Source organism: Salvelinus alpinus, chromosome 8 (genome assembly GCF_045679555.1).
Source record: "Salvelinus alpinus chromosome 8, SLU_Salpinus.1, whole genome shotgun sequence".
NCBI classification, from domain to species: domain Eukaryota; kingdom Metazoa; phylum Chordata; class Actinopteri; order Salmoniformes; family Salmonidae; genus Salvelinus; species Salvelinus alpinus.
Window position 1 is genome coordinate 20844076 of NC_092093.1, and position 62244 is coordinate 20906319.

Consider the following 62244-nt stretch of genomic DNA (forward strand, 5'->3'; position numbering starts at 1 on the left):
ACACCGCCCGGGCAACAAAGGAGTGGCTTCGTAAGAAGCATTTCAAGGTCCTCCTCCATACAGACCTTCTCCAGATCCTTCAGGTTTCGGGGCTGTTGCTGGGCAATACTGTCGCTGGGCAATACTTCAAGGAGGACCTTGAAGCATTTCAAGGTCCTCCTCCATACAGACCTTCTCCAGATCCTTCAGGTTTCGGGGCTGTCGCTGGGCAATACGGACTTTCAGCTCCCTCCAAAGATTTTCTATTGGGTTCAGGTCTGGAGACTTCTCTCATTTACACAGCACTTCTTAGTTGCCCTGGCTGTGTGTTTCGGGTCGTTGTCATGCTGGAAGACCCAGCCACGACCCATCTTCAATGCTCTTACTGAGGGAAGGAGGTTGTTGGCCAAGATCTCGCGATACATGGCCCCATCCATCCTCCCCTCAATACGGTGCTGTCGTCCTGTCCCCTTTGCAGAAAAGCGTCCCCAAAGAATGATGTTTCCACCTCCATGCTTCACGGTTGGGATGGTGTTCTTGGGGTTGTACTCATCCTTCTTCTTCCTCCAAACACGGCGAGTGGAGTTTAGACCAAAAATCTCTATTTTTATCTCATCAGACCACATGACCTTCTCCAATTCCTCCTCTGGATCATCCAGATGGTCATTGGCAAACTTCAGACGGGCCTGGACATGCGCTGGCTTGAGCAGGGGGACCTTGCGTGCGCTGCAGGATTTTAATCCATGACGGCGTAGTGTGTTACTAATGGTTTTCTTTGAGACTGTGGTCCCAGCTCTCTTCAGGTCATTGACCAGGTCCTGCCGTGTAGTTCTGGGCTGATCCCTCACCTTCCTCATTGATAACCCCACGAGGTGAGATCTTGCATGGAGCCCCAGACCGAGGGTGATTGACCGTCATCTTGAACTTCTTCCATTTTCTAATAATTGCGCCAACAGTTGTTGCCTTCTCACCAAGCTGCTTGCCTATTGTCCTGTAGCCCATCCCAGCCTTGTGCAGGTCTACAATTTTATCCCTGATGTCCTTACACAGCTCTCTGGTCTTGGCCATTGTGGAGAGGTTGGAGTCTGTTTGATTGAGTGTGTGGACAAGTGTCTTTTATACAGGTAACGAGTTCAAACAGGTGCAGTTAATACAGGCAATGAGTGGAGAACAGGAGGGCTTCTTAAAGAAAAACTAGCAGGTTTGTGAGAGCCGGAATTCTTACTGGTTGGTAGGTGATCAAATACTTATGTCATGCAATAAAAAGCTAATTAAATCCATAAAAATCATACAATGTGATTTTCTGGACCTCTACATGCTTTGTAAGTAGGAAAACCTGCAAAATCGGCAGTGTATCAAATACTTGTTCTCCCCACTGTATGTCTTGTTCGATTAAGTTCATATTTATATCCAAAAACCTCCGTTTACATTGGCGCCAGGTTCAGAAATGCCTCCAAAATATCAGAGGAAATTGCAGAGAGCCACGTCAAATAACAGAAATCCTCATCATAAACTTTGATGAAAGATACATGTTTTTCATAGAATTAAAGATACACTTGTTCTTAATGCAACCGCTGTGTCAGATTTCAAAAAGCTTTACGGCAAAACACAATATTCAATCATCTGAAAACAGCGTTCAGCCACAAAAGCAAGCCATACAGTTATCCGCCCAAATTGTGCAGTCAACAAAACTCATAAAAAGCATTATAAATCTTCACTTGCCTTTGCTGAACTTCGTCGGAATGCATTCCCAGGACTCCTACTTCCACAAGAAATGTTAGTTTTTTTCGGTAATGTCCATCATTTATGTCCAAATAGCTATTTTTGTAGCGTGTTTGGTATACAAATCCAAAGTCAGGGAAGCGCGTTCACTAAAACCTGACAAAAATGTCCAAATGTTCCGTAACAGTCAGTAGAAACATGTCAAACGATGTATTGAATCAATCTTTAGAATGTTTTTAACATAAATCTTGAATAACGTTCCAACCGGAGAATTACATTGACTTCAGATCAGCGACTGAACAGAGCTCACTCTCATGTGAACGCGCATGGTCAAAGAATGGTCACCTCATGGCAGACGTGACTAATTCTCCTCTCATTCGGTCCCCCTTCACAGTAGAGGCATCAGACAAGGTTCTACAGACTGTTGACATCTAGTGGAAGCCGTAGGAAGTGCAAACTCATCCAGATCTCGCTGTGATTTCAATGGGAGCTTGGTTGAAAATGGATCAGCCTCAGAATTTCCACTTCCTGTTTGGATTTTATCTCAGGTTTTTGCCTGCCATATGAATTCTGTTATACTCACAGACATATTTCAAACAGTTTTAGAAACTAATATGCATATATTAGCAACTATGACTGAGGACCAGGCCGTTTACTCTGGGAACCTCTGTGCACCTTTCATCCTAGCTACTCAATACTGCCCCTGCAGCCATAAGAAGTTAACAAGATAGAGGAGATAGTTTTGTTGATGCTGAGAACGGAATGTATTTGTTTTTAAATCACATTCTTAGAACGTTCTCTGAAGTTACTCAAATGTTCTTGTGGTTTTTATGGAAAGTTTTCTTAATGTTCTCAGAACAATTTGAGAACATGACTTTAAATAGAACCATGAAGAAACCTGAAGGACATTTTATGCTGAAGTACTGAAATTCCCACAGAAGACCGTTGTTTCTTAATGTTGTCTGAACTATTTGAGAACATTCCCAATGTCAAACCAGTTCGAGAACGTTTCTAGAACATTACCAACATTTTAATTAAATGTAATTTCATGTTTGAACCTTTAGGAAACTGAAATTCAGTATTTTTGTCATGTTCCTTAAATGTGCTGAGAATGTTACAAAGCCAAGCAACTATTCTGCACCATTCCCAGAAAGTTGTGGGAAGGTTGTATGCAAAACAACCATAGGACAACCACACTCTCACCAAGATCTAAGAAACATATGGTTTTCAGAACGCTATGTGCTAGCTGGGGTGTTTCCAAACTCCTATCCTGGAGTTCCACAACATTATATATTTTTGTTGTGGCCTCAGACAAACACCCCTTGACAAGTTGAATCAGGTGTTTTTGTCTGGGTCTACACTTTTTTTTGTGCTGTTGGGGGTACTCGATGTGGTTTATCTGTCCAGTGTATGTCTCTGGCATGAACTCAATAGATACTCCCTCATTAGTACTAGAGTAGATAGTAGAATGGTTCAACAAACTTTACAAATTCAAATCCAGTCTCACACAAGCATGTACTACTACATATTAGTATTGGAGGAGGTGAGTTCCTCGCTATCTGAAGCTTTTTAAGCATTTTCTAAAAACTCTATAGAAATGCACAGTATTTCCAATAGAATGCAAACACTGAAGCCCTAATTTCATTGACGAAGAGAGCATGTTTGATCAACATGGGATCTCAGCATCTCTCAGCAGCTCTGTCTGTGGGCTGAGACATCTCTCAGCAGCTCTGTCTGTGGGCTGAGACATCTCTCATCAGCTCTGTCTGTAGGCTGAGACATCTCTCAGCAGCTCTGTCTGTGGGCTGAGACATCTCTCAGCAGCTCTGTCTGTGGGCTGAGACATCTCTCAGCAGCTCTGTCTGTGGGCTGAGACATCTCTCAGCAGCTCTGTCTGTGGGCTGAGACATCTCTCAGCAGCTCTGTCTGTGGGCTGAGACATCTCTCAGCAGCTCTGTCTGTGGGCTGAGACATCTCTCAGCAGCTCTGTCTGTGGGCTGAGACATCTCTCAGCAGCTCTGTCTGTGGGCTGAGACACCTCTCAGCAGCTCTGTCTGTGGGCTGAGACATCTCTCAGCAGCTCTGTCTGTGGGCTGAGACATCTCTCAGCAGCTCTGTCTGTAGGCTGAGACATCTCTCAGCAGCTCTGTCTGTGGGCTGAGACATCTCTCAGCAGCTCTGTCTGTGGGCTGAGACATCTCTCAGCAGCTCTGTCTGTGGGCTGAGACATCTCTCAGCAGCTCTGTCTGTGGGCTGAGACATCTCTCATCAGCTCTGTCTGTAGGCTGAGACATCTCTCAGCAGCTCTGTCTGTGGGCTGAGACATCTCTCAGCAGCTCTGTCTGTGGGCTGAGACATCTCTCAGCAGCTCTGTCTGTGGGCTGAGACATCTCTCAGCAGCTCTGTCTGTGGGCTGAGACATCTCTCAGCAGCTCTGTCTGTGGGCTGAGACATCTCTCAGCAGCTCTGTCTGTGGGCTGAGACATCTCTCAGCAGCTCTGTCTGTGGGCTGAGACATCTCTCAGCAGCTCTGTCTGTGGGCTGAGACACCTCTCAGCAGCTCTGTCTGTGGGCTGAGACATCTCTCAGCAGCTCTGTCTGTGGGCTGAGACATCTCTCAGCAGCTCTGTCTGTGGGCTGAGACACCTCTCAGCAGCTCTGTCTGTGGGCTGAGACATCTCTCAGCAGCTCTGTGTGTCATACACAAACAGACAGAGCGCTAACTTTCCCACAGAAGATCATTAGCGCTGCTAACCCTGTCAACAGCTGGCTAGCGGGAGCCAATGAGGCGGAACACAGTGAGCGAGAGAGAGAGAGAGAGAGAGAGAGAGAGAGAGAGAGAGAGAGAGAGAGAGAGAGAGAGAGAGAGAGAGAGAGAGAGAGAGAGAGAGAGAGAGAGAGAGAGAGAGAGAGAGAGAGAGACTAGAACAGAAATTGACGTCCCAGAGGTCTCTGTGTGAACGGACTAGAAAAGGAATCGAATATTGACATATGCCTGCTGCCCTATTCTCTTGACCTCTGACCTCTACCAGCTTTCTTTTCTTCTGACAGGTTTGCTAAGGCATTTCCTTCCTCCTCTCGTACCGACATACTCTGTCCATTTGGAGAAGAAGATGAAGAAAGAAAATGTTAAAAAGCTGGTTGTGGGGGGGGGGGGAAACATTACCTCTCTCATAGGCCAGGATCAGGGGAAAACATTACCTCTCTCATAGGCCAGGATCAGGGGAAAACATTACCTCTCTCATAGGCCAGGATCAGGGGAAAACATTACCTCTCTCATAGGCCAGGATCAGGGGAAAACATTACCTCTCTCATAGGCCAGGATCAGGGGAAAAAATATGTTCTCATTCTCATACAATATTTCCATTTGCTCATGGGTCCGTCCAAGGAGTACGTTTCCCTCATTTCCCTCAATCTATCATTTTCACTGCGGTCGCGAAAATCCTAGCGTAATTATTCCTACAGATATTGAGGCGGTTTAGTGGAGAATTCCCCTCTCTGCTGAAGCAGCCTGAAAGAAGAGAAGCCTTGCTCTCAAACATCAAGTTGTTAACAGGTGAAGGTCAGTGAACCACAGGGTGATTCTCACACTTTTCCACTACAATTGATTATACAGACACACAGACACTAATGTTAATTTCTCTCATTTACACAGTATCTGTGGAGAGAGAGAGAGAGACAGAGAGAGAGAGAGGGGGAGAGAGAGAGAAAGCGGGGGAGGGAGGGAGGGAGGGAGGGAGGGAGGGAAAGAGAGGGAGGGAAAGAGAGAGACAGAGAGAGACAGAGAGAGACAGAGAGAGACAGAGAGAGAAAGAGAAAGTGAGCGAGAGAGACAAGAGCGAGACAGAGAGAGAGAGAGAGAGAGAGAGAGAGAGAGAGAGAGAGAGAGAGAGAGAGAGAGAGAGAACAATATTTATGTCATAGCTTTCCAGCTCCACCTACTGCGCTCCACCTTTCTGTCCTCCTCCTTGTATGGTCTCTTCCTTCTCTCTCTCCTCCTTCTCTCTCTCTCTCTCTCTCTCTCTCTCTCTATCATGCCCTGCCTTGTGTAAGAGTTCATCACTGAAGCCATGAAGTGCTGCATTCACCCAGGGTCTACCTACTGATGTCTGGGCCAAATGCACTGATCCACGCACACACACACTGGGCCAGACGGAGAGTGTGCTTAGTGCGACTCCAGGAGGAAAACCTGCCATGACATCACCCAGGGGACCGCAGGTGCAGGGCCGGGACAGGAGAGGAGAGGAAGTGACTCACAGGAAGTGAGTGAGACTTTGTGCAGTGAGACTTTGCCGTGTGTGTGTGTGTGTGTGTGTGTGTGTGTGTGTGTGTGTGTGTGTGTGTGTGTGTGTGTGTGTGTGTGTGTGTGTGTGTGTGTGTGTGTGTGTGTGTGTGTGTGTGTGTGTGTGTGTGTGTGTGTGTGTGTGTGTGTGTGTGTGTGTGTGTGTGTGTGTGTGTGCTGTGAGGCAGATTTTGCCTTGCCACTGTGTGTGTGTGGGACAGACAGAGAGAGAGAGAGAGAGAGAGAGAGAGAGAGAGAGAGAGAGAGAGAGAGAGAGAGAGAGAGAGAGAGAGAGAGAGAGAGAGAGAGAGAGAGAGAGAGAGAGAGAGAGAGAGAGAGAGAGAGAGAGAGAGAGAGAGAGAGAGAGAGAGAGAGAGAGAGAGAGAGAGAGAGAGAGAGAGAGAGAGAGAGAGAGTGTGTTCCACCTCAGAGGGAGCAGCTGGGGCCCCTGGAACCTGGTCCTTACGTAAACAGCCTCTCATCTCCTTCCACAACCAGCTTTACCGCTCACAAGTCACAACCAGCTTTACCACTCACAAGTCACAACCAGCTTTACCGCTCACAAGTCACAACCAGCTTTACCGCTCACAAGTCACAACCAGCTTTACCGCTCACAAGTCACAACCAGCTTTACCGCTCACAAGTCACAACCAGCTTTACCGCTCACAAGTCACAACCAGCTTTACCAATCACAAGTCACAACCAGCTTTACCGCTCACAAGTCACAACCAGCTTTACCGCTCACAAGTCACAACCAGCTTTACCGCTCACAAGTCACAACCAGCTTTACCGCTCACAAGTCACTGTGAGTTCTGAGCTCAAGTGTTAAAGCTACAGTACAGTGTTAAAGCTAAAGTACATTGGGTTAGTTAGTGCCTAAAGCACTACTTATTAAAAGCATAGTTTTGCTTATGATATACTGGCTTTTATGTCATGTTGGCTTATGATATACTGGCTTTTATGTCATGTTTCTGCACCCTTGTTACAGTATACGCACGTACTGGAAAATAACTTTTCTAAATAACTACAACATAAAATACATTTAAAAAATGTACAAATATGTGTTGACTTCAGGCAAACTCGAGCCAAGATCACTCAGGGTTGTTTCTGAAGAGTGAAACAGACTTTGCGAGGCGTACCTGCAGGAGGAAGAAAACACACATTAAACATTTCTATCCCCATGGCTTCTCTCCAGCACTGAGAGGTGTGACAATATACCCAGCTAATGAAACACAGAGACTAACCAAAGAGGAGAGCAGGAGGAGGAGGAGGAGGAGGAGGGGGGAAGAGAGGGGAAGAGAGGGGAGGTGGAGAGGAGAGGGGAGAAGAGAAGAGATGAGAGGAGAGAAGGAGGAGAGGGAGGGAGGTGGGAGGATGGGAGGTGGAGAGGAGAGGAGGGGGAGGAGGAGGAGAGAGAGGAGAAAGAAAGACGGACGGACTGAAAGCAAGAGGAGGAGGAGGAGGAGGAGGAGGAAGAGGAGGAGGGGAGAGGAATGTGTGTCCTTGAACGCACCGACCTGGTCGTTTATACAAAGTGTATTATGTTAATGAGAAGAATGTGGCGAGTGGATTCCTCCAATACCACCCAGGATAACACAAGCCAGTTGCCTACACTCCGCATCTGGTCTGGACCCCACGGTAATCTGCTCTCTAAGACACGCGGTCCAGGACCAGGTTTTTCTCATAGACCACCAACTGAGGGCCCTAAACCTCCCTTCACAACAGGTCCCTTTCAGAGCCTTACAGGGATAGACAGATTTCGGCAAAGGCAATTTTAAAATGGCAAGATGGCGTCAAGATGGCAAGTTTCAGAACAATGATATTCTAGTCAGAATTAATTAATCTTCTTCATTCCTAGTCTTCCACAAAAGAACACCACTGCTGCCAATCTTTAGCTTTTTTGGAGTTGGGTTCCCAAAGACAGGCCACAGTCCCTAATCTCCATCTTCAATCTAATCAGAACAGAAGTGAGGAATATTAATATCGTGAAAGCTTTGGTTCCAAGATGGAACATATCTTAGTGAAGTTGACCACTGCTATTGTCCCATTCAAAATCTTGAACTCCCAGTAAAAGACTAAACCCCACTGTGAGTTACCACTTTAAAATGTAGAGCACTTTGAATTGAAGAAAACTGCTATATACAGTGCATACAGAAAGTATCTAGCCATCGCCGATCCACTTTTCATTTTCCATTTGTTTTGTCTTTGTCTTACACACCTGGTTTCAATTCCCCAATTACTTGTTCATTATTTAACCCTCTGTTCCCCCATGTTTGTTTGTGAGTAATTGTTTATTGTATTGCGGTCCGTATTTGTGGCCTTGTATTTATACGACGTTTATTGTTATATTATTGAGTAAAATTGCTTTCATTACTCATATCTGCTGTCCTGCGCCTGACTCATCTCACCAGCTACACATAGACGCATTACAGCAAATGTATAAAAAAAATAAAAAAATTTTTTAATCACATTTACATAACTATTCAAACCCTTTACTCAGTACTTTGTTGAGTCACCTTCGGCAGAGATTCTAGCCTTGAGTCTTCTCGGGTATGAGGCTACAAGCTTGGCATACCTGTATTTGGGGAGTTTCTCCATTCTTCTCTGCAGATCCTCTCAAGCTCTGTCAGGTTGCATGGGGAGCGTCGCTGCACAGCTATTTTCAGATCTCTCCAGAGATGTTCAGGTTCAAGTCCGGGCTCTGGCTGGGCCATTCAAAGACATTCAAAGACTTGTTCTGAAGCCACTCCTGTGTTGTCTTGGCTGTGTGCTTAGGGTTGTTGTCCTGTTGGAAAGTGAACCTTCGCACCAGTCAGGTCCTGAGCGCTCTGGAGCAGGTTTTCATCAAGCATCTCTCTGTACTTTGCTTCGTTCATCGCTGAAAAACATCCCCACAGCATGATGCTGCCACCACCATGATTCACCATAGGGATGGTGCCAGGTTTCCTCCAGACGTGAAGCTTGGCAGTCAGGCCAAAGAGTTCAATGTTGGTTTCATCAGACCAGAGAATATTGTTTCTCATGGTCTGAGAGTCTTTAGGTGCCTTTTGCCAAACTCCAAAGCTGGCTGTCTAGTGCCTTTTACTGAGGAATGGCTTCCATCTGGCCACTCTACCTTCAAGGCCTGATTGGTGGAGTGCTGCAGAGATGGTTGTCCTTCTAAAAGGTTCTCCCTTCTCCAGAGGAACTCTGGATCTCTGTCAGATTGAACAGTGGGTTATTGGTCACCTCGCTGACCAAGGCCCTTCTCCTCCAATTGTTCAGTTTGGCCGGTTGGCCAGCTCTTGGAAGAGTCTTGGTGGTTCCAAATGTCTTCCATTTAAGAGTGATGGAGGCCACTGTGTTCTTGGGGACCTTCAATGCTGCAGAAATGTTTTGGTACACTTCCCCAGATCTTGTCTCACAGCTCTACGGACAATTCCTTTGACCTCATTGTCAGGACCCGGTGCGAGAAACAGTCACTAAATCGGCAGAACCCAGAAGATGAGGCAGACACAGCAGTACTAGAGATGGTGGTTTAATAAAAAATAGATATCTTCCAAAATACAAAGAAAATCCACAAAGTGGTAAAAACAGCAAGGGAAAAACAAACCTCAAAAGACTAATCCAAAATACAAAAGAACAAAACCAGAGAACCTCTGGAAAATCCAACAAGAGAAAAATATATGTTCACAACAAGGCTTGGGCTGGGGCTGGGTGCTAACATACAGGTGCAAACAATAATTAGAGCAAGGGAAAAACAAAAGGTACAAAAAAGGTGCAATGGGGACATCTAGTGACAAAAAACCAGAACAGTCCTGGCCAAAACCTGACAGAATCCCCCTCCTAGGAACGGCTCCTGACGTTCCTACCAGCCTTCTCAGGGTGGAGGGCCCTGAACTGACGAATGAGGTCAGGGTCCAGTATGTCCTTGGCAGGAACCCAGGAGCGCTCCTCGGGACCGTAGCCTTCCCAGTCCACCAGATACTGCCAGGACCGCTGCACCCGGCGGGAGTCCAGTATCCGGTGGACGGTATAAGCCGACTGGCCTCCGATGACACGGGGCGGAGGGGGAGGTCTGCCTGCCGGAATAAGGGGAGAAAAAACAACAGGTTTTAATAAAGAAATGTGAAATGTGGGATTGATTTTAAGGGATCTGGGTAAGTGCAGGCGAAAAGTAACGGGATTGACTCTCCTGGCAATCTTAAAGGGTCCGATGAATCTCTGGGACATCTTGCGAGACTCCACCCGTAGCGGTAAGTTTTTTGTTGAGAGCCATACTCTCTGGCCGGGGTACAGGGTAGGACCGGGACGGCGATGTCTGTTGGCTTGTCGTTGGTACTGCTGTGAGGAACGCAGAAGATTAAGACGGGCCTTCTTCCACGTAAGCCGACAGCGTCTGATGAACCTCGAGGCTGAAGGCACTCTGACTTCTGCCTCCTGGTCCGGGAACAATAGAGGAGCATAGCCAAACTGACACTCGTGCGGGGATATACCAGTGGAGGAGGAGCACAAGGTGTTGTGCGCGTACTCAGCCCAAACAATGAAGGATGACCATGTGGATGGGTTGTTGGAAACCATACATCTGAGGGTGGTTTCCAGCTCCTGATTCATCCTCTCAGTTTGGCCGTTGGACTCCGGATGGTACCCTGAAGATAAACTGGCCGTGGCCCCTATGAGTTGGCAGAAGGCCTTCCAAAACCTTGAGGCGAACTGGGGACCTCTGTCGGAAACCATATCTTGCGGGATGCCAAAGACTCGGAACACATGGTTAATCACCAACTCAGCTGTTTCCTTGGCAGAAGGTAATTTGGTCAAGGGAACAAACCTGGCCGCCTTAGAAAACCTGTCGATGATGACTAGGATCGTAGTATTACCATGGGACGGAGGAAGGCCAGTAATAAAGTCCAGCGAGATATGGGACCAGGGTCGGTGGGGAATAGATAAAGGGTGAAGGAGTCCTTGAGGGCGGAGGTGAGAAGATTTGCTCTGGCAGCACACGGAACAGGCCTTGACGAAAGTGGCAACGTCTTCTTTTATGGTGGGCCACCAGAACTTACGCTGGATGAACTCCAAGGTGCGACCTACGCCCGGGTGACAGGTGAGGCGAGAGGAGTGCCCCCACAGAAGGACTTGGGACCTTGCTGCCTTGGGAACAAACAACCGATTAGCAGGACCTCCTCCAGGGCCCGGTTCGATGGCTTGAGCTTGTTTCACGGTATCCTCCACTTGCCACGAGATCGGAGCCACGATCTTAGCGGCAGGAAGAACAGTCATGTCAGTATCTTCTCGAATGGCAGGAGAGTAGACTCGTGACAAGGCATCCGGTTTGAGATTCTTCGACCCGGGTCTATAGGTGAGAATAAACTGGAATCGGCTGAAGAAAAGAGACCATCGAGCTTGTCTGGAGTTCAACCGCTTCGCCTGCTGGATATACTCCAGATTTTTGTGGTCCGTAAGCACTTGAAACGGTTGAGAAGCCCCCTCGAGCCAGTGTCTCCATTCCTTCAATGCCATCTTAACCGCTAGGAGTTCACGATCCCCCACATCGTAATTCCTCTCGGCCGGGGTAAGCCGGTGAGAGAAGAAGGCGCAAGGATGAAGCCTCTTGTCTTCACCCCTCTGAGACAGGACAGCTCCAACACCAACCTCTGATGCGTCTACCTCCACCACAAAAGGTTCATCCGCCGTCGGTAGTGTCAGGATGGGAGCAGAGAGGATGCGCTGCTTGAGTCCTTGGAAGGCCGTCTCAGCTTCTCTTCCCCACAGAAACCTTGTGTTGCCACCCTTGGTTAAAGCTGAGAGAGGGGCTGCCACCGAGCTGAAGTTCTTGATGAACTTGCGGTAGAAGTTAGTGAAGCCCAGGAAACGCTGAACTTCCTTAACGGACTTGGGGGTGGGCCAATCTGCTACCGCCCCTACCTTCTTGGGGTCCATCTGGACTCGACCGGGTTCCACTACAAATCCCAGGAACTGTACTCGAGAGGAATGGAATTCACACTTTTCCGGCTTAACGTACAAATGGCTGTCTAGGAGGCGTTTGAGCACTTGTCTGACATGCTTAGTGTGTTCTTGAAGGGAGCTCGAAAAGATGAGGATGTCATCCAAGTAAACAAACACAAAAATGTTAAGCATATCCCTAAGCACATCGTTTATGAGCGCTTGGAACACAGCCGGGGCGTTGGTCAGGCCGAAGGGCATCACCAAGTATTCGTAGTGACCAGTAGGCGTGTTGAAAGCGGTCTTCCACTCGTCACCGGGTTTGATCCGCACAAGATGGTATGCGTTCCGCAGGTCAAGCTTAGTGAAGACCACTGCTTCCTGGAGCAGCTCAAAGGCTGTGGCCTTAAGGGGTAGCGGGTAGCGGTTACGGACGGTTATGGCATTAAGTCCCCGGTAGTCGATGCAAGGACGTAATCCCCCGTCTTTTTTGGCCACAAAGAAAAACCCTGCTCCCGCCGGGGAGGTGGATGGACGCATGAGGCCTGCTGCCAGAGCGTCCTTGATGTAGGTATCCATAGCAGCTCGTTCGGGAGGAGATAGGGAAAAGATCCGACCCCTGGGGGGGCAGGTGCCCGGAAACAGGTCGATGGGGCAATCGTAAGGTCTATGAGGTGGTAGTTTGGTGGCCCTCTGTTTGCTAAATACCGGTTTGAGGTCATGGTAACACTCGGGAACTCGGGACAGGTCGATGGATTCTAGAGACTCGGGAGGGGAACTCGGGGAACTTGGGAAGATACAAGTGGCTTGGCACGTAGGACCCCACTGCTTGATAGTGCCCACAGACCAGTCGATGTGAGGGTTATGGCTGTGAAGCCAGGGGTATCCAAGGACGAGAGGGAACTCGGAACACGAGGTCAGATGAAAGTTCATCACTTCCTGGTGTTGGGAAACTGAAAGACGCAAGGGGGTAGTGACACGAGTGACAAGTCCAGATCCCAAAGGGCTTCCATCCAACGTAGTAACCCTTATGGGGTCACTTAGAGGTTCAGAGGGAACGCCATTCTCCTTCGCCCAGACACCATCCATGAAGTTACCTGCGGCTCCAGAGTCTACCAAGGCTTGAAGGGGAAGCTCGTGGTTGTCCCAGGAAAGGGTAACTGGAATGAGCAGGCGGGAGTTGGATGGATGAGAGGAGGTTATGTTTCCCGTTACCGTCCTCCCAGGCCTGCACGGGAGAGTGCGTTTACCCTGGAGCCCGGGACACGTGGAGAGGAAATGGCCCGGTTTGCCGCAATATAGACAGCATCGCTCCCTCATCCGGCGGTCTCTCTCAGCCTGGGAGATGCGTCCAACCTGCATGGGTTTCCGGTGGAGTCAGCGGGGATAAAGGTGGAGACTCGGAGCTGGGACCGATAGGAGCTAGGGTGAGAGATCTACGGTTGAGCTCTCTCTCTCTCAGACGCTGGTCTATGCGTGAAGCCAACTTGATCAGGGACTCGAGGTTGTCCGGTGGTTCCCGAGTGGCCAGTTCATCTTGGATGGTGTCGGAAAGACCCTTCAAAAAGCACACTGTGAGCGCCTCGTCATTCCAGCCACTCGCTGCTGCCACCGTGCGGAACTGGATGGCATAGTCCGTCACGCTGCGCCGACCTTGGCGGAGAGTCAGGAGCTGTTTGGCTGAGTCAGGACCGCTGGTAGGACCTTGAAACACTCGCTTGAATTCTTCAGCAAAGGTAGAGTAGCTGGCACAGCAGGGACTTTGGGCATCCCACACAGCAGTAGCCCAGGCTAGGGCTTTTTCCGACAGCAGGGTGATGATATATGCTATCTTGGACCGGTCGGTGGGAAATGACGAGGGTTGCAGCTCGAAGGAGAGAGAACATTGGGTGAAAAACCCCTTACAACCACTCGGATCACCTGAGAACCGTTGGGGGGGCGGCAGACGAGGTTCAGCCAGGGGGTTAACTGCCACGGGCACTTGAATCTGATGAACTGGAGCAGAAGCGGTTGCAGGAGAAAGTTGATCAGAAATCTGCTTTATGGAAGTCATCATCTCCGACAGAAGTTGAGAATGTCCAGCCATTAAGGCCTCTTGCTGAACCAGAGCAGCTTCGTGACGTTGGACAGTCCCCTCGTGGTGGGACAGCATGGGAAAAAAGTCCTGGGTACTGGCTGCCTCTGGGTTCATTTTAATGGCTCAGTGTTTCTGTCAGGACCCGGTGCGAGAAACAGTCACTAAATCGGCAGAACCCAGAACATTGCTATGCAGACGACACACAATTAATCTTCTCCTTTCCCCCCTCTGATAACCAGGTGGTGAATCGCATCTCTGCATGTCTGGCAGACATATCAGTGTGGATGACGGATCACCACCTCAAGCTGAACCTCGGCAAGACGGAGCTGCTCTTCCTCCCGGGGAAGGACTGCCCGTTCCATGATCTCGCCATCACGGTTGACAACTCCATTGTGTCCTCCTCCCAGAGTGCTAAGAACCTTGGCGTGATCCTGGACAACACCCTGTCGTTCTCAACTAACATCAAGGCGGTGACCCGTTCCTGTAGGTTCATGCTCTACAACATTCGCAGAGTACGACCCTGCCTCACGCAGGAAGCGGTGCAGGTCCTAATCCAGGCACTTGTCATCTCCCGTCTGGATTACTGCAACTCGCTGTTGGCTGGGCTCCCTGCCTGTGCCATTAAACCCCTACAACTCATCCAGAACGCCGCAGCCCGTCTGGTGTTCAACTTTCCCAAGTTCTCTCACGTCACCCCGCTCCTCCGCTCTCTCCACTGGCTTCCAGTTGAAGCTCGCATCCGCTACAAGACCATGGTGCTTGCCTACGGAGCTGTGAGGGGAACGGCACCTCCGTACCTTCAGGCTCTGATCAGGCCCTACACCCAAACAAGGGCACTGCGTTCATCCACCTCTGGCCTGCTCGCCTCCCTACCTCTGAGGAAGTACAGTTCCCGCTCAGCCCAGTCAAAACTGTTCGCTGCTCTGGCACCCCAATGGTGGAACAAACTCCCTCACGACGCCAGGTCAGCGGAGTCAATCACCACCTTCCGGAGACACCTGAAACCCCACCTCTTTAAGGAATACCTAGGATAGGATAAAGTAATCCTTCTACCCCCCCCCCCTTAAAAGAGTTAGATGCACTATTGTAAAGTGGTTGTTCCACTGGATATCATAAGGTGAATGCACCAATTTGTAAGTCGCTCTGGATAAGAGCGTCTGCTAAATGACTTAAATGTAAAATGTAAATGTAAGATGAGGCAGACACAGCAGTACTAGAGATGGTGGTTTAATAAAAAATAGATATCTTCCAAAATACAAAGAAAATCCACAAAGTGGTAAAAACAGCAAGGGAAAAACAAACCTCAAAAGACTAATCCAAAATACAAAAGAACAAAACCAGAGAACCTCTGGAAAATCCAACAAGAGAAAAATATATGTTCACAACAAGGCTTGGGCTGGGGCTGGGTGCTAACATACAGGTGCAAACAATAATTAGAGCAAGGGAAAAACAAAAGGTACAAAAAAGGTGCAATGGGGACATCTAGTGACAAAAAACCAGAACAGTCCTGGCCAAAACCTGACACTCATGTCTTGGTTTTTGCTCTGACATGCGCTGTTAACTGTGGGACCTTATATAGACAGGTGTGTATCTTTCCAAATAATCCATTGAATTTACCAATAAAGTTGTAGAAAAATCTTAAGGATGATAGATGGAAACAGGATGCACCTGAGGTCAATTTCGAGCCTCTTAGCAAAGAGTCTGAATACTTACATAAATAAGGTATTTCAGTTTTATTCATTTTTTGTTACGATTTCAAAAAAAACTGTTTTCACTTTGTCATTATGGGGTATTGTTTGTAGATTGATGAGGAAAAAATGTATTTAATAAATTGTAGAATAAGGCTGAAATGTAACAAAATGTGGAAAAAGTCAAGGGGTCTGAATACTTTCCGAATGCACTGTGGATGCAAATCATGACTAACTATCTCTCAAGTGGATGATAGGTCACATTATTGTAACAGATTGGTTGTTGCCATCTACTGGCTGAAGACAGATGATAAAGGCCCCATGTTTACAATCTGTGTGCTCCAGAGGAGGCTGGTGGGAGGCGCTATAGGAAGACAGGCGCATTGTAATGACTGGAATGGATTCAATGGAAAGGAGTCAAATATGTAGTTTCCATATGTTTGATGTGTTTGATACGATCCATTAATCCATTCCAGCCATTACAATGAGTTTGTCCTCCTATATCTCCTCCCACCAGCCTCCTCTGGTGTACTCATAACAAGATGGCCAGGTCCGTCATCTATAGAAGACATTGATATAGAATGTAATTTCAAGTAGCTTCAGAAAGTATTCACACCCCTTGACTTTTTCCACATTTTGTTGTGTTACAGACTCAATTTTGTCACTGGCCTACACATATTACCCCATAGAGTCTAAGTGGAATTATGTTTTTTTTTTTTATGTATATAAATTAATTAAAATTGAAAAGCTGAATTGTTTTGAGTCAATAAGTATTCAAGCTTGTTATGGCCAACCTAAATAAGTTAACTCTAGCGAGTCACCCTCCCGGATCCGGGATCATCATTTCCGATTTTAAAAATGTTTTACAGCGAAAACACAATATATATTTATATTAGCTCACCACAATAGCCAAACACACAACGCCATGTTTTCACCATGTTTCCACCGCAAAGGTAGCTTTCACAAAACCCACAAATAGAGATAAAATTAATCACTAACCTTTGAACAACTTCATCAGATGACAGTCTTATAACATCATGTTATACAATACATTTATGTTTGTTCGAAAATGTGCATATTTAGAGGTATAAATCGTAGTTTTACATTGCAGCCACCATCACAAATAGCACCAAAACAGCCAGAATAATTACAGAGAGCAACGTGAAATACATAAATACTCATCATAAAACATTTATGAAAAATACATGGTGTACAGCAAATGAAAAATAAACATCTTGTGAATCCAGCCAATATTTCAGATTTTTTAAGTGTTTTACAGCGAAAACACAATATATATTTATATTAGCTCACCACAATAGCCAAACACACAACGCCATTTATTCACCGCAAAGGTAGCTTTCACAAAACCCACAAATAGAGATAAAATGAATCACTAACCTTTGAACAACTTCATCAGATGACAGTCTTATAACATAATGTTATACAATACATTTATGTTTTGTTTGAAAATGTGCATATTTAGAGGTACAAATCGTGGTTTTACATTGTGAATACGTAGCCATGATGCACAAAATTGTCCGGAGAAATTTTGGACAGTCACGTAATCTAACCAAAAAACTCATCATAAACTTTACTAAAAAATACATGTTGTACAGCAAATGAAAGATACACTCGTTCTTAATGCAACCGCTGTGTTAGATTTTTAAAAATATCTTTAGTACAACATACAGCATGCAATATTGGGAGACAGCGCTCACCATTTCTCCGCCTTGTTGGAGCCAATACAAACCACAAAAATACGAAATAACATCATAAATATTCTCTTACTTTTGATGATCTTCCATCAGAATGTTGTGCAAGGAGTCCTAGTTCCAGAATAAATTGTTGTTTTGTTTTAGAATGTCCATTTCTTCTGTCGAATTAGCAACTTTGGCTAGCCATGTGGAGGGCACATGTCCAAGAAATCTTTGCGCCTGGAACGAAAAATTCTAAAAGTCCCAATAAACGTCGAATAAACTGGTCAAACTCGGTTGAAAATCCTACTTTATGATGTTTTTCTCAAATGTATCCAATAAAATCAGAGCCGGAGCATCGTGTATACCGAATGCATTTCAGAAGACAATGTGAGGTTCCTTGGTGCGCAGTTGAATACTGACAAAAGAGCGGACCTGTCACTCCAAAAGCTCTCATTCGGTCTCACATCAAGCTAGACACCCCATTCAACATTCTACTGCCTGTTGACATCTAGTGGAAGGCCTATGAAGTGCATACAGATCCATAAATATAAGCCAGTTGAATAGGCAGGCCATGACACAGAGCCCCATTTTCAGAATTTTCACTTCCTGTTTGGAAGTTTGCTGCCAAATGAGTTCTGTTTTACTCACAGATATAATTCAAACAGTTTTAGAAACTTCAGAGTGTTTTCTATCCAATAGTAATAATAATACTAGTAATAATAATAGTAATGATCTCGAACAGAGTACGAGGCCGTTTAATTTGGGCACGATTTTTTCCCAAAGTGAAAATAGCGCCCCCTATTAAGAAGAAGTTTTAAGGAGGAAAAAGTTGTTTAACAAGTCATAATACGTTGCATGGACTCACTTTGTGTGCAATTATATTGTTTAACATGATTTTTGAATGACTACCTCATTTCTGTTCCCCACACATACAATTGTCTGTAAGGTCTCTCAGTCGACAAGTGAATTTTAAACACAGATTCAACCACAAAGACAAGGGAGGTTTTCCTAAGCCTCGCAAAGAAGGGCACCTAATGGTAGACGGAAAAAAAGGGGGAAAAATAAACATTGAATATCCCTTTGAGCATGGTGAAGTTATTAATTTCACTTTGGATGGTGTATCAATACACTCAATCACAACAAAGATACAGGCGTTCTTCCTAACTCAGTTGCTGGAGAGGAAGGAAACCGCTCTGGGATTTGACCATGAGGCCAATGGTGACTTTAAAACAGTTACAGAGTTTAATGACTGTGATAGGAGAAAACTGAGGATGGATCAACAACATTGTAGTTACTCCACGATACTAAACTAATTGACAGAGTTGAAAGAAGTAAGCCTGTACAGAATGAAAATATTCCAAAACATGAATGCTGTTTGCAACAAGGCACTAAAGTAATACTTTAAAAATGTGGCAAAGCAATTCACTTTTTGTCCTAAATTCAAAATGTTATGTTTGGGACAAATCCAATACAAGCATCCCTGAGTACCACTCTCCATATTTTCAAGCTTAGTGGTGGCTGCATCATGTTATTGGCATGCTTGTCATCGCTAAGGACTGGGAAGTTTTTCAGGATAAAAAAGAAATGGTATGGAGCTAAGCACGGACAAGATCATAGAGGAAACCCTGGTTTAAACTGGGAGATGAATTCACCTTTCATCGGGACAATAACCTAAAACACAAGGCCAAATCTATGCTGGAGTTGCTTACTAAGAAGACAGTGAATGTTCCTAAGGCCAAGTTACAGTTTTGACTTAAATCTACTTGAAAATCTATGGCAAGACCTGAAAATGGTTGTCTAGCAATGATCAACAACCAATTTAGCAGAGTTTGAAGAAGTTTGAAAAGAATAATGGCAAATGTTGCACAATCCAGGTGTGGAAAGCTCTTAGAGACTTACCCAGAAAGACTCACAGTTGTCATCGCTGCCAAAGGTGCTTCTCCAAAGTATTGACTCAGGGATATGAATACTTATGTACTGTACCAGTCAAAAGTTTGGACATACCTACTCATTCAAGGGGTTTTCTTTATTTTTACTATATTCTACAGTCGTGGCCAAAAGTTTTGAGAATGACACAAATATTAATTTTCACAAAGTCTGCTGCCTCAGTTTGTATGATGGCAATTTGCATATACTCCAGAATGTTATGAAGAGTGATCAGATGAATTGCAAAGTCCCTCTTTGGCATGCAAATGAACTGAATCCCCCCAAAAACATTTCCACTGCATTTCAGTCCTGCCACAAAAGGACCAGCTGACATCGTGTCAGTGATTCTCTCGTTAACACAGGTGTGAGTGTTGACGAGGACAAGGCTGGAGATCACTCTGTCATGCTGATTGAGTTTGAATAACAGACTGGAAGCTTCAAAAGGAGGGTGGTGCTTGGAATCATTGTTTTTCCTCTGTCAACCATGGTTTCCTGCAAGGAAACACGTGCCGTCATCATTGCTTTGCACAAAAAGGGCTTCACAGGTAAGGATATTGCTGCCAGTAAGATGGCACCTAAATCAACCATTTATCGGATCATCAAGAATTTCAAGGAGAGCGGTTCAATTATTGTGAAGAAGGCTTCAGGGCGCCCAAGAAAGTCCAGCAAGCGCCAGGAACCTCTCCTAAAGTTGATTAAGCTGCGTGATCGGTGCACCACCAGTACAGCGCTTGCTCAGGAATGGCAGCAGGCAGGTGTGAGTGCATCTGCACGCACAGTGAGGAGAAGACTTTTGGAGGATGGCCTGGTGTCAAGAAGGGCAGCAAAGAAGCCACTTCTCTCCAGGAAAAACATCAGGGACAGACTGATATTCTGCAAAAGGTACAGGGGTTGGCCTGCTGAGGACTGGGGTAAAGTCATTTTCTCATTTGTCCAGAGAAGACAAGGTGAGCGCTACCATCAGTCCTGTGTCATGCCAACAGTAAAGCATCCTGAGACCATTCATGTCAAAACTATGAAATAACACATATGGAATCATATAGTAACCAAAAAAGTGTTAAGCAAATGAAAATATATGTTATATTTGAGATTCTTCAAAGTAGTCACCCTTTGCCTTGATGACAGCTTTGCACACTCTTGGCATTGTGCCTCGTTAAAAGTTAATTTCTTAATGCTATTGAGCCAAAAAGTTGTGTTGTGACAAGGTAGGGGTGGTATAAAGAAGATAGCCCTATTTGGTAAAATATCAAGTCCATATTATTGCAAGAACAGCTAAAATAAGTAAAAAGAAACAACAGTCCTTACTTTAAGACATTAAAGTCAATCTGGAACATTTCAAGAACTTTGAACGTTTCTTCAAGTGCAGTCGCAAAAACCATCAAGCTCTATGCTAAAATTGGCTCTCATGAGGACCGCCACAGGAAAGAAAGACCCAGAGTCACCTCTGCTGCAGAGGATAAGTTCATTAGAGCCTCAGAAATTGCAGCCCAAATAAATGCTTCACAGAGTTCAAGTAACAGACACATCTCAACATCAACTGTTCAGAGGAGACTGCGTGAATCAGGCCTCGAATTGCTGCAAAGAAACCACTACTAAAGGACACCAATAAGAGGAAGGACTTGCTTGGGTCAAGAAACACAAGCAATGAACATTAGACCAGTGTAAATCTGTCCTTGGGTTTGATGAGTCCAAATTTGCGATTATTGGTTCTTACCGCTGTGTCATTGTGAGACGCAGAGTAGGTGAACGGATAATCTCTGCATGTGTATTTCCCACCTTGAAGCATGGAGGAGGAGGTGTGATGGTGTGGGGGTGGTTAGAATTCAAGGCACACTTAACCAGCATGGCTACCACAGCATTCTGCAGCGATACGCCATCCCATCTGGTTTGCGCTTAGTATATCATTTGTTTTTTAACAGGACAATGACCCAACACACCTCCATGCTGTGTAAGGGCTATTTTACCAAGAAGGAGAGTGATGGAGTGCTGCATCAGATGACCTGGCCTCCACAATCACCCGACCTCAACCCAATTGAGATGTTTTGGGATGAGTTGGACCGCAGAGTGAAGGAAAAGCATCCAACAAGTGCTCAGCATATGTGCAAACTCCTTCAAGATTGTTGGAAAAAGCATTCCAGGTGAAGCTGGTTGAGAGAATGCCAAGAGTGTGTAAAGTTGTCATCGAGGCAAAGGGTGGCTACATTGAAGAATCTCAAATATAAAATATATTTGATTTCTTTTAACATGTTTTTGGTTACTACATGATTCCAAATGTTATTTCATTGTTTTGATGTCTTCACTTTTATTCTACAATTTAGAAAATAGTACAAATAAATAAAAACCCTTGAATGAGTAGGTGTGTCCAGACTTTTGACTGGTACTGTAAATGAGATATTTCTTTTGTATTTCATTTGCAAAAAATTTGTACAAAAAAATGTAAACATCTTTTCACTTTTTCATTTTGGGATATTATTTGTAGATGGGTAAAAAAAATAAAAAAAATAATTGAATTCAGGCTGTAACACAACAAAATGTGGAATAAGTCAGCGGGTAATAATACTTTCTGAAGGCGATATTGGGTGACAATGCCCTGGTTAATATTGTAATTATTTATTTAACTAGGCGAGTCAGTTAAGAACAAATTCTTATTTACAATGACACCCTACCCCGGCCGAACCGGGACGACTCTTGGCCAAATGTACGCCGCCCTATGGGACTCCCAATCACGGCTGGATGTGATACAGCCTGGATTCGAAGCAGGGACTGTAACGACGCCTCTTCCACTGAGATGCAGTGCCTTAGACCGCTGTGGCACTCGGGAGCCCAAACATATTACTTGATGATATGTACACTATTTTGAGGCCTTGGCGCTCTATGTCCAACCCACATTTCCCCTTTAAATAGTTTAATTTCTTGTCTATTCACAGGGGAAGACTGGACAGAGCCTGTTAGACCCCCACCTGTACCGGGTGAGTTGATAGAAATGCCTACTTAGGCCTATTCCTTTTGATTTAGGAACCAATTTTTCTGACAGTGTTTTTTTTTTGGGGGGGGGGGGGGGGATATCTTTCCAACCTTATTTTTGTAGTACCTACTATTTAATAAAAAACAGATTTTGCACCTTGAACTTTGCCCCCTGTTAAGACCGTAAGAAACGTTACCCAAGTCACTGTTATCAAGCCAGGGTCTTCTCAGCCTTGGTCTTTTCAGACATGGTCAACCTAAGGCCATCAAATAGGCTACCTTCGACAAGTCTGAGAGTCGTTTTTGACCTGTGTGATATCAGTGCTGGGGAAGTTACTATGAAAATGAGAGTAGTTTTTGACCTGTGTGATATCAGTGCTGGGGAAGTTACTCTGAAAATGAGAGTAGTTTTTGACCTGTGTGATATCAGTGCTGGGGAAGTTACTCTGAAAATGAGAGTAGTTTTTGACCTGTGTGATATCAGTGCTTGTCACGCCACGTGTGATGTGGGGTGGGCATTCTATGTTTTGTGTTTCTATGTTTTGGCCGGGTATGGTTCTCAATCAGGGACAGCTGTATATCGTTGTCTCTGATTGGGAATCATACTTAGGCAGCCTGTTTTGCCACCTTAGTTTTGTGGGATGTTGTTTTTTGTTAGCTCTGTTAAGCCTACAGAGCGTGACGTTCGTTATTCTTTTGTTGTTTTGTTTGGTGTTCTGATTAAATAAAGAATCATGAACACATACCACGCTGCACCTTGGTCCACTTTTTCCGAAGGGCGTTACAGAACATCGCACCACCAAAGGACCAAGCAGCGTGGCGAGAGGGACTCATGGACATGGGAGGAGATCCTGGACGGGAAAGGACCCTGGAGGCAGGCTGGAGAATATCGCCGTCCAAAGGAGGAGATAAAGGCAGCAAAGGAGGAGCGGCGACGATATGAGGAGGCAAGTCATCGACGGAAGCCCGAGAAGCTACTCCCACATTTTTGGGGGAGGGGGCACACGATGCTCACGGCAAGGAGCGTGGTACTGGTCAGACACCGTGTTATGCGGTAAAGCGCACAGTGTCTCCAGTGCGCGTGCACAGCCCGGTGCGCTCGGAGCCAGCTCTCCGCAAGTGCCACGCTAGAGTGGGCATCCAGCCAGGGCAGATTGTGCCAGCTCAGCGCTCGTGGTCTCTGGTGCACCGTTTCGGCCCAGGGAATCCTGCGCCGGTTCTGCACACTGTGTCTCCGGTGCGCTGTGACAGTTCAGTACATCTTGTGCCTGCGCTCCGCACGTGCCGGGCTAAAGTGGACATTCAGCCACGAGGAGCGGTGCAAGTGTTAAGCAGCAGATCTCCAGTGCTCCCCCACAGCCCGGTTCGACCTGTGCCTGCGCTCTGGAGGTGCCGGGCTAAAGTGGGCATTCAGCCTGGAAGAATGGTACCAAGGAGAAGCACCAGATCTCCAGTGCTCCCCCACAGCCCGGTTCATCCTGTGCCTGCTCCACGGGTCAGTCCGGAGCCTTCAGCGACGGTCTCCAGTCCGGAGCCTTTAGCGACGGTCACCAGTCCGGAGCCTCCAGCGAAGGTCCCCAGTCCGGGGCATGCGGCGAGGGTCCCCAGTCCGGGGCCTGAGGAGAGGTTCCCCAGTCCGGGGTCGGCGACGAGGGTCCCCGCACCAGAGGCGCCACCAAAGTGGGGGGAGCCAGAGGTGGAGTGGGGGCTACGTCCCGAGCCGGAGTCGCCATCGAGGGTGCCCACCCGGACCCTCCCCTATAGGTTCAGGTTTGCGGCCGGGAGTCCGCACCTTTGGGTTAGGTCAGGGTGTGATGTGGGGTGGGCATTCTATGTTTTGTGTTTCTATGTTTTGGCCGGGTATGGTTCTCAATCAGGGACAGCTGTCTATCGTTGTCTCTGATTGGGAAGCATACTTAGGCAGCCTGTTTTGCCACCTTAGTTTTGTGGGATATTGTTTTTTGTTAGCTCTGTTAAGCCTACAGAACGTGACGTTCGTAGAATAAAGAATCATGAACACGTACCACGCTGCACCTTGGTCCACTTTTTCCCGACGGGCGTTACAGTGCTGGGGAAGTTACTCTGAAAATGAGAGTCGTTTTTGACCTGTGTGATATCAGAGTTGGGGAAGTTACTATGAAAATGTAGTTTACCAAGCTACCAATTACTTCATACTGGAAGAAATTAAGCTAGACTAAAGCGACCTGTCACGGTTCTCTAAAGTAGAACCCAGAAGCAGACCAGGACAAGGAGAGTAAGACGAAGGTGAGTATTTATTTACAAGTTTAAATGTAGTGATAGAAAAATCCAAGTAGCGGAGCAGGCAGCGGAGGTGAGTTGATGGAATTGAGTAAGCAGATCCAAGGAAGTAACTGAAGTCACCGACGACCAGGTAGGGATGGGATGAGTGTTCCGGGTGAATGACTGTAGACAGAAAAAACGGAGGTAAGTTCAAGGCAAGCAAGACGTACAAAACAACAAAACAAACTCTATCAAACTGGAGGCTGATACGCTGGCACAACATACTGTTCATGGCTAACGATCCGGCAGGGAATGGATGGCAGGTCAGCGCTTATGAAGTGGAGGGGTGATGATCAGGACCAGGTGTGCAGATAGCTGATGGGATACAGGTGCGGGTACTCAGAGATCCTCCAACTAGCTACGTCGCCCGGCAACCAGACAGGGTGCGTTCCAGGACACCGGAAAAAACACTCCAGGACAGAACACAGGCAAAAACAGACTCAGGAAGCGGGATTCGTGACACGACCCTTAACAAATATAGTTTACTGAACTAAAGTTACTTCAAAAAGTAGTTCACTACATCCAAACTACTTTGTGATAAATGATCATCCCTAAATCTGAAATGTCATAGATTTACATTGCAAAAACAGATCACTCTGTAGTCAGATGTTAACAGAATGTGTCATTTAGCCTATTAGGCAGGTCAGGTGTCAAAAAAGCAAGGGAATTCTTGCCTACCCATATTTTATTTTATTTTGCAAAAGAAGCATTGTGAGGTTCTAGTAATGAACTACACCACTGCATGGCAAAACAGTAATTGACTAATGAAAACACTACCAAGATTTGAATTTAGTTACCACCAAGCTACTGTAAAATGTAATTAAATGACTTGTTGAACTGCATATATTTCATTACTCCCCAACACTGTGTGATATACTAAAATACAACAGCTAGCGTATATCATGTGTCATAATGACATTTACACTTCAGTAGATTGACATTTATCAACGTGGCGTGCTGGGCTTGTCATGTAGTCATTCATCTCAAAACTTCCTGCTAATAAGATGGAGAACGCTCCCCATAACCACACTGACTCCCCTTCTTCACAACCCTCCATATGGATCTCCTTCCTTCCTGCCCCCCTCCCTCGGTATCTTTATTTCTCACTCTCCCTCTCTTTTTCTCTTTTTTATTCTCTCTCTTTTGAATCTTTATCTCTCTTCCTCCCTCTTTTTCTCTCCCTCTCTTTATTTCTCTGTATCTCTCTCTCTCCTCTCTCCCTTCTCTTGATTTTCTCTCCCTCTATCATTTTCTGACTTAGTGGGTCCACAGACAGACAGGCTACAAAGGTAGAGATCCTTAAATTCAAAGCATTGAGGGAATTGTGTACATACTTGAAGTCAAGAACGAAAGGCAAAGTCTGATGCACAGTTTATAACAACTTTATTGAAGCATTGTAATAATTTATAATATCATATGAAATGTTATGTGTTTTTCTACACTAGTATATTTCGTCACCTTATATAATACGTACATTATTGTAAAATATCATCTTGATGACTTATCTTCCTAAATACAGGTTGAATAAATAAATACTAAATAATGTATTTATAAATTGTTTGCCATGATGTCATTTTTTTTTTCAGTCTGTTGATTCTAGATCCAGAGAGCGACAGATCCACGCAACCTGCCAACGCAGGAGAAACTGTGACAAGACTTAATGTTGAGGTGAGTAAGCCAAGGTTTTTTTGTGAAGACTCCTGTAATGTGGTCTTAAGCTGGTGGATTAATTGGTCGGTTCAGAATATAAAACTATGACACATGAATCCCTGTTTGCCTATTGGTGAGTCCATCATACATACACTGGCTGCCTGGAATAGACTCATGTCCATCCACGTTGCCTTGAGGTGAAGTCTTTAACAATGTAGCCTCTTATAGAATGAGTAGGCCCTTGACAGTGCGCTGTGGCTTAGCGCCACTACCACGAGAAGGTACACACACGTTTGTTTTACTTTTCTTGTGGAAACCAAACAATTGATTCCCATTTAAAAACCTAACCCCTAAACCTAAACTTAAACCTAACCCTAACCCTAAATCTAACCCTAACCCTAAACCTAAACCTAAACCTAACCCTAAATCTAACCCTAACCCTAACCCTAAACCTAACCCTAACCCTAAACCTAAACCTAAACCTAAACCTAAATCTAACCCTAACCCTAACCCTAACCCTAACCCTAACCCTAACCCTAACCCTAACCCTAACCCTAACCCTAACCCTAACCCTAACCCTAACCCTAACCCTAACCCTAACCCTAAACCTAACCCTAAATCTAACCCTAACCCTAAACCTAACCCTAACCCTAACCCTAACCCTAACCTTAACCCCAAACCCAAACCCAAACCTAACCCTGACTCCTAACCCTTAACCCTAATTGTAACCTTAACCCTATAGCTAACCCCTAAGCCTAAAATAGCCTTTTTCCTTGTTAAAATGTTCACTTGTTTTTTTGCTATCCTTGTGAGGACTTCTGGTCCCCACAAGGATAGTAAAACCATAAACACACACACACACACACAATGGAATAAAATACTATATAAGAATAAGTACTATCATCTCTCCCAGTCATTCTGGAAAATCCATTTCCATATTTGTTTCTCCTGTTGACTGTGTGGACAAACGAGGGCCTGTTTGATGTGTTCAGAGCTGCAGCACAGATGCCACAGTTTCAGCTATGCTGGACGTCATCTCACTGATGCTTCTCGGAAAACAGAAAAAACACCATGTGCAGTGCACCACCTCTAAAATTAGCGTGCAGCACATGAAGAAAAAAATACAAAAAGAAGAAGAAAGAAAGAGTCACAAGCGCCCCACCCTGCCTGGCGAGAGGCCGGGGCCGAGATCTCCCATAGCGACGGACGGAGCACTTCGCTTCATCAAAGGTGCACGGCACGCCGCACACTTTCCAAATACAGCACTGCCAAAAATCTGGAAATCTGATTTCAGAACCCTTATGATTTTGGTTGTTGGAGCTGCAGATACTTTTGGTGTGGTTTGCACACAGCTAAACGAATGGGCCTGCCATGCCAGTTAGAGAGAGTCCCTCTCTCCCTCTCTCTCAATGTTATTCTCATCAGTTCTGCAGCCGTTCTGTTGTGTGTAAACAAAAACACAGAAGCACACCTTTAACTTATTTACCAGATGCTCAGAAAAGAAAGAAAATAACCAGCTTTGAGTTTGGAGAGGAATTTTGTTTGTGGCCTGTGTAGCAGGTGAAGGAGGACCCCTTTAAACCAAGCATATCTCACACAGCATATCTCACAGTTGTTTTTAGCTAAACCATAATACATGGGCATAACAGAAACATACACACACAGTCTTATCTGACAGTGTGCAGTGCTCATGGTAGTCTACCCTAATAGAACTGAGGAGTTTCACTCTGCATTGTCACAAACAGCTTATGGCAAAGTGACAAGTCTGCTAGTCAGAGCTGTGGTAGAAGTGAGTCATAGTAGATCATTACTGTGACCTCTAACCTTGGTCCCCTAGGAGAGGAAGGGGAGGAGGTGGGGTGGAAGGGGTGGAAGGGGGGGATTACTGATATAAACCTGGCCTTAAAGCGAGCTGAGGTGAGAAACACTGGCTGACACAGAGTACCGGAACCAAGTGGAGTTGGATTAGGGGGCAAGGGGGGCAACATTCAGGAGTACACCCACGTGTCCCCCACCCTGGGAGCAGTATTTCCCCCCAATCCAATGAAAGGTTTATAGACTGTAGCTATAAAGGAAAACCATTAAATCTAACATTGTTTTAACACAGGCATTTTCTTCCAACCCCCTCTCCCCCTCTTCCGACCTAAAAGTGTTGGCAGTTCCGTTTTTTGGGGGGGGTGTAAAGTTTTACTGTTGAACATTTAGTTGATTTTCATCACATTTTCATTAACTTTGTCAGCGAAGTGACTTCCTCCTGAAGTCCATTAAAATGGTGCGCTGTGGCAAGGTAGGGAGGGAGGCAGAGAGGGATGGGAGAGGGTAGGGAGGGAGGCAGAGAGGGAGGGGAGAGGGTAGGGAGGCGTGGAGGTGGGCAGGTAGAAAGGCACGCAGACAGGCAGAAAGGCAGACAGGCAGAAAGGCAGACAGGGAGGCAGGCAGGCAGGCAGGCAGGCAGGCAGGCAGGCAGACAGACAGACAGGCAGGCAGGCAGGCAGGCAGGCAGGCATACGGGTGGTGCTACTGGCAGGGCTAACCATGTGCTGCGCTGAGTTCTGTGGTTGGGGTCTACACTACAGAAATGGACACCAGATGAGAACTCTCGGGGGAACGGATGCAAGGTAAAATAAAATAACATGTGTAGGCCAGGGGATTGAAACTGATGGACCGGAACTGTTCTAGAACAAAATGGCTGCTTGTTGCATCACCCAGGTGGGTGCTGGTAAGATTAGGTATTAGGTCATCTTCTTACTGAGGAATGTAATAGTTTTTCTTAAATATTTGTGTTTTGCTGTATTTTACTTGTTTTATATTGTATTAGATTTTAGTTTTTGTCTCATGAAATTGTATATGCTGGACTCCCTTGTGAAAAAGAGCCTGGTCTCAATGGTGACTCCCTGCTTAAATAAAGGTTCAAAAAAATAAAATAACATCTGTCTGTTGCACAATGACTTCTCAATATACACAATGGCAAAACATCAGAGAATGAGTGAAAGTTGTTATCTTAGGACTTAGGGACTTAAGGATAAGACATTTCACCATTATACTGTCAGCCGTTTGGAAATGTAACTCCTGTACTATTAAGCGAAAAATGAACTTGAGTTGAAAGCATTTTTTTGTTAAAATGGATTGTTTCCCTGCAAGAAAAAGCCTCCCAGAAAAGTCTTTGCTGATTGAAAAAAACAACCATGTTCGGTTTGCTCTCTTCAAGTGAGTGCATGCATGTGTCTGAGTTTAAAACCAACATTCCATGGTTCCAATGTGCGCTCGTATAAAAAACATTATATTTAGAGCTTCTTGAGCTGCCTTGTGTTCCGTTCCAAACTCTGTCTAATGCAAACACAGCAGAAAGCAGTCTGTCAAACTCCACAACCTTTCCTCTCTCTTTTTCTCACTCTCTCATTATCTACCCCGCCAGTGTGGCTCCGGTATGTATTTCATCTGTCTCTTTTAGGACTATTCCCAGTCACTCCATGTAGGCTAGTGATTACATTACTTCTCTGAGAACAATACAAGTATTAAGATATTAATTCTAACCTTCATGCCTGTGCTCTGTCTTGGACATGTGATATGTTTTGTTTTTGCCATCCCATCCTGCCATTATCTGTCCATATGAATAAAATATGAGCAATAATCCCCTGTTGTTTGTCACTTGGAGTGTTGTTTGTTAGTGTTCATTCATTCTAAAGCCCCGTTTATACCTGGTGCTAACATGGGTCCTTTGTCCTGATCTTGTCTATATTCTTATTGTGCCAACATTTACAGAAATATGTCTACACATAGTATTAAAATGTGTCTGTTATCCGTCCACTGTATCTGCATTGTGGCCATATTTCCTGGTCCCTTCCTTTATGCTAATTATTTCACAGCTTTTCTTTCAAAATCACATTTCTCTATCTATTGTTAGACACATATTGATGTAATCAGTCAATGGTGCCACCTGTCAATGAATTTAGTGGGTGGAATAATGATTATTTAAATAGTTTCACTGTCCAGATTGATTTACACTTGTAAGATATCTAGACGTGTCTGACTACCTCTGATCACAATCAGATCACAATGTGTTTTTTTATTGTCAAAAAATGTGGGCACAATCAGAATGTGGACAAGATCAGGACAAAGGACGCAAGTTAGAACCAGGTATAACGGAGCTTAACAGAACTATTCCCACTGTTGCCAAAACCACAACAGAAGAAGGCAGCCAAAAGCGGGAGAATGTGCCTGAGCGTGTGCATATGGAGCAGGTACACCTGTGGCTGTGTGTTTGTTTGTTTGTCTTTATTAATTAAAGCAGCTGTAGTCCTCGTGTCTTGCTGAGGGCCCATTGTGTCTGTCTGATAGCTCGCAGCCTGTCATGTCTCAAATCGCACAGTCAACATACTCACAGCACAGCCCAGCACAGCCCAGCACAGCCCAGCACAGCACAGCACAGCACAGCACAAACACAATAGAAATCCCTCACACACTGACACACAACTCAGCTTGTTTGTTTTCTTTCTCTCTCTCCCTACTTCCCCTCTCTCTTTTTCTCTTTCTCTCTCTCTTTCTCTCTTTTAAGATAGGAAAATGAACTATTCCCAGGGGTTAACTTTTACCTCTGCTTTCCTTCCCAGAGATCTGTGCAATGCCATGTAAACCTACTGGAGGAAAACATCTCGCTGTGTTTTCCCAGTCCTCCCCAGAGACCTTATAACATCTGTATAGATGTAGCAGCCTTGGACCCTTTCTGTGATTCTGTACCCCATTGCAGACCATTACATCACTTACACTGACCCTTTCAAAACACACCGCCAGGCTCCAGTTACTGTACGTTTATCATAAGAGGTGTAAATGCTTCATCTTGGCATTCACTGTTAGAGAGTTAGCTTTTAACCTTGTCTTCTCTGTTATTTTGCGGCTAATTTATGTGGGAGAGGTTCTGCTACTTTTGACCCCTTGACATCCTTAGTTTGATTTGAATGCTTTTAAACACAAATTGGGAAGTCAGCTGGACAAGTGTGGACAATTGGAGCAACCAAAGTGTTTTCTCACGATAAATACACATTATTTATTTACAAATAAAGTGGTTATAATAGAAATAAATACAAATAAAAATCTGAGCATTGTACTTCATGTGGTATTGCACCCATTTCGAAATGTACATCAGAAATACATTTTCAAAACCAGTAAAGGATTATTCCTCTGAGTAAAATATTTATTTTCCCCCAACTTTAAGTAGACATAAATATATTCATATATATTTGTTTTTTAATCTTCTTCCAAAATAGCTATGTTTGTGTCTTTTCTGTCATATAAATAAAACGTCTTCATTGGGAAACCGGGTGTCCATATAACCTCACTCTCTCTCTCTTTCTGAGTCTCTCCATCCCTCCATCCTTCTGTCTCTGTGTGTCTCACCGGCAGCCACATCCCTCCACCACCATATCCTGGTAGTTTTTGAGGATGACCTTCTCATACTCATCCAGATAAAGCAGTGATATGGGGCTGAGCTCTGTGGGCACGCAGCACGCCCGGGGGATGTTGGAGTTCACAGAGTTGACCAGCGTCTGAACGATGGCATGGTTGGTGGAGTTGAGGTGGTCGGCCAATGGGAAGGGGCACTCCCCGTGGCAGTAGAAGGCGTGGTAGCCAGGGGGTGCAACTATCCACTCATTCCAGCCCACGTCGCTGAAGTCCACGTAGAGGGCATGTCTGCGGCAGTTGGCCTTGTGTTGGTGCTTCTTCCTCTGTTTCCTGTGGCCTGCTGCCTGTCTCTTGTCCCTGTGCAGCACCGCATTCCCCTGCCTGTCATGACCGTAGGTCACCAGCAGGGGGCGAGCCTGGGGCCATGAGTCCTGGTCCCCGTGGAGGGAGCGGCTTACCCTGACGTGTCGTCTCCGTCTTTGGCCCTCTTCGCCCCCCAGGGTGTCTGGGTGGAGCATCTCAACCAGGAAGCCGTGGTTGTGGCGCCCCCCGGAGGCCCACTGTGACACGGCGGGGCTGACGTCAAAGCTCTCCCAGCGGCTCAGAGAGTCCTGCACCAGCCGCGTGTCCAAGAGGCGTGTCAGGGGTTCCCCACGGGGAGATGCAGGGGCTCCAAACACCTCGTACACATTGATACGATGGAAGCCACCAGCACTGGTACTGGAGCTGTTACTGCTGTTGTGACTGGTGTTACTGGTGGGAGCTGCTGTGGCCCCCAGGACCTGGTCCCTGTATACCCGGAGCTCTGCAGAGGTGATAAGCTCTTCTCCAGGGATGGAGGTGAGGTTGAAGAAGAACTGCTGGGTTGTCCTGCCCTTCAGACTGGCCAGGGCCTCCATGGACTCTACAGGAGAGGAGAAGGAGAGAGCTAGGGTCAGTGGATGATGTTGACATAGACATTTATGGCTAAGATCAGGACATGTTTTTTTGTACTGCAAAGGTTGTGTTGATAAAGGTGGTAGAGTAACTCCATGGAGTGGAGGACAGCCACTAATGGTAGATACAGTGCTTACACGGAGAGCATGCTGCAATGTAAAAAATGTAGAGGCAAACATGTATGTCTTTATAGATTATACAGGAACAGGGAAGAAGATTCACAAAGGTTTACTGTCCTGACAAACTGGTATTCTTTCCACAGCTCATTACAACACAGAGACATTGTTGTCATTCATGTCATCATACACACACTCACTAAATCCAGTGTAAAGGCAAAAGCTAACAGTTATGACCTTCCAGCTGCAATATGGTCAGGTTCATACATTTCATCAGAGTAAATGTCATGACATCAAAGCAGTGGTGTTCCAATGTTGATAAGATCTAGCAAAGACCAGTGATAGCATCTAACCATTATGCATGCAAGGCCACTAAATGCCATGGAGAATGTTCTGCCCTTTAGGATGTGGCTGCTACATGATGGAGTGCTGTTATTATTGAATGTGTGGGAAAAGGAATTGTCGTCCATCATGGAATCATCAAAGCTAGATTATTATGACATAATTACGGGCCATAGGGAAGTATGGCTCATTTATCTGTATGTCTCATTTATCTTCATGTTTTTTACACCTTTTTGTAGCAGTCTATAGATACACATTTTATTCCTATGTGCATATTTGGCCTGATTGAGAATGAATTATTAACATTAGTGTGTAAAACAAATTTCAGATACATATGTCAATGTCAGCACTTATATTTTCTTGATTGTAGTCAAACTTTTTACATTTACCTTTAAGTGTTTTACAGATGGCACAAAGACATGCTTGTTATCTGTTTGGAGTGGTAAAATAAACACTAACTTTGAACTCAGGGCGTTTTCAAAGGAGGCATTTAGGAAATTCCACCCCCTCATCCTAAATCTCTCTCCAGAAGCACAAAGACCTCAATTAGACCCATCAATCCTTATTGATGTGGGAAAACCCCTTCTCTCTATTTCTCTCCTTCAAACCCCTTCTCTCCTTCTCTCTTTCGCCCACTCACTCCAAAATCCCTCTCTCCCCTTCGCTCTCTCTCTATCCCTCTCCGCACCCCAAATCCCCCTCTCTCTCTCTTTAGCTCCAAATCTTTCTCTCTTTTCTCTCCCCCCTACCGTCTCCCTCTCTCTCTCTATCCAGAACCCTGCTGTGTGAGTGAAGGAGGTACTGCATGCACTGTGTGAACAACATGTTGGGGCTTGTCTAAGAGTTGTGAACCACAGATATGAGTGTATCAACATTCCTAATTTCTTGGCCCTCTGTGGGCCAAAACAAAAGATAGCGGCTAATATCAGGTCATTCATCTCTGCTGTCTTTGGCAGCCGGTTACTGAGTTAGGCCTGGAAATGTTCTGTTTTGCAAAAATAACAAAATAAAATTGAAAACCGATATTACAGAAATGAATTGCCCTTCTGAAATGAATATCCCGGAACAGATGTGAAGAATGGATAAGGCTTCAGGCTTTGACATTATGGTTTACATGTGTAGCTACACGTATATTAAACATATAGGACCCCCCATTCGTCCCACTTCTACCATAGGAACAATCAAAATAGACGAAACCATGCTGCGCTGGAACATTGGATGAAAAGACAGGAGGATGCAAGGGTAAACAACTAAACATGGCTGAAATGTATCCCAAACGGCTACAGTTAAGGTGTGGAGTCAAGCGGAAGTTTACACTAGTGGAGTGAGTGGTCTCAGTCCCAGTCACCATGCCTCCTACCTGTGTGGTTTTTTAGTGTGTCAGTGGTGTTTGTCGTATTTCTGTGGTGTTTTTAGTGTTTCAGTGGTGTTTGTAGTGTGTCAGTGGTGTTTGTAGTGTTTCAGTGGTGTTTGTAGTGTCAGTGGTGTTTTTAGTGTTTCAGTGGTGTTTGTAGTATTTCTGTGGTGTTTTTAGTGTTTCGGTGGTGTTTGTAGTGTGTCAGTGGTGTTTGTAGTATTTCTGTGGTGTTTGTAGTGTCAGTGGTGTTTGTAGTGTCAGTGGTGTTTGTAGTGTGTCAGTGGTGTTTGTAGTGTCAGTGGTGTTTGTAGTGTGTCAGTGGTGTTTGTAGTGTTTCAGTGGTGTTTGTAGTATTTCTGTGGTGTTTTGTAGTGTCAGTGATGTTTGTAGTGTGTCAGTGGTGTTTGTAGTGTTTCAGTGGTGTTTGTAGTGTCAGTGGTGTTTGTAGTGTCAGTGGTGTTTGTAGTGTGTCAGTGGTGTTTGTAGTGTGTCAGTTAGTCCACTGGGTGTCATCCCTACCAGGCCTCAGGAGAGGAGAACACCCAACCAACCACCCATCCTGACCCAACCACTCCAATGAGTCATTCACTGGGTGGAAACTTCCTTGTGCAGTGCAACACTCAGGAGTCTGTGTATAAGGCCATCCATGGACACATTGGGCATGTACCGTACACTACTGGAGCTAGAGCCAATTAAAAGACAGGTACTATCAGATAGACTGTACAAAAAGCATGAGGGGAAATGATTTTTTAACGGTTCAACATTTGGTTTTCATGTTTCATTATTAACTGTTCTGGTGTGTTTTGTTGCAGCACTGTGTAAATGTAGTGCCCAGATGAACTATTGCCTTGTAACACTAGACTAGAGGGTTAGACATCCTCTGAGCACATGCCTACCTCTCTACCCACTGCTACTATACAACATAGTACAGATACAATACCAAATCAAAAAACACCACCAGAGTTCACATCACCCAAAGAAAATGTCCATTTGTGCCTCCAGTTCAACTCTTGGATCAAATACCTCATATGTATTTTAGCATTTAGACCAATTGGCCCATACTGAAACAATAATCTGGTCTGCATGTGTTTCTGAGGTATATAAATGTGTAGTTTTAATGTAAAATCACGCAGTCAGCGACGCATATGTAGCTACATAATAAGTATGTACGCCTAATTACGTGGTTCTATTATTTGAACGTGCGTAATTGCGCATAAAGAGTGCGCATTGAGTGAGCGATTGGAAAAGGATAACGCGCACCCCAAACACCAGAATGAGTAATGAACTGACTAGTCCTGTCTAAAAATGAGACGGAGCTATGTCTGCCACAGTGGCCTCTGTCATAATGCTTGTGTAGACAGTGTAGTGTAATGTCATGTCGTGTGTTATTGAAGTAGCAGCAGGGCGATGACTATCACTTGCGCACGCACACCGCCCTTTCTTTATCCCTCTCCTGTGGTGCGTGTCTGGAAAAACTGTTTTCAGGGCCCACGCAAACACCATCAATTATTAAGAAACAAATTACCCTTGTGATACCACCCACCACCCTTGATGTTTTGATGCCTGTTATAGCACAGTCAATGGAATGTTCCAGGTAACGGGTTGCATCACCGCATATTTCAGGGATTAGGCTACTTTGCACTTCAAAGTTACACATCAAGAAGTTCTCTGTCGAACCCTGACAATGAGTTTTACTCGTTACATTGTTAAATTACCCTTTGTTATTTTATGATCTACTTATAAAGGGCGTGTGTCCCTGACGCGTGTCACTCTGTTAGGACATGAGTGGGCCTGTCATAAAAAAGTGTAATTGCTTTGAAAATCCTCTTCACACTCTGAGTCATGTTTAAATACAGGGTCGACATGTCTGAAGGAGCAGAGGTGCTCTACGTCGCCAGGTGAAATATGCCACTAATACGTACCTTCATGGTGAAAGCTTCTAATCGTGTTGGCCTTGCTGGCGGCTCTCTCTGCGTGCCTCCCCATGCTCCGGGGCCGTTTAGTGCTGTGGTCTCCGTTCAACGAATGCATACGGTACAGGTCCACCATGTACTGAGGCACCACAGCCTGTCTGCTCGGGTTCGGCCTCCGCTTAAGTCCGAACATATTGAGGAGCCGCAGCTCGAACTCGTTGAGAAAGTTCTCCGACTGCTCCGGGCTCTGTTTCTCGGACTCACTGTACTTCCTCCGGCCAACCTCGGGGATTAGTCCCGCAGCGCCTCCCAGCAACACCTGAGCCAGCAGCAGTACCATGAGAGAACGAAACACCGCGACCATGGTCAGTTAGTCCCTGCGAAGAGAGGAGAGCAGTTTGTCAACACACATGCGCCGCCGACACAGCACACAGACAGCTATCGACAGGAGAGACATTGGAGGTTCACTGTAAAATTCCTCCCAGCCCAGCTGCGATAAATGGTTTCTTCTTCCATATAATAGCAATTTGTATTAAAGCAGGTTAAAAGAAAAGACACGTCACTTTGAAGTAAAGAACATTAAGGTTGGCAATAACATCCCCGCGGGCTATGCTTACCGAAATAGGGGATTGATCTTTTAACATTATAACGGCAAAACTAAAACACCAGAATATCAAGGTGAGGAAGTTATGAAAGAGAATTGTCAAACAAAAAGGGGGTGGTAGCCTACAGGAAAGGAGAAATCAAAGAAACTGGAAGAAGACAGAGAGAAGACGGCAGACAAAGTCTGCAATTACAGAAGAGATAGGAGGACGTGTTTGGTGGTGGTGTTTAAAAGAAACACTACGTAGACCTTAGAACACACAAAGCATGACAGAATGTAGGCATCAAAAAGGTTCCAGTAGAAACAGTCGTGGCAGCAGTCAGATAGCGCTACAAGCGTCTATTTGGTGAGGCTTTGACGGCAATGTATGACTATAATCATGCGGGATACAGTTACTTCAAGGGGCTCGCAGGTGTGAGATCTGACGTTCGTATCCTGGCCATATGTACCCCAATGCGCAGACAAGACATCAAAACACATCTAGGTCTACATCACAAGTACATATCCTTAACATACTACCAGTATGAATTTTTGTATGTACAGTATGTTTCGGAATTTATGTACCCCCCCAAAAAATGTATAAATACAAAATGGAAAAAAGAAACGGGGTTATTAGATCCAGAATACTCAGCGGATGGACAGTTTATGAGAGTTTCTCAACTTTTACCTAAATATAAAAGTTGTCATTGACTTCAATAATGAATACCTCTAACTTGTTTTACCTGATAAGGAAGCGCTGTGTCCAGTCGTCCTTCCAGCTTTGGGCTCCAATAAATTCCACATTAATTCGTGTTTATTCCACGCTTTTCCTCTGCGGGCGAAAGACAGTCCGTGCACTGCTCCGACCCCTTTCTCTCGCACATATCTCCGCAGCTGGGAATCTGGAGACGTCTTGGTCAATAGAATAAAAAAATCGCCTAAAGTTATATCTATGAGGAGGAAGCAGACTGGTGTAGGCAGGACGGGTCTAAGTATAAAGCAGCGTCGTTGAACATCTTCAAATGCGAACTTTTAGATCAAGTTTAGCAGAGACCGGGTGTAGAAGATCAGACTGTATAGTGTGTGGCTGTGGGAGCTTAACCTCTCTCTCCCGTGCGCAGCACACTAGCAGTCCAATTGATTGGTGCCTTCTCTTCCCCAACGAGGCTTTTTGTCGTGCAGTGATGTCACCAACGCAGAGCTGTCAATCATGTCGATTCCAAAGCACCTCCTGTGCATTTTCAACCAGTCCTGCACCTACAGTAGCCTGCCCAAACTCGCGCTGCTACACAGACAAAATGCTCCTTTAAATGTGTTTTGACTCTTACAAAATGACTGAAATATGAAACTTTCTTTGATAATAGGCCTAGACTTTTATTCGTTCGTGTGATCTAACATTGTTAATTTTGACAGCTTCAAAATATCTAACTTTAGGTTTTCTTTTCCTTTCAGAAAATAGGCTACTCATCGTAATGCCTTCTTCTAATGTTCGTTCCCATTTCATGCAGAACTAGGCCTATATTTTTTCATTGTTAATCATAGAGAACAATATCTTGAATCTCATTTTTAGAATTGTAATAAACTGCAACAGTTCAAAAACGAACCAGAGCAAGTGCGCCAACGTGTGGATGGACTATATTAATCTATATTAACCCCCCCCCCACACACACACACACACACACACAAACACACCAGTGACATGCAGGCAGGATAGGCAATGCCCACCCTGTGATAATTTAATAGAAAAATAAAATAAACAATTGCCATTCTTTTTTTAATGTAATGTTTTTTCTCAATGATTCTGATGGTTTTTCTGCTCAAAATCTCAACATTTGCTAAAACTACATCAATCTCTCAGGAAAGAAGCCAGGGTATTCATGCCTTCCTTTCCACCCATTCAAATTGGTGACACGTGCGGCCGTTCCTGACTCCAGTCACTGTTAATGAACAGGGTCAGCATAGGTCGCCTTTCTTTGCCTAGCTTGAAGTAGCTTCATTTGTTGCATTGCTGCACATGCATATTGCCTAAACATGATGTGTGGGTATTGTCTGGGGTAAATGCTGCACATTTGGACATGTCTACATAATTTGGCGCTGTCATCCCTTGAACTGACACATGGACTATACCGCACTTTAAAAAATGTCTAAGTTGGAATAATGTAACTCCTCTTTTTGTGTCAGAGTGAAACTGGAAGGAGGCCTTGGGAATGCTTCTCCCACTGCACCGTGGGCCTGCTATGTGCAAGCAGAATAAAATAATGGACATGGGGGTTCTTCTGTGACTCCTACATTCCTGTCACTAGAGGACCACTCTGAATGACAGACCAGTGTACTTCCTTTTCAAGTAAAGGTAGGCCTAAATGCATTTTCATTTGCAATTTGTACTGTATTTTTCAGTCCTTTCAATTGTTGATATGGACATTTCATAATAACCTTATTTATTATATACACTACCGGTCAAAAGTTTTAGAACACATACTTATTCAAGGGTTTTTCTTTATTTTCACTATTTTCTACATTGGAGAGTAGTGAAGACATCAAAACTATGAAATAACAGATATGGAATCATGTAGTAACAAAAAAAGTGCTAAACAAATTAAAATACATTTATTTTTGAGATTCTTCAAAGTAGCCACCCTTTCTTAAATGGGCGACAGGTAGCCTAGTGGTTAGAGTGTTGGATTTGTAACCAAAAGGTTGCAAGATCAAATCCCCGAGGTGACAAGGTAAAAATCTGTCGTTCTGCCCCTGAACAAGGCAGTTATGCACTATTCCTAGGCCGTCATTGAAAATAAGAATTTGTTCTTAACTGACTTGCCTAGTAAAATAAAAGAATGACAGCTTTGCACACTCCATGCATTCTCTCAACCAGCTTCATCTGGAATGCTTTTCCAACAGTCTTGAAGGAGTTCCCACATATGCTGAGCACTTGTTGGCTGTGTTTCAGTCCGACTCATCCCAAACCATCTCAATTGGGTTGAGGTCGGGGGATTGTGGAGGCCAGGTCATCTGATGCAGCACTCCATCACTCTCCTTCTTGGTCAAATAGCCCTTACACAGCCTGGAGGTGTGTTTTGGGTCATTGTCCTGTTGAAAAACAAATGATAGTCCCACTAAGCCCAAACCAGATGGGATGGCTTATTGCTGCAGAATGCTGTGGTAGCCATGCTGGTTAAGTGTGCCTTGAATTCTAAATAAATCACAAACATTTCATAATTTTTTTTCACTTTCAGTTTCACTTACTTTGCTAGCAAATGCAGCTAGCTAGTTTAGCCTACTGAAACACCCTGCTCAGAGGGATGCTATGTTAGCTAGTTACTTTAGCTAATATGGGGACAACAATTTAGGCTGTTTGTAGAGGTTTGGCTTGGAAAGGTTTTTTCGCCTGGTCACATACAGCTGATTTGTTGTGCATTGAAGTCCACAAGCGAAGGGAAGAGAAGGAATACAACATGGCTGTTATGAGAATGAGCTCTGTTTACGCATGATCAGAGGTGTATTCAATCCGCCGATTTTGTTGAAAAACTTTTCTTAAACGGAATCAAACAGAACAAAACGGGGATAAACAGACAAATGATTAAACCCTATATCAGCTAGATGGCAAGAGTGTGCAAGGCGGTATTGAATGTCACATCAAATTTGTTTCTCGACCTATGTGCACCTACATTGTAAACTTTCATTCATAGGCTAGGTTGTAGCAACCTCATGATGGGTATAGGGAAAATGTGAGTATCATGTCGTAGACTAAACCTATTGATGTTACATTGAACTGGGTGAATAGAATATGAATGTGAGTCATCCAATATGATGTAATAGAAATAAGGCCATGCTCATGAAAAAAAGTGGTCCTCCCTCATCTTAAACAGCACTGACCGCCACTGCTGTGGATGCTACACTGATCTGTCTGAGCTGAGTTAAGTAGTCTGTCATTTTGTTGGATGATATGAAATATACCACCGCCATCGGAGGCTATCGCTTGTATATCTTGACCACATTGGTATTTTAATTTATTTTAATTTTATTTATCCTTTATTGAACTAGGCAAGTCAGTTAAGAAAAAATCCTATTTACAATAACGGCCTCTTCCGGCCAAACCCTAACCCGGATGACGCTGAGCCAATTATGATACAGCGGTTATGATACAGCCTGGAATCGGATCTGTGACGCCTCTAGCACTGAGATGCAGTGCCTTAGACCGCTGCGCCATTTGGTGAAAATTGTTAGTACATTTCGGTTTGTAGCCTATGTGTAACGTATACGCTAGGAGTCAGGAAGCAGGTGCAGAAGGTGAGTTTAATAATGAGAATCAGTAGATAAACAAAACAGGAGAAGCATACTGAACGTGAACAAAACCAATACTGCCTTAAGACTGAGGCTACTGAGAGATAAATAAAGGGGAAGTAATCAAGGTAATGATGAAGTCCAGGTGTGCATAACGATGGGGAGTAGGTGTGCGTAATGATGGTTGCCAGGACCGTTGGTTAGTAGACCGGCGACGTCGAGCGCTGGAGAGAGGAAACGAGAGTAGGCGTGACACTATGTCACTCCGGTTGTTGAAGCTATCTGTTGTATGGTGAACTTGGGCTTCATCAAGGTTTATTTGTGAGTAAATCTGGATTTGATAATAGCGCATGCTTACCTAGCCACCGACCTCACCGCACGTCACTGACACACACATGCACACGCACATTCACACACACAAACACAGCAAACATTTACAGCCTTGTACAGTAGCATATGGAAAAACATTTAATTGTTTTACTTTTACCCCCAATTTCATAGTATCCTTGGTAGTTACAGTCTTGTCTCATCGCTGCAACTCCCGTACGGACACGGGAGAGGTGAAGGTCGAGAGCCGTGCGACAGAGCCTAACCCAGAACCTCTAGTGACACAGCTAGCACTGCGATGCAGTGCCTTAGACCACTGCGCCACTCTGGAGGCCAGCATAAGGAAAAATACAATACAATTGTATGTGACAAAATTGGCAGAGTACTACCTAATATTGTAGAACCTGCCTGTAGTCCTACTGTTCTCAATTGTAAATACAGTGGTGATCCCTCCTGTGTCTTAGATCCCTATGGATGATGATCAACATGTGTTAATTCCTGGATTAAGCATGTTTGACTATTGGATTAAAACTAATTGACAATGAGCTGGGAAATGTGTTGTTTTTGGTAGATTATGGGGATTAGGATCTGTAGCGACCGCCTGTCCTATCTTCATCCCTCAGCGCTGACCTCTGAACTTTACTCTTAGCTGGAACTGGTATCCCTCCTCTCCTGTCCTTTGTTCTGGGAAAAGGGACAAGACAAAGATGCACCAAGTCCATAGTCTTCTCCAGGCTGAACCCATTCAGTTTGAAACAATTCATTGATTGCCTGAGAAAATGAACTGTAGCAGTGTTTCAGTCAGGTCAAGGTCAACCCTGAAACACTGTGTTTATTGATGGTTTGCACGAGTTTTCACTACTTCATTTCTAAGAAGTTGTTTCTCTCGTCACATGTTTCAACAAGCTCATCCATTTCTCATAGAGTAGATATTGTCAGTTACCAGCCCCCAGCAGCATAGTACAGTTAGGGGGAAGAGAAACTGGGGTCCATCATTGATGTGTGGTGTTAGCTGTATACCAGCCTGTAGCCTTTACTCAACAGCCCTGATGTTAGCGACATCTCCATATGAAGACCCCTCATTGATTACAGCTAGTTATTTCCCTTAAGTGATGAGGGTAGGGCGGATGGTTGTGTTGTGACCAAAGCAATGGGCCTGTTTTGTTTGCTGAGATGTCACTAGATTAAACCCCATTGAGATCAGAAGATATCTTTGTCTGCTTCCAGGACAATAACATTTTATGAAGGATAAGCCCCTGGATCATCTATTTAAAAATTAAAATACAGTAGGAGCTGATGGAGCAGACATACCTTCTCCTGACTGGCTGGCTGACTGACTGGCTGGCTGACAGGCTGTCTGGCTTACTGACTGACTGACTGACTGGCTGGCTGGCCGATAGACTGGCTTACTCGCTAACTGACTGGCTGACTGACAGGCTGACTGACTGGCTGGCTGGCTGGCTGGCTGACTGGCTGACGCTTTAGGCTCTGAATGTCTTGGAACTCTTCCTCTCTGGCCTTCTTTACTTCTGTCTCTCATTCTGTTATCTTCCTCTTTCTCTTGGTTAACAATGGTAATTACATCTGATACTGACGGCAAAGCTGACGGCAAAGCTAATTTATTCATCTGGGTACCAATTCATTCATTCATTTATTTTATTCATTCATTCATTTACAGAAACACACGACCTGGATGTGTCATAACACACATAATGATATAATTGATGCAAAATAAACTACATTTTCTACATGGTTCTCTGTCCCTGATTGCCACATTTGGGTCCATACTGTTGCCAAAACAGCCCTCTGTGGTGCTCTAAACCGCCAGCTAAAAGCTGTTAGTATTTAGATGCCTTAGATAGAAGGATAAGGTGGTCTCTCACACAGTGACCTGTGACTATCTTTAATTACCCAAGGAGAGGATTAGAAGGGGAGAAAGAGAGGGTTTATCTGATCCCTGCTTTCTGTGTGTGTGCATCCATGCGCGCGTGCGTGTGTGTGTGTTTGCGTGTATGTGCGTGTGTGTTTGTGTTGGCACAGCTTGTGACAGGTAGAGAGTAATGTGTCCAGCACCCTAGCAGCCTCCCTGAGGGAAGTAATCCCCTCCTCTCAGTCCAATCCAGCAGACCACACAGCTCTCTGGGTTCTGGAGTCACTCAGCTTCATTCACTAGTTGGTATCATTGTCTGCAGAGAAAGTAGTTATCTACTGGGGTTATCTAGAATTAGATCATTCTTTTGTTGGTTGAAAAGAACAGTAAATAGCAAACCCCACTAGCCCTTGGTAATGAAACAAGACTGGTGGGGAGATAACATATCAAGCTTACATGAACGATCCACTGGTGATCAGGTCCAGAGGTTAACCAGTTACAGACCCTGGTTATGAAATTGCACAAGCTTTTAGAATTCGATTTGCCTCTATAAAGTTATCAGTTAGCTCTGTAACCTTTACAATATAGATATCATTTAACTTTGAATATATGGTGCTAAACTCTGGCAGAATTCAAGAATAGGGGTTTTGAAGTAATACATTTACATTAGGACCCCCCCCCCCAGACAGCTCTTGGCATGAGTGTTGTAAGAGTTGGGGTTTATCTCTCACGTGTCTCTGTTTTGATTCTGGACCTAGAGGGTCACAGCTACAGGCCCTGTCTGTCGGTCAGGACTAAAAAAGGCACAAATCTCTCAGCCCGTTGGGCCTGTCCTGTATTTCACGTGACTGACCTGTCTGTCTGTCTGTCTGTCTCTATGATGAACTGACCCATGCCATTGGAAATCATTCTGCCTGTGTGAGCATGGTGAGCATGAAGCGAGGACACACGCAGGGGGCTAAAGTTCAGCTCTGTCGCAGACCAGAACTCCAGGCTCGGGGCTGTTGTCGTCACACCAAACTCACGCTGACCTGAGTTCACGTCAGCCGTGACATTTGGTGATGCTTGATGTGAACTTAGGTCAATTGTCAACCTTTAAGACCGGTGTTGGACGTCATGTTCGTTTATAGTTTGGTGCTCAATCTTTCACAAAAGGGACAGATATGCCAGACAAAATGTATGTTCCTCAGTAGCTTTTGATGAAGTTTGAAAAAATAATTAACTCTAGCCTTGTATTGTGCTGTACACAGGAGGCTGCTGAGGGGAGGACGGCTCATAATAATGGCTGGAATGGAGTACATGGAGTGGTATCAAACACAAGAAAACCATTGATGTGTTCGATACCATTCCATATATTCCCTTCCAGCCATTACAGCCTGTCCTCCCCAATTAAGGTGCCACCGGCCACCTCTGCTGTACACATAGCATTATTTACTGCCATTATCCTTTCCTCTCCTCCATTCTCCTCTCCTCTATTCTCCTCTCCTCCATTCTCCCCTCCTCTCCTCTATTCTCCCCTCCTCTCCTCCATTCTCCCCTCCTCTCCTTTATTCTCCTCTATTCTCCTCTCCTCTATTCTCCACTATTCTCCTCTCCTCTATTCTCCTCTATTCTCCACTATTCCTCTATTCTCCTCTCCTCTATTCTCCTCTATTCTCCACTATTCCTCTATTCTCCTCTCCTCTATTCTCTACTATTCTCCTCTCCTCTATTCTCCTCTATTCTCCACTATTCTCCTCTCCTCCATTCTCCCCCTCTATTCTCCTCTCCTCTATTCTCCTCCATTCTCCTCTCTTCTCCTCTCCTCCATTCTCCTCTCCTCCATTCTCCCCCCTCTCCTCTATTCTCCTCTCCTCTATTCTTCTCCATTCTCCACTATTCTCCTCTATTCTCCTCCATTATCCTCCATTCTCCTCTATTCTCCTCTATTCTCCTCCATTCTCCTCCATTCTCCTCTCCTCCATTCTCCTCTCCACTCTTCTCCTCTCCTCTATTCTCCTCAATTCTCCTCAATTCTCCTAAATTCTAATCCATTCTCCTCTCCTCTATTCTCCTCTATTCTCCTAAATTCTACTCCATTCTCCTCCATTGTACTCTATTCATTCTCCTCCATTGTACTCTATTCTACTCTCCTCTATTCTACCTCTCTATTCTCCTCTCCTCTCCTCTCTCTTGTCATCAGTACATTCCAGCGGTCAGGGGGAACTAAAGCCATGAGACTACATGGCAGATCCATTAACTCTTCACCTGCTGTTAACAGCTACTTGGCTGGATGCAGGGCCCACATTCCACTGCGTGGACAGAGATGAAACCTTAACACACGCTAACATAGATACCAGGAGATAACACAATTATGAGGCTTGTTGTACAGAATAAGGATTATGTGTGTATCTGTGAACAATTATTTGCATTGAGTGTAAGGGACACATTACATGCATTAGAATATAATCGTATTAGTGCCATTTATTTTATTCAATGTTGAGCGATGTGATGTGCTTTGCTGCTTTGCCTTAAGTTTCAATACAGTAAAACTTTATCGATGGACATGTGCTTGACAGGAACGCGACTGCTTGCCTTCACATGGTGAATAAGTGCACATGGTGCATGAAAGGACTTGTGGGGGGAAATGGGACCCATTTCCTATAGGTTGGTCCCAGAAAGGAAAGCCACCAAGGTCAGAGCCAGCCAGCCTGAAAGCCAGAGTCAATATTTATGGATAGTGAACATGTGGCACGCTCCTCTACACACTAATTAAGGCAACAAGTCCACCTCCAGATTATACGGCCACAGAGATCACAGGAGGGGATGAAGAGACGCTAACAGCACTTCCAAGTAACTGTAATTCATACACACACTCATTGGAGAAGCTGAGGATAAAACGCTTTGAATGGTCCATTAAACCCCCGTTGCCATCGATAGGACCCGGAATTCTATAACATTTAAGATGAAAGTACACAATAAACTGTTTATCTATAGTGCTCATCTCAAACTTTAACAACAATAATGGTAGATAATGTAAACACATGCTCCATTTAGTCCAGGGGATGCGACGAGAGACAGACAACCACTTCCATTTTAGAGAGAGAGAGAGAGAGGGAGAGAGGGAGAGGGAGATGAAGAGACAGAGATATGGAGAGAGAGAGAGAGAAAGAGAGAGAAAGAGAAAGAGAGAGAAAGAGAGAGACAGAGAGAAAGAGAAAGAGAGAGAGAGAGAGAGAGAGAAAGAGACGTAAATACAGGGACCTGCCCTTTGAATCAAACTCCTCTCATAAAGACACCACGCGTCACTGAATTATACCTCTGCATGATTGGAGAGCTGGGCTACATAAACAGCCAACGTCAAGATTTATATATTTATCGCCTAAGCACAAACAGCTGTTTATAGACGCTGAGGCCTGGAGGAAGAAAAACCCTTAAGCTGTCTATCTATATCTATATCTATACATAACATAGAGAGGCACAGCTTTTAAACCGTCAAACGTTAATGTCAAGTTAAATTGCCATGTAAAGTTAAACATTGCTATTGCTCAACTGGATTTTAATGGGGTCTAATATAGCTAAAACATGTTGTTGGTAGAGAGGCACATTCATTAATGACAGCATATGGTAATATTAGTTAACCTACAGTATATGATCATTTGATGATGATCTATCTCTTAGTACTTATGAAGGTGCTATGAAGGTCTACTTGAAGGAACTTCCGTCAGAGTTTATTATTTAAAAAATGTTTAATATATGATTACATGTAGAGGTATGTTGACCTTCATGTGGACAGCATTTTCAATCTCCTTCAGATCAAGATGAGGCATAGAGATTTCATATTCTTTCATTTCCCCTGACATTAGCCACAAAAAGTAATAACAGCATTGAATGTTTGTGTGACTTTGACAAAACCGTTTCAACCCCAGTAAATTGGATTGCGTCCTTACAGGAGGGTATGAGGACAACACAATTGATGTTGGTCTCTCTCTCTCTCTCTCTGTGTAGGCGTGCTGCTCACAAAGGTTGATTTGAAGTGTAGAGCAGAGAGGATACACAACGGTAAAGATCACATGTCAAACAGACTGAGGCTAATTCATGTGGAGAGGTAGTGTTGTTTAAAGATAAAGGTACACAATTTATGGTATTTCAATGAGAATATTTTCCGCTTACCAAATAAGGAACAGATAGATAATGACATGTTAGCTCCCTGCACTCATAAAGACATCAAGGGTTTTCACAGAGAAAAAAGTTATATTTAGCCTATGGGCTATTTAAAAACTGCTAAAAGTGTACTTTCAATTGGAATGTTTGTACTTTTATTCCTGATTTGCCAAATAGCCCCATTACTATTTCCCTTTATTTGAATTAATTTGCACATAATTATTGAGACATAATTTTTCAAGCTCAATTCCAACAAACAAGACAAATTGACTCCCTTTATTCAGGACATCTCTTGGTAAATAAATATCGATGTCAGGTTATACAGAATCAAAGTCAGAAGTGACAGACATTCATTATCACATTGACAAGTTCAGGCCTCTCTGAAACAGACGCAGGGAGCAGAGACGTTTGTTGTGTGTGTGTGTGTGTGTGGAGGAGAGCTATAGGGAGGACAAGATTGTGTCTTGGCATCCCCACAGCAGTGACATTAAAGCTGTGTGGTTTTACGATAATAATAATCTTCAGAGCAGCTGTCTAAACATTGAACTTACATCAACTCCAAGGGCATGCAGTATCTATCTTTGACTTCTTTAACTATGTACTATCTGATGCAACTCTGAGCAGATATATTTCCTCTTTTATTAGTGTTACTTTCTCTACAACATGACCCACTGGGCACACCAGGTCATTTCAACGTGCAAATGTTGGTCATATTTGGTTGAGACGTTGATCAATGAGATTTTCAACAATTATTCTCCCATTCCAAAAAGACAGCCACAAGTTTGTTGAATTTCAAGTGTGTTCTCACTACACTTTCAACCATTGAAAAGCACAACCAAATTCCAATGGAAAAACCATGTGTGATTTTTCGTTAAGTTGTCATCTAAATGTGTTATCACTGCGCTTTCAACCATTTAAAAGCATAACAAAGTTCAAATGGGAATACAATGTCAGATATGTTTTATTTATACAACAACTTAAAAGGATACTTTGGGAATTTGGCAATCCGGCCCTTTATCTACTTTCCCAGAGTCAGATGAACTCATTGATACCATTTTTATGTCTCTGTGTGCAGTTTGAAGGAAGTTGCTAACTAGTGCTAGCGCATGAGCTAACTAGCGATAACGCAATGACTGGAAGTCTATCTGCTAGCATGCTAGTTAGCATTGGCTCATGAAACTACCTCTAACTTCCTTCATGCTGGACACAGAGACATACAAATGGTATCCACAAGTTCATCTGAGTCTGAGGAAATAGATTAAGGACTCATTACCAAAATCTCGAAGTATCCCTTTAATGTGTTTTCACTTTCATCTAATAGCACAACCAAATGACCTGAATTGCCCATTAAGATTATATTAAAGCACATAGTGCAAGTGATCAATGCTGTTCTGCGCAGATTATTACAGCAATTGTGAAGACCTCCACAGACCTGCGACCTTTACATGCTATCTTGGACATGCATGCTTGCTATGATTACATAAGAAGACATTTATAGTTACAGTAGGCTAACCTCAAAATGTGGCCATGGATGTGTTACTCGTTTTAAGGTTAAATAAATACTTTTAGATTAGTTTGTAAGTTAGTCTTAACTTTTGACAACACAACCAAATATCAACATTTAAAAGATATCTAATGCTTGGATAGTTTCATTGGAGCCACTGGCCTAATGCTATTCTATAACTTTTGGGGGGGTCCAACATATTTTGTGAATCCAACATATTTTTTAAATATTTTTTTTATTTCACCTTTATTTAACCAGGTAGGCCAGTTGAGAACAAGTTCTCATTTACAACTGCGACCTGGCCAAGATAAATCAAAGCTGTGCGACAAAAACAACAACACAGAGTTACACATAAACAAACGTACAGTGAATAACACAATAATTATAATTTGTTAACTTGTTAATAAGCTATTTACTGTATTGCAAAAGTGATATTGAATTGTATTTGGTTGTCAACAAATTCCAGTTTGTCAACAAATTAATAATTGATATGTTGGATTCACGTCTCCATCTCAACCAAACATCTAAGTTAAAGGATAGGACTAAATCTGATCTAATCAAATTTTAAATGCACTTTAAATAAAGTCTGATTTGATTTAGTCCTAATCTTTAACTTAAATGCATGGTTGAGATGTAGATGTGAATCCAACGTATTAATGATTAACTTGAAGATTAAATGTCAAATCAACCAAAGCTTGAAACCCTAGGTCTATATGTATTGTCTGTTTTTAGTTTAACCCTGGGTTGAATTGAAACAATAGCTGTTGATGACTTTGTAAATGTTATGAAGGCCTAAATAGTCTCATTGATGATATATGACTTATAAAGTCTGGTTACATTTCATTTGCTCTGTCAAATCTATCCTTCGGAATGACTTCGATAGCAACAGTGAATATATTTAGTTATTAAGAGGTCTCTCAATAAGCATTCTCGCTATACCACATTGGTAGTAGTCAGTGACAAATATAAAAGCTAAGCTAGGCTTGGTTAAAACACTGGATGGAAGACCAAATTAATAGCTGTATATCAAGGAGGTGCTGTCCAGCCTGTTGTATTTTTTGGGGATAGTGTATATAACGTTGAAGATCTGACATTGTTTCATAGGAACAAATTCAACATATTTTATACAAGGTTTTTCTATGTTGACAATTGATTACAATGATTACAATATCCTGTGGTTAAAATTTCACCCTCAAAACAACAGCTTTACGTTGACTACTTTTTAAAAATACAGTGTAATTTCCACGTAGATTCCACGTCACAATACATTGAAACAAGGTTGAAAACAAGGTTGATTCAATCAGTTTGTGCCCAGTAGGAAATGTCAAAATCTTCTCTATAATGTTGTTGTAAAATTATGACATAACCTCTGCAATATTTTGTAACTTTTATGAAACAAACTTGTTTTGCTCGACAGATGCGTTTATAACATTGACCTGCTGCCAGCATGGTTCAAAGGATAGGCCTAATACCAGTTTTAGAATATACCATACAAACAGCAATAAGTCTTCAGCACTTTTAGTGGAAATTGTAAATATGTATGAGCGATTAGGGCTTTTCACAGCCAGTAAAGTCGTAGAAACTTTGTTAATGGTTCCTCACAATACGTTTCCTTTATCCGTTTTGTCTTCATTCGTGGCAGTTCGGCTAAATATTTCTGTGACTACACTAACTGTTCTGTATGCAGTAAGCCCCCCAATCTGCTCTGGAATGCCATTTCATTGGCGGTTTCCTTTGTTTACCCTATATAATATGGTTAAGGGGTGTGCTTAGCGTAATGAATAATTAGGTGGATAAAACGAATGTGTCCTTCAATTAAAACTAGTGGCTTTAAGAAAATTAAATGAAGGTTAATACCCGTTGTAGGCCCCACATCTGTAATTCAAAGTTCTCTCATCACATGCCAGATTACCATTATGTGCCATTTGTATCAGAATAAACAAAGCGCAGCTGGTTCGTATTCCCCTGCTACATGGATAAAGTGGAACAGCAGCAGCAATGTGAAGGGAATGGAAGCACTGCCATGATGCTTAACACAGTGAGACTAACAGAAGGACATCATGTCCCTGATCTATGCCTAGCGGTGTAGAGTCGACACAACCATTCTCTTAACAACTTGTGGATGTTTTTTTAAGGTATTCTCATAAAGTTGAACCAGGCTACATTGGTTAAGTAAAGACCATGATTATTTTAAAGGTTTAGTATTGAAGTAAAATGCTGTATGTGTTTTATCAATTATATTCACCACAGCCTACGCTAATAGGCAACTGTGTAAAAACAAATACAGCAGCCATATTGTAAAGGTTGTGTTGTTTCTGCTTTGGGTCACATACAGTAGAGTTGTTTGAGTTGGACAGGCTGACAGAGAGTGTTGTACCGCAGTAGTTTCCTTGTTCTTCGCATGTCTTTCACAATGTTAAGCAGAGCAGCTAGTGTAATCTACAGTTAAAAACTACTGAAACTCTCAGATCTCTGAATGCATCTCATTACACGCCTTGTCATTCGACAACTGCACTTTTGATCTTTTCAAATCAAACCACCCATCGCATATCGTGGAGGCTTGCCATGGCACTACAAATAGACATGTCTGAGAGTTGGTGCTCTTCCAAAATACACAAAAACATGCATACACAGACAGAGTCAATGGCTCAACCTGGTCTCAAAGACTAGATATTTTGTCTTTATTTAACTAGGCAAGTCAGTTAAGAACAAATTCTTACTTTCAATGATGGCCTAGAAACAGTAGGTTAACTGCCTTGTTCAGGGGCAGAACGACAGATTTTTACCTTGTCAGCTCAGGGATTTGATCTTGATACTTTTCGGTTGCTAGTCCAACACTCTAACCACTAGGCTACCTGCCACCCCATGTATAACATAGTAAATGTAAATCCGGGACACTCAAATAGGTATGATATGTTACATTTGGTATGGTTACATAAGACAGAAGGTTACTTAAGGCAAAAATTAAAGGAGGGTGGTTGTTCGGGGTAGATGGGATAGTGTATAACGCGAAAGTCTAGCAACCCAAAGTTTGCATGTTTGAATCACAGAGAACGTTAGGATTTTAGCTAATAAGAAACTTTGCAACTACTTACTACTTTTTAGCTACTTAGCAACTAGATATCATGTTAGCTAACCCTTACATTAACCTTAACCTTTAACCTAACTCCTAACCCTAACCTTAACGCCGAACCCTAACCCCTAGCCTAGCTAATGTTAGCCAACTAGCTAATGTTAGTGTTAGCCACCTAGCTAACATTAGCTACAACAAATTGGAATTCGTAACATATCAAACATTTTGCAAATTTGTAACATATTGTATGAGTGCAATAATTCATAACATATTGTACAAAATTCAATTGGTAACATATCATACTAATTGCAATTGGTAACATATCATACGAAACGGCTGATGGACATCCACAAAATAATACATAGGCCTACCTACCATACAAAGCGTAACATATCATTCTAATTGGAGTGTCCTGGATTTACATTTATTATGTTACCTCTACCCTTGAATCCAGTTTAAAATAAATAAATAAATTCCGTTGGGTTATCTCACATCCGACTATGATTGATCAGTGATTATTTGGCCTGTATTGGTGGTTGGGGCAAGGAAAAGACCACTCGCTCGGTTTATGCATGGTCCATTGAGAAACACTGGGACCCTTGTCAGCATGTCCAGATCTTACCCAAGAATTAAACATGTTATTTTCCTAACCTGGCTAAATAATTACATTACCTAAGACTCTATAAAGTGGAACAAACAGTAGCATAGAGACCCTGGCTTCTTCTTATGTGCCTTGACTGACAGATTGGCTTTCATCAAAGTGCCCAGCCAATGAACTTATATAGTCATTTTGCTACGCTAAGAACACTAAATTGATCCTCATATGCGGAACATCTGGTGAAAAGCAATTTCCACCCAAGTGTTTTAGTATTTCCTCCTAATTAATTTCATATGTACATGACAAGAACGGAGCAGCCTCCCAGAACCGACGCATAAAGCCAGCTTTGTTTCCCCTCCGTTAGAAAAGTCATCTGTGGCTCCTCGCTTGTTAAACCACGTTATCGCTTTGACGCTCCCATCATGTTGAAAGCTCCGTTTCTAGGAGGAAAGTCACAACTAAAGTTTTATGTTTACATTTGGACAGTTGGATCGGTCGGTGACTTGCGTAGCCAGAAGGGCATGACAGAGCCCTAAGGTGAAGGAATAGAGTGCATGCTCACAGAGTGCAGCAGGGACGCAGTGTAAAGTGAGTGCTAAGCCACAATGTAGAAGTTTGTGTGAGTTATGGACGTGGCTACTGTAAGTACTGTGGGTGTGATACGACACCCTATGTATCAGAAGTTGGAAGGGCATGGCAGAGTAATGGCGCACGTGAGCTTCCGTTAAACTTTTTTTATTTTCTGTTGATGAAAGGATCCACATAACAAGTACTACAGTGCCTTCAGAAAGTATTCATACCCCTTGACTTATTCCACCTTCTGTTGTGTTACAGTGTGAATTTAAAATCTACACACAATACAACATTTTGCAAAGTATTGAAAATGAAATACAGAAATATCTCATGTACATAAGTATTCACACCCCTGAGTCAATGCATGTTAGAATCACCTTTGGCAGGAATTACAGCTGTGAGTCTTTCTGGGTAAGTCTCTGTGAGCTTTAAATCCATTTTAAATTCAGGCTGTAACACCACATATTGTGGAAAAAGTTAAGGGGTGTGAATACTTTCTGAAGGCTCTAATTTAAGACCATTTTAGTCATCTAAGGTGTCAGTCTCCATCGGGCAAAAACTGGTTGAATCTACGTTGTTTCCACGTCATTTCAACAAAGAAAATCAATGTGATGATGTTGAATCATCTTGGAAAACTGATTGGATTTGCAAAAAGTCATCAACGTAAGGGAAGATGGTATTTTTTTCACTCACTTTTAAAAAACATTTTTTGCTGAATTTATCTTCAATTCACGTTAGTTGACACCTCAACCAAATATAAATCAAAACTACATGTTGAACCAACGTCTGTGCCCAGTGGGTACGGCCCACTATCCTTGATTGATTATAAAGTTTAATTGTAGAAGCATTGAGACAAAACAGCTCCTGTTATTACCTGTCTAGTTGACAACTCAGTGTTGTTCCCAGAACGACATGGCGTCTTCAGATGAAAGTTGAGCCTCGAACAGATGAATCATTAAAGAGCGATATGTCTCCCACCTCGTTATTGTTTTTACACAATCATCCTGCCGCCACTAGATCGAAGCCAGCGTGGGCTCTGTTTGGATAAGGTGTCTGGGACCACCTGGACGAATGGAACTTCTGTTTACCAGACCGCACGTTGCACACCTGTAGATTTTTAAAAGTTTTTTTTTTAATTTTTACAATGGGCTTTCCTCCACCTTCACAGTTTAAGCTTTTCATCTTTACTGGCTTCTTCATCTACAGAGGGGGAGATGTGATGACACGTTGCTACAGAAGAAACGACTGACTGACTGACTGACACTGACTGGGCAGGCAGAAGTTGTAGCTAGCCTAGTGGAGCGGATGTCTTGTCTGTACACAAATGAACAAGAATGGGAAATATTTCCCAACACTGATGAGGCCAGAGATAAAAGCAGGTGTTTGTGTTTGAAGGTAAAGGAGGAAGATTGAAGGTGTGTTTGAAGGTAAAAGAGAGATTGGAGGCTGAGGAAGACAGACAACAGTTGGTGTTACTGTAGAACACAAGGAAACCTAATCCCTCCTTATATTTTCCTTTCACAGCTGTTTTCATAGCTGTACTCCTCTTTCAACTCAATTTGGCACCAGAGAACCATGACCTTGCCATTCCAAACATATTTACTTTGCATTTTATGACTACCGATGACAACAACATAACATATTTCCCAACTTGTTTACATCATATTATTTCCAGCAATTCAAACCATATTTTTTGTCAATCATCTTTTTCATGGGGACAGATAAAATCTACCCCTGCTGTCTTTTCCTGAGCCTCTTACACACATATGTAGTCATCCACCCTGGACTCTGTGGGTAGGAAACCCTGTGTCATTGTAATCCAGAGTTCCTAGGTCTATCCCTGTACTGAAGAAACCCTCTTCTCTGCTGCAGCTTCAAAGCATTTTTCCCTGAGTGGCAGAGTTACAGGCTCTTTGTGGCTTGGGCTATTTGTAAGAGGGTTTGGAGAGTGACTTGTTTCCCTCTGCTTTCTGAAAGGGCCCAGTGCGTGTCTGAGGCGGTCTAAAGTTACGGCCAGGAGCACCAGCATTACAACCCGACGACTGACTGGAAAAATGGGGTGAGCTCCCTTCGACCAGCTTCTAACAAAAACACCAATAGGACGGAGCAGAGTGAGTGGAGCAGGAAACAACAGATTAGAGCTCTGATCTCAATCTAGCCTCCTCTGGTTATTGAGAAATAATAGCACTGAAGAGGAAGTCATTTAAACTGCCTTTAATCAATTTCTCTTTGACGAACGAGGGGAACGAGCAGCATGAAAGGCCAGAGAGAAGAGGAGAGAAGAGAGGAGAAGGCAGAGTGGGGTCGTCCTAGCTCTAACCAACAGGGGCTGGTGGGTGTAGAAGGGAAGGGATGGGCTCTAATTTGTCTTCTCAGGGTGTCTGGGCATCTGAAGACTACGTGATCATCACCGCAGTGCAGCCCAGCACAGCTCACAGGTCTTGAAGCCATGTGTGAGTGTAAATGGTTCCAAGGCTCCCTGACAGTAAAATCACGTTACCAGAATTACCACCAACTCCAAATGAAACACTAACCCACTTTTAAAGGTCTCATTCAAAATCCTGTGGCTTTTTTTAAACGGGACATAAGGGAGCAATTTCCCCCAAAATATGGTATAGCCTAACAAGTGTTGAAGAAACTGACACAGTGTCAGTGTAAATCAAAGAGATATCTCAGATAAGTATGTTGCATTATTGAAGCATAATACATTAGTATTCATGTATGATGAATTACAAATGCAAATAATGTAATATACAAGAGACCTTAGGGATTGATTAAACAAATACAAAGTTTAGAGTTTGCTCTGAAAGACAACATAATTGTTACGTTTCGTGCTTTGGTTTTACAGCTATGAAATGCACATAAATTGTAGCTATGTGTGCGTATCCACTCAAAAGACTGCAGCCTACAAATCTGCCCATTTTAAATTCAAGAGAGGAGGAACCCTTTAATTTAAGCCCTGAAAAATGAAGTCATTCATTCCGTGCTGAACTGCACCACGACCCACGAGGTTAGATAAACAAGTCCCTTAATTGCATTACTGTCAAAACACCCTGCCCTTGTTCCTGCCATGATGTAAACTCCCTCCCACTATCACGTTACACTTACATTAGCCAGTGAAACTGACAGATGACAAAAAGACAGGAGGATATTCATGCCTGGTTTTGAGGATAGGGAGGGAGAGAAGCAGGGTGGGCCTGTAGCTGCAACCTGGACTCAAGAGTAGACATAACATAGTAAATTTAAATCTGAGACACTCCAATTAATATGATATGTTACATTTTGTATGGTATATATACATTTGTGGATGTCCATCATCCATTTCGTTTGATAATTTACTTATTTGATACATGTATAATACAATATGTTACGAGTTCCAATTTGTTGTGGCTAATGTTAGCTAGGTGTCTAACGCTAACGTTATGTAGGTGGCTAACGTTAGCTAAGCTAGGGGTTAGGGGTTAAGGTTAGGGCCAGGAGTTAGGTTAAAGGGCAAGGGTTAGCTAACATGCTAAGAAGTAGTAAGTAGTTGCAACGTTGCTAAATAGCTAAAATGCTGAAGTTGCTAGACGTTTTGCATTATACGCCTACCCATCCAACCTAACCAACCATCCTACTTGACTTTTTACCTTAAGTAACCTTCTGTCTTATGGTACCTGGGACTGTTCTCAGCTAGTTGTCTAAAGGGAGAACAGTGGAACATGATAGAAAAAGTGAAGGAAGACAAGAACAAAAGTCCTGCGTTATGTTAGGATGAAGACAGGCTACAAACCACCAACCCAGCTGGTCTCCCAGATCTTACCATCCTACAGTACATAACAGCCCCTACAGGAATATCCGGAAGCCTACCAGACTGCTGGGGCTCCAACCTCAACACCGGAGTCCAATCTGGACCTAATACTGTGTTCATCCTCAGTTTCTCCAGTTTTCTGACCTGTTTGTTTCTGCTCAATAGGATTTGTAGGGCTGTAAGAACGGTCCAACAGCAAAAAGGCCATAAAGGCCAAAAGGATCTGAGGAGCTATAGGTCCACATGGGAATGTTACGTTTTCAACTAAAATCACGGCAGCTGGGTATGGAAGCCATCTTTCCCTTTGAAAGCAGTGCAGCCAAGCCTTAATTGTTTACAATTATAACCAGTCCAAATGTCGTGAATGATATACAGTACCAGTCAAAACTTTGGACACACATACTACTTCCAGGATTTTTCTTTAGTTGTACTATTTTCTTCGTTGTAGAATAATAGTGAAGACATCAAAAATATGAAATAACACATATGGAATCATGTAGGAACCCAAAAAGTGTTAAACAAATCAAAATAAGTTTTATATTTGAGATTCCTCAAAGTAGCCACCCTTTGCCTTGATGACAGCTTTGCACACTCCTGGTAATCTCACAACCAGCTTCTTGAGGTAGTCACCTGGAATGCGTTTCAATTAACAGGTGTGCCTTGTTAAAAGTTAATTTGTGGAATTTCTTTCCTTCTTAATGCGTTTAAGCCAATCAGTTGTGTTGTGACAAGGTATGGGGTATACAGAAGATAGCCCTATCTGATAAAATACCAACTCCATATAATGGCAAGAACAGCTCTGTGATGTGCACGCCGAGGAACTTAAAACTTTCCACCTTCTCCACTGCTGTCCCATCGATGTGGATTGGGGGGTGCTCCCTCTGCTGTTTCCTGAAGTTCACGACATCTCCTTTGTTTTGTTGACGTTGAGTGAGAGGTTGTTTTCCTGACATCACACTCAGTGCCCTCACCTCATCCCTATAGGCTGTCTCGTCGTTGTTGGTGATCAAACCTACTACTGTTGTGTCGTTTACAAACTTGATGATTGAGTTTGAGGCGTGCGTAGCCACGCAGTCATGGGTGGACAGGGAGTACAGGAGAGGGCTGAGCACTCAGCTTGTGCAGCCCCAGTGTTGAGGATCAGAAAAGTGGAGATGTTATCTACCTTCACAGCTGGGGGAGGTCCGTCAGGAAATCCAGGACCCAATTGCACAGGGCGGGGTTGAGACCCAGGGCCTCAAGCTTAATGATGAGCTTGGAGGGTACTATGGTGTTGAATGCTGAGCTGTAGTCAATGAACAGCATTCTTACATACAGTTGAAGTCAGAAGTTTACATACACCTCAGCCAAATACATTTAAACTCAGTTTTTCACAATACAGAGCTGGTGTAACTGAGTCAGGTTTGTAGGCCTCCTTGCTCGCACACGCTTTTTCAGTTCTGCCCATAAATGTTCTATAGGATTGAGGTCAGGGCTTTGTGATGGCCACTCCAATACCTTGACTTTGTTGTCCTTAAGTCATTTTGCCACAACTTTGGAAGTATGCTTGGGGTCATTGTCCATTTGGAAGACCCATTTGCGACCAAGCTTTAACTTCCTGACTGATGTCTTGAGATGTTGCTTCAATATATCAGCATAATTTCCCCACCTCATGATGCCATCTATTTTGTGAAGTGCACCAGTCCCTCCTGCAGCAAAGCACCCCCACAACATGATACTGCCACCCCTGTGCTTCACGGTTGGGATGGTGTTCTTCTGCTTGCAAGCCTCCCCCTTTACCCTCCAAACATAACAATGGTCATTATAGCCAAACAGTTCTATTTTTGTTTCATCAGACCAGAGGACATTTTTCCAAAAAGTACGATTTTTGTCCACATTTGCTGTTGCAAACCGTAGTCTGGCTTTTTTATGGCGGTTTTGGAGCAGTGGCTTCTTCCTTGCTGAGTGGCATTTCAGGATATGTCTATATAGGACTCGTTGTACTGTGGATATAGATACTTTTGAACCTGTTTCCTCCAGTATCTTCACAAGGTCCTTTGCTGTTGTTCTGGGATTGATTTGCACTTTTTGCACCAAAGTACGTTCATCTCTAGGAGACAGAACGCGTCTCCTTCCTGAGTGGTATGACTGCTGCGTGGTCCCATGGTGTTTATAGTTGCATACTATTGTTTGTTCAGCTAAATGTGGTACCTTCAGGTGTTTGGAAATTGCTCCCAAGGATGAACCAGACTTGTGGAGGTCCACAATTTTTTTCTGAGGTCTTGGCTGATTTCTTTGGATTTTCCCATGATTTCAAGCAAAGAGGCACTGAGTTTGAAGGTAGGCCGTGAAATACATCCACAGGTACACCTCCAATTGACTCAAATGATGTCAATTAGCCTATCAGAAGCTTCTAAAGCCATGACATAATTTTCTGGAATTTTCCAAGCTGTTTAAAGGCACAATCAACTCAATGCATGTAAACTTCTGACTCACTGGAATTGTGATACAGTGAATTATAAGTGAAATAATCTGTCTGTAAACAATTGTTGGAAAAATTACTTGTGTCATGCACAAAGTAGATGTCCTAACCGACTTGCCACAACTATAGTTTGTTAACAAGAAATTTGTGGAGTGGTTGAAAAACGAGTTTTAATGATTCCAACCTAAGTGTATATAAAGTTCCGACTTCAACTGTAGGTATTCCTCTTGCCCAGATGGGATATGCTAGTGTGCAGTGTGATGGCGATTGCATCGTCTGTGGACCAATTGGTGTGGTATCCAAATTGAAGTGGGTCTAGGGTGGCAGGTAAGGTGGAGGTGATATGATCCTTGACTAGTCTCTCAAAGCACTTCATGATGACAGAAGTGAGTGCTCCGGGGCGATAGCCGTTTAGTTCAGTTACCTTTGCCTTCTTGGGTACAGGAACAATGGTGGACATCTTAAAGCATGTGGGGATAGCAGACTGGGATAGGGAGAGATTGAATATGTCCGTAAACACACCTGCCAGCTAGTCTGCGCATGCTCTGAGGACACGGCTAGGGATGCCGTCTGGGCCGACAGCCAAGCAAGGGCTAACATGCTGACCAGACTGGACACGTCGCGTGCGCGAGCGTCGCAAAATAAATTTAGAAATCCATGTTATTCAATTATTGCACGCGCCAACGAGCGTCTGCGATGCCAAGGGCTAAAATAGAACTCTTTCTATTTCTGACGCAGATCGCGCTGCAAATCCTGCCTCTCCCATCTCCTCATTGGTTTATAGAAGCAGGTACCCACGTGCCATCTCCTCATTCGTTATACCCACGTGGGTGATTGAAAGACGAACTGTTTTGCCAATTGTCGTGGTAATACTATGAAAGTGTAGATGCCAAGTGTCAAGTGAACAAAAGGACTTGAGTTCCTGTATGTTGTTACGATAACACCATGAGTCGTTAATCATGAAACATACACCCCAACCTTCTTCTTCCCAAAGAGATGTTTATTTCTGTCGGCGCGACGCATAAAGAATCCCGGTGGCTGTACCGACTCCGACAGCATATCCCGAGAGAGCCATGTTTCCGTGAAACAGAGTATCTTACAATCCCTGATGTCTCTCTGGAAAGCAACCCTTGCCCTAATTTTGTCTACCTTGTTATCTAGAGACTGGACATTGGTGAGTAATATACTCGGAAGCGGTGGGTGGTGTGCACGCTCCCGAAGTCTGACCAGAAGGCCGCTCCGTCTACTTCTTCTGCGGCGACATTGTTTTGAGTTGGCCTCTGGAATCAGATCAAATGCCCTGGGTGGTGGTGCGAACAAAGATCCGCTTCGGCAAAGTTGTGTTCCTGGTCGTAATGTTAGTAAGTTGACGTCGCTCTGATATACAATAGTTATTCCCGGCTGTATGTAATAAGACTTAAGATTTACTGGGCTAACAATGTAAGAAATAATACATAAAAATACAAAATACTGCATAGTTTCCTAAGGACTAGAAACGAGGCAACCCTCTCTGTCGGCGCCATCTTGCTTTCTTCTATGAGAATGCACAAGATTTAACAAGGCAATCTAATTAGAATGACCCACATGACCGCAGTGAAACGTCACTCCATGAGGTACTGTAGCTACCTATCTGGCCATGGAGGAGGAAGCCTAAAGAGGACTACGCCTCATAAGGAAGATTTTGGTGCAGCAGATTAGTAACAGGCTCTGCTTATCAGTAATACAACAGTAATTGCTCCTTGATGCTGGAGAGAGTGAGAGATGGAGAGAGAAAGAAAAGGAGAAAAAGAAAGAGAGAAAGGGGAATAAAGAGAATGATAGACAGAGAGACCGAAAGAAACAGAAAGAGAAAGACATACAGCCAGAGAGAGAGAGACAGAGACAGAGAGAGAGGGAGACATACAGCCAGAGAGAGAGAGCGAGAGACAGAGGGAGAGACAGAGAGAGAGAAACAGTGAGAGAGACAGAGAAAGGGAGGGACAGAGAGAGAAAGAGAGAGAAAGGGAGGGACAGAGAGAGAGACAGAGAAAGGGAGGGACAGAGAGAGAGAGAAACACAGAGAGAGAAACACAGAGAATGAGAGAGAGAGAGAAAAGAAAAGTCCCCTCATCGAGCTGATCCTGGGGCGGAGTTCATAAACTTGTTCTACTAACACACTGAAGCCTCAGGACCAGAACATCCAATCAATCAGAATAAACCAAATTACAACACAGTCAAAACAAAACTACATTGCTTATTGGGAAATACAAGCACAAGCACAAAGCAAAATGCAGTGCTATCTGGCCCTAAATCGACAGTACACCGTGGCTAACTATTTGACCATGGTTACTGATCAAAACCTTAGAAAAACCTTGACAAAGTACAGGCTCAGTGAGCACAGCCTTGCCATTGAGAATGGTAGACACAGGTAAACCTGGCTCCCTGTAGAGGAAAGGCTGTGCAACCACTGCACAACAGCAGAACCTGAGACGGAGCTGCATTTCCTGACAAAATGTCAAAAAATATAAAACAATTAGAGTGTCATTTCCCCAAATTTGAAACCCTTATTCAAGGTTTCAAAGACCTCTCTGATGAGAGTAGGCTACCCGTCCTGTTGGGGGAGGATGCAGAGAGCAGCGCACTACATTGCTGCCTGCCATAATTTGAGGGACAGTGTCTGACAGACTAATCAACTTGCACATGTCCTCTACTGTATGCTTATTGTTATTGTTCAATGTATGGTTATTTTGACCCTTGGTTATTGTTGTCCCGTAAATATCCAAAGTAAGCTTA

The 62244-nt window shown here is 43.8% G+C and overlaps 1 protein-coding gene across 1 annotated transcript; it reads right to left on the reverse strand.

The window, feature by feature from the left end:
• Positions 1-31224: 31224 nt before the first annotated feature.
• Positions 31225-37998, reverse strand: LOC139582701 (bone morphogenetic protein 2-like). The gene is made up of 3 exons (XM_071412943.1): positions 37596-37998; positions 36279-36646; positions 31225-32509 (listed from the first exon to the last, which is right to left on the reverse strand). The coding sequence occupies exons 2-3, from the start codon at positions 36631-36633 to the stop codon at positions 31596-31598; spliced, it is 1269 nt and encodes a 422-aa protein (XP_071269044.1). The 5' UTR covers positions 36634-36646; positions 37596-37998; the 3' UTR covers positions 31225-31595.
• Positions 37999-62244: the final 24246 nt, after the last annotated feature.

Excerpts from the sequence above, each read along its gene's own strand:
- LOC139582701 (XM_071412943.1), bottom strand. The coding sequence starts at position 36,633 with ATGGTCGCGGTGTTTCGTTCTCTCATGGTACTGCTGCTGGCTCAGGTG. Across the intron at positions 32,510-36,278 it reads TAGAAGCTTTCACCATGAAG|AGTCCATGGAGGCCCTGGCC; the intron begins GTACGTATTAGT and ends CCTCTCCTGTAG.